This window comes from Suncus etruscus, chromosome 4 (genome assembly GCF_024139225.1).
Source record: "Suncus etruscus isolate mSunEtr1 chromosome 4, mSunEtr1.pri.cur, whole genome shotgun sequence".
Lineage (NCBI taxonomy): Eukaryota > Metazoa > Chordata > Mammalia > Eulipotyphla > Soricidae > Suncus > Suncus etruscus.
In genome coordinates, this window is record NC_064851.1 from 87,105,908 (window position 1) to 87,175,072 (window position 69,165).

A 69,165-nucleotide genomic window follows, 5' to 3' on the forward strand; every position below is an offset into this window, starting at 1 on the left:
GCCGACGCCGCAGTCTAGCAAGCAAGTAAATAAATGCTGTGTGCGGGATCAAACACCTTTCCCAGCTCGAAGACCGAAAATAAAAACTGTCAGCTCATAAACGAACTAACAACAGAAGTCTCCATCATCACAGAGCTTTTTCTGTTTCCCGGAAGGGGCTAACTCCCAGCATGCAACGCGCCAAGACTGATTTGTTGTGCATTCTGGGAGTTGTAGTCATTTTTCTAGAATCTGATTCCTGAATTACAAGGAGAGAAACTAGATTCAGTTCTCTGAATATTTCGCGGGAATGACCGTGGCGCGTTACACTAGTTTATAAAGATTACTGTCAAAAACTGACTTAAAAGAAATCTGACTGACTAGAGCTGTATTCTGTTACCAATTGAGGGCTAATGATGTAATGGGCCAAATTCCAAAGCAAACTATGCTAATCAAGACTGAGATAAGTTCTTGAACAAATATTAAATGCTTGTGTATTAAAAAGACATTCTGGCTTGTGACTGAGCTACAGTAATAGTCCAAAGCAAAATTGTTCAATATCTTAGAAACTTACTTTATGATGAAGCAGAGAAAATAAATTAATAAATAAGAGTACCATAGGAAACACTGATAATAAAAATAATAAAACTAGCTTCTATATACAGAGAACTAAAACAGTTACAAAAACGGTAAGGCAAACAAACCCTAAATGAAAACAATATATTTCTACATTGAAAAAATAAAAAAATAAAGAAAGCAAAAAGAACATTTTGTGATCTAAGCATAGCACTCAGAAGGCAAAATAGTTTAAGTATGATACTGTAACACAGACCAAGACACAACTTCGTTTGTAGAGCTCTGAAAGAGAATAACCTAATCTGATTCTGGATACTAAGCTGTATCAGTATATAGCTTCAAACTTAGTTCAAAAATTTATTAGGATAGTTTGATGTGTGTCTGTACAAAGTTGACTTTTTTCTAACTGTATAGAGAGTTTCAGCTTATTCTCATGTTGATGGTTCTTCTTCATGTTCTTATTTTTTAAAATAATTTCTTTTTTAAGAAAAGTAGTTACAGAAATATACATAGTCTGGTTTCATTCAGAGTATACACCACCCTTCACAAATGCAAGATTCCCCCAACCAGAGTACCCCATTTCCCTCACGGCACTCTGTAGGACAGGTATTCTGTCTGTCTGTCTGTCTGTCTCTCTCTCTCTCTCTCTTGTCATGGTAGGTGTCAGTGCATTAGTGTTCTAACTACACTCACCTCTTATTGTGGCAAGCTTAATATCATAGGCTCGTCCTCTATGCCCTCATCTCTATTGTCTCTGGATATTATTACCATATTATTTGTTTATTTTTCTTAAATCCCACAGATTAGTGAGATTATTATCCTTCTCTTCTCATCATTCTCTATCCTTCCTCAGACACATTATACTCAGATTAATGTCTCCATGTCCATTCATGTATAGGCAAATTTCATGATTTCATTTATACTAACAGCTGTGCAATATGCCATTGTGTAGATGCACGACAGTTAATTTAGTTACTCATCTATTGATGGGCACATGAGTTGCTTCCAGATTCTGGCTACTGTAAATAGTTCTGTGATGAACACAGATGTGTCAAGGGCTTTTTTGAGTTGTTTTTGAGTTCCTAAGGTATATGCCTGAGAGTGGTATTGCTGGATCACATGAGAGCTCAATTTCTACTTTTTTTGAGGAATCTCCATATTGTTTTTCAAAAGAAATACTGGACCAGTCTGCATTCCCACCAGCAGTGAGAGTTCCTTTCTCCCCGCATCCACACCAGCATGGTTATTCTTGTTCTTTGTGATGTGTGCCAGTCTCTGTGGCATGAGATGATACCTCAGTGTTATTTTAATTAGCGTCTTCCTGATTATTGTGCTGCAGAACACTATTTCATGGCCCTTTTGGCCGTCTTTATTTTACATTTGAGGAAATGTTGTTTATTTTTTCTCTACTTTTTTTTACGCGTTAGATGTTTTTTTCTTGTTGTATTATGTCAGTAACTTGTATATCTTAGATATTACCCCCTTATCAGATGGGTATTGGATGAATAGTTTCTCCAATTGCATGGATAGCCTTTTTAATGCTAGTTGCTGTTTCTTTTGAAGTGCAGAAGCATCTCAGTTTAATGTAGTCCCATTTGTTTATCTTTGCTTCTACATTTTTTAGACAGTGATGTTTTCTCTTGAGAGACTTTAGCCTCAACATCATGGAGTGTTTTGCCTACATTTTCTTCTACTTACCTTATAGTTTCAGGTCCAATATCAATGTCTTTAATCTATTTTGATTTAAGCTTTGTGCAAAGTGTTCTATGGAGGTCTGAGTTTGCTTTTCTACATGTGGCTAACCAGTTGCCCTAACATCACTTATTAAAGAGGCTTTCCTTGCTGCACTTTGTGTTTCTTGACCCTCTATCAAATATTAATTGGTGTCTGGGGTCATTCTCAGAATATTCATGTCTATTTCATCGATCTGAGTGTCTGTCTTTATTCCAATATTCTGCTGTTTTAAGGACTATTGGTTTGTAGTACAGTTTAAATTTGTGTGTGATACATCCCATCTTCATTTTCTAAGGATTGCTTTTGCAATTCGTGGGTGTTCATTGTTCCAAATGAGTTTAATAACTGTTTTATCCAATTCTTTGAAGAATGACATGAGTATTTTTAGAAGTATTGCATTAAATCTGTACAATGCTTTGGGGAGTATTACCATTTTAATGATGTTAATCCTCCCAATCCATGAGTATATGTCTCTATTTCCTATGTCTCTTTTATTTTTTAAAACAATGTTTTATAGTTTTCTTTGATTAGGTCTTTCACCTCTTTAGTTAAGTTGTCTCCAATGTACTTGAGTATCTGTGAAGCTACTGTGAATGGAATTTTATATTTATATATATAATTTTATTTTATATTTATATATTATATTTATAATTTTATATTTATATATTTCTTATTTGTCATTATTTGTATATAAGAAATCCATGGATTTAAACATATTAATTTTGTAACCTGCCACTTCTCTATAGAAATATATTGTTTCTAGAAGCTTTTTGGTAGATTATTTAGGATTTTCTAAATACAGTATCATGTCATCTGCAAACAATGAGAGCTTGACTTCTTTCTTTCCATCTTTCTTGATATCTTTTTCTTGCTTGATTGTTATAGTTAGTAAGTGTTGTACTTTTGTTTTATTTTGATTTGTTTTTTTGGACCACACCCGGCGATGCTCAGGGGTTACACCTAGCTATGAGGTCAGAAATTGCTCCTGGGTTGGAGAACCATAAGGGACGTCGGGGATCGAACCGAGGTCTGTCCTGGGTTAGCCACATGCAAGGCAAGCGCCCTACCACTATGCTACCCTCCCGCCCCAGAAGCTGTACTTTTAGTAAATTTATGGTTTTTGCAAATGGCATTCAAAAACATATACTATATGGACACCCCTGGCTCAATCTAAGAGAATGTGTGTGAATGCACAGAACTATTTGCATTTTAGTTATTTAAATTGCTTTTATTTGTTGCTTTTCTTTTGGTGATTTTTCTCTAGTTCAATTTTTTTCTGAAAAGGAGCAGTGGAATTAATCTAATCTAAAGATTTAGCTTTAATATTGAGAACTTAAAGTACATTAAAATTAAAAGTAAAATTAAGAAACTAAAGTACTATGAAGCCAAACTTTATTGAAACCAAATGTTAGTATTGGCCAAATTTTGTGCAAAAATTTGGGAAAAGAGTAATTGTTCTTTTGCTTATAGACCAGTTAATGTTCTTTGATAAAATTAAAAATATATTTATTAACAGTTTACATTTATATGATTTGAATAATAGGGCTGGATAAAATTGAATTTCTTTCTTTTTTCTTTTTTTGTGGTTTTTGGGTCACACCCGGCAGTGCTCAGGGGTTATTCCTGGCTCCGTGCTCAGAAATTGCTCCTGGCAGGCACGGGGGACCATATGGGACGCCGGGATTCGAACCGATGACCTTCTGCATGAGAGGCAAACGCCTTACCTCCATGCTATCTCTCCGGCCCCTTAAAATTGAATTTCTATAAAGCCATGAAAACCAAGAAATTTACCAAAAGGCTTTTGATCTGATTGAGCATTACTTTGGCATTAAAGAAGAAGAAGTCAGTATTGTTCCTCAGGTGGATGAAAATTAACAACAGTTTGTTTTTCAGCAGTAAGAAACACCAATGGACAGTTGTCATCTTTGACTTGGTAGGGGAGGAAAGAAGAAAGAAAGAAAGAAAGAAAGAAAGAAAGAAAGAAAGAAAGAAAGAAAGAAAGAAAGAAAGAAAGAAAGAAAGAAAGGAAGGAAGGAAGGAAGGAAGGAAGGAAGGAAGGAAGGAAGGAAGGAAGGAAGGAAGGAAGGAAGGAAGGAGGGAGGGAGGGAGGGAGGGAGGGAGGGAGGGAGGGAGGGAAGGAGGGAGGGAGGGAGGGAGGGAGGGAGGGAGGAAGATAGGAAGGAAGAAAGAAAGAAAGGAAGAAAGAAAGAAAGAAAGAAAGAAAGAAAGAAAGAAAGAAAGAAAGAAAGAAAGAAAGAAAGAAAGAAAGAAAGAAAGAAAGAAAGAAAGAAAGAAAGAAAGAAAGAAAGAAAGAAAGAAAGAAAGAAAGAAAGAAAGAAAGAAAGAAAGAAAGAAAGAAAAGAAAGAGAGAGAGAGAGAAAGAAAGAAAGAAAGAAAGAAAGAAAGAAAGAAAGAAAGAAAGAAAGAAAGGAAGGAAGGAAGGAAGGAAGGAAGGAAGGAAGGAAGGAGGAAGGAAGGAAGGAAGGAAGGAAGGAAGAAAGAAAGAAAGAAAGAAAGAAAGAAAGAAAGAAAGAAAGAAAGAAAGAAAAGAAAGAGAGAGAGAAAGAAAGAAAGAAAGAAAGAAAGAAAGAAAGAAAGAAAGAAAGAAAGAAAGAAAGAAAGAAAGAAAGGAAGGAAGGAAGGAAGGAAGGAAGGAAGGAAGGAAGGAAGGAAGGAAGGAAGGAAGGAAGGAAGGAGGAAGGAAGGAAGGAAGGAAGGAAGAAAGAAAGAAAGAAAGAAAGAAAGAAAGAAAGAAAGAAAGAAAGAAAGAAAGAAAGAAAGGAAAGAAAGAAAGAAAGAAAGAAAGAAAGAAAGAAAGAAAGAAAGAAAGAAAGAAAGAAAGAAAGAAAGAAAGAAAGAAAAGAAAGAGAGAGAGAAAGAAAGAGAGAAAGAAAGAAAGAAAGAAAGAAAGAAAGAAAGAAAGAAAGAAAGAAAGAAAGAAAGGAAGGAAGGAAGGAAGGAAGGAAGGAAGGAAGGAAGGAAGGAAGAAAAAGAAAGAAAGGGAGGGAGGAGAGAAGAAAAAAAGAAAAAATAACAAAAAGGTAGCTTGTATGTTTCCTCTTTTTTGCTGTGTCAATTCTAATGTTTCTGTGTTTTTACAAAGAAGTATAATGAAACAAAATTTACTATTCAGATTAAGTCTTTCCTTACAGTTTTGTTTTTATATTGGTATGTCTATATTTGTCTTTTATTATTTTATCTATTCCTATATGTATTTGTAGACAATTAGATATATAATGAAATTTTTTATAATTTAAGCTAGAAAAAGAAAATAGTAAAGTATTACTTAATATTTCTGTTCTTTTTCTGACATCCTTGAAAACTGCAGCTTAGCACTATAATATTGATAATTGCATTTTGGCACTACATCTGACATATTTACTCTTTTCTTTGTATTCAAACAACAGGCTGCAGAAGCAGAAAATTCTAATATATCAGAATGTGAAAATAATGATCACTTTAAATTTGTCACTGATATAGGTTATACTTTGCAAAAGTTACAGCAGACAGCAGAAAACCTATAAAATTTATAAAAAAAAAAAGGAGAACAAATATACTGATCTGTGTGGCAGTTGTGAAGAGATACTTCTCTACATATTGAAAACATTAAAATTATTATACATTTAAACTTTTAATTTTTATCATGTAAGTGCTAATAGTTTATTTTGTATTTAACCCAGACACTATTTTAGTCTTTTATTACTTTTTTACTCTTTATTTTAAAGAGCATCATGAAGGATACACCATCAAGAATATTATTTTCTGCATAATAAAAATAATATATAGGTCTCTGATTTCTTTCTGAGAATTTTATCTGAGAATTCCTTCTCAGAGCAGTAAATAAAATTCACTTTCTATATAATATGAACTTGGGTACTTGAATGGCGATTTTTTTCTAAAGAAAACACATTGTCGTGTGTTCAATTTTATAAAATACAGTTCTTATTTGGACACAAAAGGATATCAGTGAAAGTAGGGATTAATTAATATAATTAAATACATATTAAAAATTTAGGGCATATAGTAATCAGAGGGCTATACTGCTGCTTGTTATGAATCTTTCATTTATATCAGGCTGGTCAATATAATGTATGTTTTATAAACATTAAAAACCTCATTTTAAACTTAAAATTTTCAAAAAAATGAATTATATGTATTTATTTATAGATAATATATGTGTGCATTCTTGTCAAAACACTATTTGGTGGAGTTTTCTAAGGTATAAACTTAGTCTTGTTAAACTTGAGCTTACATTTATAGTTAGAAATATTCAGGCTACTTACATTTCAAATACATACTTAAATTTTTTATTTAAAAGTTAGTTTACTATTGTTTGAAGATGGGAACTAATGCATTTTTATATGATTCATAGTCTACTCTGTGATGAAAGATTTTATTTATGGTAGCATTTACTAATAATGTTTCTGCTGGAAATCAGAGACATGTTCAAGAAGAAATGTATGTAGGAGTACTTTTAAATAGTCTGATACTTGGTACCGTATTTGCCGGCGTATAAGACGACCCCCTAAATTTGCAGTTAAAACATAGGTTTAGGCCTATATTCGCTGGATCAGATAGAACGTTCCTGTGCTGCAACTCTATGTACCACAGTGAGCCAATCACAACACGCAAAGGTTCAAAGGTTGTACTGTAATAGACTTCCTCTCTGACTCTGGCCAATATGAGCAGGCTTTTTACAGTGTAGATTCGGGTCCAGAACATTGTCTAATTTGCATGCATAAAAAGCCTGCTTGGATTGGCTGAGTTAGAGAGGAGGTCCGAGCAGCCTTGCAGTGATTGGTGCAGGATCGAGTTGGAAAATTCGTTTTGTGACAATATTCAGACAATTTTCGTTTAGTGGCATATTGAAACATTTTTCGGGATATACTCGGCATATAAGACTACCCCCGATTTTCGGTTGACTATTTTTTGTTTCAAAAGTCATCTTATACGCTGGAAAATACGGTAAATTATTTAACATAAAGTGAAGCTTTTGGCTAGACATGTAGAACCTTTTTATATTGTTAAATAGAGGGTCGAAACTGTGCTCTCTTTTTTAGTTTTTGTTTTGTTTTGTTTTGTTATGGGGCCGCACCTGGCAGTGCTAGTTACTTCTGGCTATTCACTCAGGAATCACTCCTGGTGGGCTCGGGAACTATGAGAGATTCAGGGGATCGGCTCCAGGTCTGCTATGTGCAAGGCAAATGCTCTACCTGCTCTGGAGACTTTCCACCTTGCTGGCCAAACCATATAGAGTTTTGTTTTGACAACCTATATTGACATGTAGGTAATTCCTTTAAATAACGTATATGTATATACATATAGGTAATATTTATTTATACATATGTAGGCAGAAATATACATACAACTATAAACTGCTTTGGTTGTTCAGTTTGATAGAACTATGACACAAACATACCACCATTACCACCAAATCCCCATCTATCCTCAGAGTGTCCTCTTCTGGAATTCTGGCTATCAAAAACAAAGCATTATGTTTTTATGTAGTTTTAAGTTTTTTGTTTGTTTTTGTTTGGGGGCCACTCCCGGTGATGCTCAGGGGTTATTCCTGGCTATGCGCTCAGAAATCTCACCTGGCTTAGTTGACCATATGGGACACCAGGGATCAAAATGAGGTTCGTCCTGGGTCAGCAGAATGAAAAGCAAATGCCCATCCTCTGTGCTATCGATCCTCCCCCTAGTATTAAGTTTTTGATAGAAATTATATCCTTAATTGTAAATTAAAATTTATAGGTATCAAAAATGAATTTAGAAGTTGTTTTGAATGTGAACAAACTTTGAAGGCATTAAATAACTTTCTTTAAAATTATTTCTTTTAAAAATTGTTTTCTAAATTAATGTTTTATTACTTTAGTATTTTAGATTTGTATTGGAGGAAGGCACACTCAGTGGTTGCTCCTGGCTCCTGGCTGCAGTGCACTCAGAAGTTATTCCATTTGGGGATTGAGGGACCATATGGGACTCTGGGGGTTAAATTTGGTCAGCCACATAATAGGCAAGTGTCCTTCCCATTGTACTATCATTCCGCACCTAGAGTAGATTTTAAAATTAGTAATTCTTATTGTTTAAAGCTTTTCAAACTAGTTTCACTTGGCTGCAGACTATGAAAAGAATAATCAAAGGACTATCCTTTACCAAATATTGTCCAACTTTGGTTAAATTAGAGCCCTGAGTGATGTACTTCAGCCCTAACTTTTGTTGTTTTTTCTTATTGTTTGGGACCACTTCTAGTTGTACTCAGCTTTGTCTTCAGCGATCATGCGTGGCATTACTTAGGGGACCATATAACATGACAGGGATAAAACACAGGAGAGCCATACTCAAAGCAATCAATTTATTTGCCGTCTTATCTCTCTAGGTCCATTTCAACCTAATTTTAATGATATACATACAGTGTTCACTTTAACATCAAAAAATAGAGTTCTGGTATTCTTAGTAATTGTGGTACAGTTGTAGCGAAGTTAAACAATGAATACACCTCTCACAAATATTGAGAAAAAATTCACACAGGTGCATGTTACATAGTTTTATTTATACAAAGTAGGATTTTAGGCTCAATATGGTCATAAAACTCAGAATAATTTGATTGCCATCTTTGGAGAGTGTTAATAAAATGAAAGACTGCATATAGCATGCCGCTGTTATTATTATTATTATTATTATTATTTGGTTTTTGGTTCACACCCAGTAGTGCTCAGGTGTTACTTCTGGCTCTATGCTCAGAAATCGCTCCTGGCAGGCTCAGGGGACCGTATGGGAAGCTGGGATTTGAACCACTGACCTTCTGCATGCAAGGCAAAAGCCTTACCTCTATGCTATCTCTCCAGCCCTGCTGTTATTAACTATGTTATAATTAACATATATTAACTATGTTAATAACATATGTTATTAATATAGTGGCCTATCCAGTGTATACATACAATCATTGAGTAGAATATACTTATCTGTACTTTTCTTAATTAGATCTCAAAAAAAAGCCTTGATAAATAGAAAAAAAAAGAAAAGAAACAAGACTACTTGTCACCAAAATAAAACAATGGAAAATATATTGTTAAATATTTTCTTTTGAAAATGTGTTATTGTTGCTGAAAATAGTGATAATATTCTGATGAATTCTTTTTCCCTTAAAATATCATTTAGCCTTAGCCTGTGCAGCAATTGCAGCTTCTTCACGCCACTTAGCTTTCTTTGCCAGGTTCCAGCTTGTTAAGGATTCATGTCGTTCTACAGCCTTCAAAAAAGAAAAACAGAGCATTGTGACTCCAGGAGGAAAATATGGTTTTGATTGATATTCTTAGAACAGATTCTCCAAATAGAGGAAAAAAGTAACTGAAAATATTTCACAAACAGTATTCATGAAAAATAATGTGAAAATATCAGAAAATGATATTAGGAATATCTTCCCACTTATCACACTTAGACGTATTTGCTGGATGAAATGCATAACCAAGTTATTCATGTACAGAAATAGGCTCAAGTACAAGAAAGAAATTTTCAGGTATCAACAATGGAAAAAACTGAAAAAATATGAAGTGGCTGGGAATAAAAATGTATTAAAATGTATTAAAATGAACTCAGACCTCTCTTTAAAACCATGCACAAAGGTCAAGCCAAAATGAATTAAAAACCTTATTATAGACATGAAACCAGTTCATCAAGGAAAATGGAGATAAATAAATAGGACTACATTAAACAGAAGCTTCTTCACATCAAAGGAAACACTGAATAGATCAAAGACTACCCATAGAATGGGAGAAAGTATTCACCCAATGTCTATCAGATAATAAGATATACAGGCACTGATAACATTTAGCAAGAAAAAAAAAACAGTTCCATCCAAAAATTGGGAGAAGAAATGAACTGATATTTTCTCAATAAGGAATACAGATGGCCAAAAGACCATGAAAAAATGTTCCACATCACTAATCATCAGGGAGATACAAATTAAAATAAAGATGAAATATCTCACCACAGAGACTGGCACACATCACAAAGAATAAGAACAACCAGTGCTGGTGTGGATGTGGGGAGAAAGGTACTCTCATTCAGTGCTGGTGGGAATGCTGACTAGTCCAGCCTTTCTGGAAAACAATATGGATATTCCTCACAAAAAACTGAAAATTGAGCTCCCATATGATTCAGCAATACCACTTCTAGAGATATATCCTAGGAACACAAAAACACAATACAAAAATGCCCTCTGCACTCCCACGTTCATTGTAGCACTATTTACAATAGCCATAATCTGGAAACAACCCAGGTGCTCTAGAACAGATGAGTCCTAAAGAAACAGTACACAATGAAATACTATGCAGCTATTAGGAAAAAAGTCATAAAGTTTACTTATACATGGGTATATGTGGAAATGATGGTGAGTGACATGAGTCAGAGGGATATAAGAAAAAAAAGATAGGGGGCCAGTGAGGTGGCGCTAGAGGTAAGGTGTCTGCCTTGCAAGCGCTAGCCAAGGAAGGACTGCGGTTAGATTTCCCGGCGTCCCATATGGTCCCCCCAAGCCAGGGGTAATTTCTGAGCACTTAGCCAGTAATAACTCCTGAACATCAAACGGGTGTGGCCCGAAAAAAAAAGAAAAAAAAAGTAGGGTAATAATATCCAGAAACAGTAGAGATGAGGGCCAGGAGGACCAGTCCATAGTAGAAAGCTTGCCACAGATAGAATAGTTTGGTTAAGGTAGCGAAGCAACTACTATGACAATAATTGTTGGAACATTGTTCTGGAGAAAAATGAGGTGCTAAAAGTGAATAAAGTGATATGCATGATCCTACTCTGTCATTAACAATAGTAAAAACCACATTATTGCAAAAGGAAAGAGAGAGAAAATTAAAATGTCTACTAAGAAGCAGGCAGTGGGGAGGAGGCAAGGGAAAATAGGGGCATTGGTGGCGGGAAACATGAACTGGTGAAAAGGTGGTGTATGTTGTATCGATGAAACTCAATCATGAAAAAATTTGTAACCACAGTGCTTAAATAAATTATATAGTATATTATGTACATATGTATGTATGTACGTATGTATGTATATATGTGTGTGTGTATATATATATATATTTTTTTTTTTTCACTCGGAAGTACTGGGAAATTTTAGTTTTAACAACTGGGAGCTGGGAGTTCATTGTGTTTACTAAGAAGCAAGACCAGGAATTGGATTTGGGCTTGAAGCCAAGTTACTATTAAAATGCTGAAGGAGACAAGAATTTCTCTCACCAGCATAAAATTTGAAAAGAAAATAATATATTTCTGGAGGAAATCATTTTGTGAAAAGTAAAGATGGTCAGAAAGTAAGCACTGTAGCTAGAAAACAGGGGAAATATCTAAATGCAGTCAAGTATAAAGGTACAAAAACAGAATTGAAGATAAGCAATAGAACAGAAAGTTCAACATACTTTCATAATAGGAGGAAACATAATTAGAAAAGGGGATCATATGTAAAATTATGACAGTTTATATTTTTAAAGTGAGGGAATCTAAAGGTCTTCAGGATGAAGTGTATACAAGTCCTTAGTAGGTCAAATTAAAGTTCCAAACACTGAAATGTGCAATATTTCTTACTTAATATATTCAAAATAAAGCATTTGGATATATTTCATTTGTCATGCCAACTAGTTCTTTCTGGAGTTTTAAATCTTAGTACGATCTTTCGCTTCCATTTTCCTTCTTTAACAACCTACTTTAAATGCTACAACCTTCTATACTCCACCACTTTAAATTGCTAGAATTCACTTCCATTTGTCATAGTAAGATACATGTATTACTTATTTAGGTTGAAAAGAGACAACAGTAATGAGACCAGAAGAAACTGCAATAAACTAGGCAGTACATAAATGATTTGCTAACAAAGCTGAAAAATAACAGAAGAGATAGTGAGTGGTGACCCAAATAAATGGATAGAGTTTAAAGTCAGAATTGTTGATGTGGGGGCTGGAGCAATGAAGTGGTAAGGTATCTGCCTTGCCCATGCTAGCCTAAGACAGACTGCAGTTCGATCCCCCGGTGTCCCATATGTTCCCCCAAGCCAGGAAGTAACCCCTGAGCATCACTGGGTGGTGGCCCAAAAACAAAATAAAGAAAAAGAATGGTTAATGTGTGATGATTTAGGAGCAGCTCACATAAAGTTAAGTTGACATCAACTCACATAAAGACTTGTATGAAAGAGATGGCTCAGAATTGTTTAGGGGAAAAGCTCTGGAGTTCAGTGTTTGATGTCAAATTTGAGATATCCATTCCAGGAGAAGAGGAGAGAGCAATGTATCAATGTGTGTAGGGAGAGGAGAGTAGGGGAGAGTCAATTGATAATTACATTTGCCAGTCAGTGAATTACAAAATATATTTAAAGTCAGAAAAATGGATGAAATATCCATCAGATCAAGTAAAGTATATAGAAGGACAAGGACTGTTTTATGATAACATCACACTATTAAGCGGGCCAAGAATGTGGGAAGAATCAGCTAGGAAAAATCAGTAGTTACCAGCAGAGATAATAAGGGAATGTGACAGTGCCATGGAAACCAAGTGAAGATGTTTTGAAAGAAGACTGATGCCAGTGCTCTCATTTTACATATTTCTAAGTACTACTGTGAAAGGACAATGAATTCCCCAACAAAGCAGTAAATTGTTTTCTTTGATTAGACTACGCTAGTGTCATATAGACATTTACAATTACTTATTTCCATATACACAAAAAGTATGTACCTTCTAGCTTTGAAAAAGGGATATACAGGTTAACCTCAATTGCCAGAATTCCTGTAGAATAGTGATTTATACTAAGGAAAAAACTATGGATATACGTACATTTATATGTATATGTAACTATTAAACCCAATAAAATGTGTTTTTTCAGTTCAGTAGACTAAATTAAGCTTGAATAAAATTTTCAGGGACAAATCTATTCAGTAGGAGAAAATCTTTTTTTGTTGTAGGTTTTAGGTCACACCTGGCAGCGCTCAGGGGTTACTCCTGGCTCTGTGCTCTGAAGTTGCTCCTGGCAGGCTCGGGGGACCATATGGGATGCCAGGAATCAAACCAAGGTCTGTCCAGGGTTAGCTACGTGCAAGGCAAAGGCCCTACCGCTATGCTATTGCTCTGGCACCAGGAGAAAATATTTTTTAATCAAAATAATTAAGTGATCCCCCAAACACTGCTACATCACCACCCACACATCCAAACATAATGCCAAATTGAATCAAAATACTCTTCATGTAGTGTGGAAACAATTATAGTCCATTAAGGTAGAGAAATATTATTTGATCTTGAAAAAAATCGGAAAAATTGTACAAGTGTTTTATAAGGGTATTAAGAAATAAAGTTTCTCAGCTGTGTCATGAAGGTATGTACTTCAAGGGATGTTTGAGAGTAATACACTGGAGGATATTCTTGTTTTCAGTACAATGAATTAAAATATATAGGCTGTGATTATTTTTTTGCCAAAAATAAAATGGCATATTTAGATGCTCTGATGCACAATGTATACCTTAAAAAAGACTCCATATGTTACAAACTAAAAAACTTTTTCCGATTAATTTGCCAGAATAGTTGATGAACATCAGGGTCTCTAGGGATTACTAGATTAATTTCAACAAGAAACTATGAAACAATTAATAGACAAATTTTCTGTGATTTAGAAATCACATATAATGATATATTTCTGCAACTGATTTATTAGCAGTGCGTTTCAAAGATTTTAGTTATGGTGATCATAGACAAATATAAACTGAGTATATTTACTATAAATTATTTCAATTATGTCATTATATAAAATATAAAATTAATCTTTTAATGCAAATAGGTTATCCTCATTATATGTACATTGGGGAAAGTAAAATATTTTTGTCACAGGATACAATTTATTATAAATTAAATAAAAAGGGAGAAATATAAATTGTAGCAAATGCTGAGAAATTTAAGATCATAAAACAAATCATAGGGCCGGAACAATAACACAGTGGTGAGGCGTTTGCCTTGCATGCAGGACAGACCCGAGTTCAAATTCTGGCATCCCCAAGCCTGCCAGGAATGAATTATGAGTGCAGAGCCAGGAGTAACCCCTGAGCGCTGCAGGGTATGACACCCCCACACCAAACCCCCCTATATAAATCATGTATATTCCTTAATATCAGCTGATAAGATAAAAATCTTGACTATAATGACAACAGCATCTTGGTAGATGAATTAGGTTAAAACTTATCTAATAGAAGGGCCGAAGCGGTGGCGCTACCCATATGGCGTCTGCCTTGTATGTGCTAGCCTATGAAGGAGGTTTAATCTCCCAGAGTCCCATATGGTCCCCCAACCCAGGAGCGATTTCTGAATGCAGAGCCAGGAGCAACCCCTGAGCGTTACCGAGTGTGGTCCAAAAACAAACAAACAAAAAACAAAAAAACTTATCTAATAGAGAATGTGAGGAGGGAAAATGAAGACAGTATGTGCAGGTAATTCTACTGAAAAGAATTCTCCCTCAAAACTAACACACTATTATAACCAAGACAACTTTGGGGGTTATTTTTGTTGTTTGTATCTTTTTTACATAAACTCTGGCTATTGACAAAAATTTATATTTATGTTTGAAATATGACTTTTCACCTACAATAAAGCTCTCTTTCACCTCAAATCTCATTCCTAAAATTAAATAACGATTCTAATATGTTATGCTAGAATAAAATCCTATTGTGTCAATTTGATGAGAAACTATATGCATTTCTGGTTTTCTTTTTCAGTTTTGGGAAGCCAGAACCTGCAGTTCTGTGGTGCTATATTCAGCTCAGAAGTCACTCTCAGGAGGTTGTCAGGGAACCATGCGGTATCAAGGATAAAACCAGGACCTCCCTACATACATAAAAACCAATGCTTAGATAATTGAACTATCTCTCCAGCTCTAAATGATATATATTGAATTTATTTGGGAACGTATGACTTCAATTCTAGAAACATTAGTTTAGCATAATTTTATGCATGAACTTTTGAAGGTCTATTCTTGAGGTAAACTACCTCCAATATGTAGTGGTGTTTTTTTTTAATTTGTTATTGCTGTTGTTGGTTTTTGTTTTGAAATTACTAACTTTTGGTAGAAAGTTGTTTTACCTAGGTAGGTAAAAAGATCAAGAAATTTAAATAGTCTGTTTTTTTATGTTTAAGTGTTCAGTAAATTTTTAATATTTTCCAATTTTATAGGAATAGTTTCTAACATTAGTTCTTTGCCATACTAACAGACATGAATTTTCTATATTATATTAGGAGTTTACTCTAGTCCCTATGAAATCATCATTGAGCTCAATAACTCAGCTCCTTAACCTGGGAAGTAAAGGAAGAATGGTAATTGATTTATAGAGGATAGGGAAGATGTAAGGATCCAACCTATCAGTTGTGTGACATGTTTGTCAAAATCTATTTCCAGTTCCAACTGTATTACTGAAATGTCATATTCATAAATAAGAAAGTCACAGTCAACATCAAATACGTGTATTACAGTGCCACAGAAAAGGACACTAAAAATGGAGTGTATTACAAAGAGAATTTCAAAATAAAAAGGCATGATTAGGAATAGAGAAATTAAGATAAAAAAAGAAGACTCAAAGACTATGTTACATGTCTCCAATACTTGTGGACTATTCTGTGATTTACAAAATAACTAGCAGATAAGGGAGACCGAAAACAATGTTAATGAAGGAATTAGTTCTTAATATCAATAGTAAAGGGATTAAACATAATGTATCCATTGGAGATGGCACAGAAAGATAGCACAAAATATATACAAGAGAATAGACTAAGCCTTGGTAATTTCTCTTTTTCATATCTATTTCATCATACTGTATAATAGCTAACTGAATTTATGAATTCAAGGCCTCCATGCCCTGGGGAGACTTCCAATATATTCCACAAGGATCAAAGATTAAAAACTGAGTTAATAAGGATCCAAAGCACAAGATGGGGCCAACAGGCAGGACAAAGGGACCATAGAGAAATATCAGAAGGGGGCCGCAGTTGGAAAAGGATTGGGAACACTGATTTTAGGGATGATTTGTTTAAATAACTTTGAACATCAAAGAACAAAAATTAGCTTCTTGTGCAAATTTTAATTTTTTTATTTTTTTAAGTGGAAACAAACTTCTGACCAAAGTGTATATGCTACATAATACTACTGACCAAAGAGTTAAATTGATGACTCAAGTTTATAGTGAAAAGTTTCTTTACCAATTCCTATATATATGAGTGGCTCTAGTGTCTAAAGAACTATTGTTCCTATATATAAAGAATAACAATTTTGAAACTGAGACAAAAATCCTAATATTCCTTAAATTCACAAGTATATATTTCAGAGCATTACTCACTCTTTTGGCTGAAGCTATCACTGCAAAGCAGGCAATAATGGTGAGTCCAATCATTATGTAACAAGCTTTCACCCGAGCTTTGTTTCTTGCAGCATCTATCATTTCTGGCCTACATCAAGAGGTATAGTTTGTTAATTATATAGCAGTAGTATGGACATATTACTGGTGTAATAAACAATGATTTGTTACATGAGAATGATTCCACACATTTCCTGAAGACAAACCAAAGATACAAAAGATTTAGAAGTGCCAGTCTCATATATTTATTGTTCACAAACCTTAAACAAGTAATTTCAGATTTAATTAATGTTAACTACTATGAAACCAAACTCCAATATAATTTTCTAACTGCTCAAAATTTTAATACTGCCTAACTCTTCATCAGTTTTTTCCATTTGTAGGGGGAAAGGTAAGAATTAAAGTTATCATGTATATTGCTTACACATGTGTCCCTGTGTTACAAAGTACCCTCTACTTTAAATTTTGAACAAATTGATTTTTAAAACATTTTTGAGAATGACCGAATCGATGGTAATTTCTGCATGAAGTTTTTAAAAACGGTATCAAAATTTAGCAATTGGGCAAAAACAAAATTTTCATAAAATCTTAGTTTTCTTATTTTTACTTTAAAATTTGATATGCTTGCTTGAATAATGGACAGACTAATTTAATAATAGAAACATATGGATGTTGTGCAAGATTTTAGCAACACTACTTACAAAGTAGTGCATAAAAGTGATCATCCCTTTATATTTAAGTAATTTGCAATCATATAAGAAAATTTTAAACACTATGAAAGAACTTTGCTTTGAAAATGATTTCTGCAGTTTAAATAGACTATAATTAAATATTTTTAAAAAATACACTAGAAAAACACGTGGTAATTTCCCTTTCAAATAAACAACTTTTCCCTTAACTTTTCCATTAGTTGAAAAAGTACAGAAAAATATGTTGGTTGTTTTTTCTAAATGTTATAGAGACTGATCATATTGTGTTAGTTTCAAATAGGAGAATATGATGTCATCATTAGATTATACTATTACATTATATTATTAGATTATATTGACTTTTATTCCAGATGGAGCTAAAAGACCTGATCTTTTTATCCATCCATCTGGTTTTGATTTGTTAAGCCAAATTAATTTAGCACTGAAAGAAAAAAATCTGCCAAAAAAATCTGTAAAAGTGTATGTATGGTGCAAAAATTATAGATCAATTTGTTAATTATTTGTCCATTAAGAGTATAAAAGTAAAAGCTGCTTACACTTAATTTAACAGTAATCTGGCTCCTTAAAAACAATGCCTAAAATATTGGAGAAAATAATGAGATGAAAAGTATTTCAACTAAAACTACAAGGCAGTAAAATATCTTAAGCTCTATGTATAAAGGTAAATTTTTCTGATTATAATGATTTTTATGATGATAATAGAGAAACCAAATTATTTATGTAAAATGGGCTTCTTCCAACAGATATTAATGCAGTTCTAGGAACCGTGTATTTTAACGTGCACTAATTGTGTAAATTTCGTATCAGACCAATTGTACATTTAAAATTTTCCTCTTATAACCAAAGAACTCAAAATCCAGATGAATATGAGGTAATTTTAAAGTTTCTTTAATTTCATTTACAAAATGCATAAAATCCTCTGGCACTAATGAAAATTTGCAGCCAAAACTTAAGAAAAATAGAGCCTTTCTAGAATAAATTATGGCCTTAGGCTGCTTATAATTTTTAGCCCACATATCTCAAGAAAACAATATAATATCAAAAATCATATCTGCGATTAAATAAATGTTAAAATTCTATGTCCATTCCTCATCTGAGAAGTTGATTCAAAATGGGAATAAAAATATTTGAGAGCTCATTTGGGTAAACAGTTTCCATCATGTTTTTTCCCCATTTATTTGAGATTCTTTTGATGATACACTAAAAAACAATACGTAGGCAAAATATGCAAAACAAAATATAAGCCCAATTTCCACTCTAATCCTATATAAAATATCTGAAGTATACTCTAATTTGTTTTCCTATTTGTTTGTTTGTTTGTTTTTGTTTTGGGGTCACACCTGGCAGCGCTCAGGAGTTAATCCTGGCTCTATGCTCAAAAATCGCTCCTGGCAGGCTCAGGGGACCATATGGGACGCCGAGATTCGAACTACCGTCCTTCTGCATGCAAGGCAGACACCCTACCTCCATGCTATCTCTCCGACCCTTGTTTTCCTACTTTTAAGAGCAGTTTAAAAATACTAGACTGATTTTATTCTTAGTACTTCTCTCCTTCTATATGCATTCCTTTGTTTAAAATGTCAGGAAATTTGGGGATTTGACCTAAACTAAAATTGTAGGTGGTATTTTACTGAGGAGTTTACTTCCAGCTCCATCCCACCCCCAAGTTAGTTTTCCTGGAAACATTTGTTAGACTGAGTTTTATCATTTCAGGAAGCTGTTCTCAGGTTTGGGATAGTGCAGAGGCCACAGGCAAGGATGCTTTGAGTGAATCTCTGAGTCATAAAGCCGCTGCGCTGGAGGCTCTGCCCAGTTCTCCCCAGAACAAGTGGTCGCTTGATTCATTGTCAGAAACTCCCAGACCTCCCAAGAAGCACGGTTAAGGACCCCTCCCCACCCAGTACTTGGATGGAGCCTAGAAGCACAGCAACCCTCCCCTCTTCGGAGTTCTTTAATCTATTGGGGCTCACTCGGACAGCCCTGTCTTCTCTTTGATCTAAATGCTCCACTACTGCTTCCCAGCTTTCTAGTGGGGTTACCCTCCGAATTTCTGCGTTTTCTTTCTGTGTGTGGGTGTGAGGTGGGTGGAGACCGGGGCACATCTGGCAGTGCTCGGGACTTACTCCTGGTTCTGCAGCCAGGAATAACTTGGCAGGGCTCGAAGGTACCTCATGGGTGTCAAGAATTGAACCTCGGTTGCCCTCTGAAGTCAAACGTCATGCCTGCTTTGTACTATATAGCTCTGCGTTCTCACTCCACTTTAAAAATCCACCTTCCCGGGGCCCATAAGACCCGCCAAGCTGTTCCAAGTCCAAAAGGCAAGTATCCGACTTAGAGCGGCAGGTGTTAATGATGAAGCCGCTGCCGCCTTCGGTTCAGGGGAGGCTCATTTGGGGGGTCGACCCGTTCTCAGTACCCTTCTCCTTGGAGCCATCCCCGCTCCCAGCACGCGCGCACCCAGGGCCACACTTCTGGACGCACTTACGGGACCCGAAGCGGGATGTCCTCCATGGCTTTGAAACGTCCGGTCCACAGCAGAATTTTTTTGTCAAATTGCGAAGGCTTGAGCTCGGCCGGGACTCGGTGAACCTTCCCTGCAAAACAGGACCGGGATGGAAGAACGCACGGACCCACCACGCCAGAGCTCGGCTCAAGCTCGCACCCACCCTCCGCCCCCAGACGCTACTCCGTCCCGCAGCAGCCTGCAACCCCCCGGGCTGGTCCCCGGTCGCCACTCACCCGGACTCTGGGGCCCAGAGCCGCTGGGGGTCCCGCCACTTTTGTAGCGTGATAGAGTCGCAGGGGAGAGAGGAAAGACTGTGCCCCCCGCAGCTGCTGGCCGCATCCCCGGGGCGCAGCGGAGGAATCGCCCCAAGTTTGGGCGCAGAAGACACCCTACCGCCGCCAGCATGCTGTGCCAGTTTCCCACGTCCTCCGCCCGAATGTTGGCTCCCCCCATCCCTGCCCCGCCCAGTCCCCGACGCTCCCCGGGGAGCTCGGGAAGCACAGCTGGATGGAGCTTCTGACGACAGCGCACTGGAGTCCAGGTCCCCACCCCCGGCCACGACCTTGGGCCAGGCAATCATGACCCTAGGGGCCAGACCCTAAGCCAGACCGGCTCAAGGAGCCGCCTGCTTGGAGAGGACCCATTTCTGAACTGTTCACATCGATCGGTTAAGTAGAAATGGTTCCTTTGCACCCGGTTTTCACCCTTGGGGTCCACTGTTTGGTGCCCAGTATTATACATCTAAACCTCCACCTCTACGAAAATCCTTCAAGTGCAGGAAAATTTAAATGTTAATATTTGCCAAGTGCTTGTGGGAACAGTCAACAGATTTCTTATTTTCCCCAGAGCTGGCTTCTTTGAAGTTACTGCCCTCCTCTACCAAACTTAATCTTCTTTTTCTAGGAAAATACTTGCCTATCCACAGTAGTTTTGTTTTTGTTTTTCTCTCGCCCTTTTCATTTCTTTCACCACATAGTCACCAATCATCCTTCAAAAGGATCCTTTTCTCTGCCTTCCACTATCTGTTCTCTACAAGGCTGCAGAAAGGGTTGAGTTGAGAGAATTTTGTATTCTTCTGGGATCTAACTGAGAATCATACACAGAGCCAGAGAAAAAGGTTTGCAGGGCAGTTGTGTACTTTGAAGCAATGGGCTATTTCTACCTAGTTTATATTGCTGGGACAATAAGCACCAGTCAGGTGAAAACACTCTAGGATCTAAAATCAGGCCCAGTTCCCATGTTTCCTGTCTCTGGGGTTTCTTATGCAAACACTGCTTAGTAGGATTTCCAGTTATATCTTTTCTTCTTGTACTCTGGAACTTAGAATCTAAAACTCTGTAACTTAGAGTTTTTCGCAGTGTTAAAGAGGATCAACTAATGTCTCAGTAAGGTAGTATATATTACAGGGGTAAATGTTTAAAGAACACAGTTTGTCTTTAAACTAAAACTTAAATCCCTGGTTTGTAATTTAATAGCTGCACTGTTGAGGCCTGAAAGATATTTATGGAGTTAAGTTGTTTGTCCTGCAAAGGACCATCACCAGAAGGAACTCAAGTAAAAAGCCTGGAGTAAGCCCATAGCACTTCAAGCATGACAATCCCCCCCCAACCCCCGAAAAAGAATTCTGGAGTTGCGGACTGAGTGAGAATAGTTCAGTGTTAAAGGGATTTTGCCTTGCCCCATAAGTAAGGTGTTACTTTTGGGGCACTGCCATTTTGAATCCCTAGCGTCACAACCAAGTATGCATCTCTGACACTCTGCAACCAAGTCGTGTGTGAACTCTGTAACTAAACTGTACAACTCTCAGCAAGCAGTGCAGCCAGATGATTCTTTCATCCATCCCAGCAACAACAAAGAGAAGTAGAAACAACATTGCAAAACCATGAGCATATAATTGAAGACATCAGTCTTAATTTCATTTATAAAACTAGAATGTATACCTATCAAGTTCACTCATGCAACATCTGTGAATAAACCTACTGAAAGAAGGTCATTTCTCAGAGGTGGGTATAAAGAAGTAAACAATGTCAATAGGGAATTAGTAGGTAAGAAAACTACAGTACATTTTACAAAAGCACTGGTAGAGGTGGGGTAGACAATATTTAGAAAGAACAATTAGGGTTAAATCTCCAAATGTCACTGACATATAAGAATTCAAAAGACATTAATAATTTCCTCCTATCTTTAACAATCTTTGTATAAGCAGCCCCCCAAAAAACAGTGACATTTTGATTTGTGAAAATTTCTGTAGAGTGCTTTTCTGTCTTATTCATAGAAAAAAGTTAGAGCTGAAAATTTCACACTAAGTAGATAATTATGTGTTTGTTAAATAAGTTAGCAGATGAATTCAGGTATTCAAAAATAAAAATAGAGCCCCAAATCCACTTAGACTAGATTAAGAAAAGACTGAAATTCTTGGTGCCACACCATGAACTGGAAAAATTCTTGCCTGAAAAAAATTGTTACCATAAATAATATTTGATAATTTCAGGAATATGTTACCTAAAATTTCTTTCATTATTGATAAGTCTTATTAAGGCTTGTCTTTGCAACAATGAGAAAAAACATCAAAGCTAAAGAAAAGCATCTCTGGGGTCGGTGAGGTGGCGCTCGAGGTAAGATGTCTGACTTGCAAACGCTAGCCAAGGAAGGACTGCAGTTAGATCCCCAGTGTCCCATATGGTCCCCCAAGCCAGGGGCAATTTCTGAAGCATTTAGCCAGGAGTAACCCCTGAGCATCAAATGGGTGTGGCGCAAAAAAAAAAAAAAAACAAAGAAAGAAAGAAAGAAAAAAAGAAAAAAGAAAAAAAAAAGCATCTCTGAGAAACAACCAAGTTTAATGTTCCACTGAGAAATATAAAACTAGCTAAATAAGCTTATTTCCCTGGAGAGAACCAAATGTCAAGCATTTACACATGGCTTTTATCTCAATTTTCTTAAATATTGCAGAACTTCGGGGCAAGAAAATCAGAGCTTATGTCATGGGAGAAGAAACATTTTGCATTCTATCTATTTCTGATGAGATTAAAATATATAGCTTGGCAATGCCCTAGATAAAAAATAATTACAGCAGCATGAGAAATGTTTTCTTTAGTTCTAGAGTTGGAACACATTAAAACAAAACTTTGACTTGACATCTAACAGAAGAAAATAACTTTTTTCTCTACTAAGCATCAGGACAACACATTTGTTCATAAAAATTAGCTGAAGCTGGAGAAATAGTGCTTGCCTTGCATGTGGCAGACACAGGTTAGATTGGGTACCCATATGGTCTTTGAAACCATGCCATGAGTGATCCATTAGCACATAACCAGGACTAAACCCTGACACAGGCAGGTATGGTCCAATAACCAAAACAAAAAACAAAGGGTGTCCCCAGTATGCAGAATTTTGTTCTAGATAGACTCTGAGGTTACAGTAGGTTAGCACACAGAAATCTCTGCCAATCACAGAGATTATTTTGTAATTCGCGGTTCAATTTGATTCTTCATTATATAACTTCCAAGCCAATGATTTTTCTAATGTGTACTCAAAATTACAAATTTTGCTCATTCCCTGCTTATTTCTTATCAGTAAGGTTTACATTTTCACATTTATTTAGTTTCTCTATAAGTTATGATGCTACAAGTAACAATAGATTTAAAGATTTTAAACAAAGTGCTGTGTATGCTAAATGGAAAGTATGAGTAACATTTTTCTTGTTATTGAAAGCTATCTCATGCTTGGGCACAACTGTGGCAGTGCCTGCAGAAATGCTGCAGGGCATTAGCAGACAATATGACTGTGATAGTCCTACAACTGGAAATGTCTTGTTTTTAAAGAGGGATAAGAGTGACATGGAACATCAATGGAAAGTTTTGGTGGAATTCTTGGTGATGAAGTATAATAAATTTGTACATAAAAATCTTCACCTTCATTCTACAGAAGTGATCTTTTTCATTACCTTGTTTTCTTCTTGACTATTGCCATTCTGTATATGTATGTATACAAGACCTGCCTCTGTGATCCAGAATGTAATCTGCATGACCAAGAAAATCCCTCTTGTCCTGAGCAACACCCATTGGCCAGGATATAGAATAGTGACTAATATATTTGTGGATTCTCAAATATATATTGACTAAAGGGATCAGTGAAATGTAGTCTTATTTTTATTGTGTTTGTAATTGAAAGTCTATTTTAGATCTTATAAGCTCTTTATACTGCATTTTTAATTTTATTTTTTACTTTATTTAAACATACCATCTATGTAATTAAAACAGACTGATATTTCATAATCTTATTTGAGTGAAGCCAGATGAAAAAATCCTTATGTCCCACATCCATTTTACAGTTCTTCTTTACTTTTAGATGTTAAATCTTCTCTTGGTTTATTGATAATACTTTTTGCTTGTTTGCTTTATAAAAATTGAGAGTTATGGGGCAGGAGCGGTGGTGAAATCTGTAAGGCATCTGCCTTTGTGCTCTAGCCTAGCACCGACCATGGTTTGATACCCTGTCGTCTCATATGGTCCCCCAAGCCAAGAGCGATTGTGGCCAAAAAAGAGATAAAAAGAAAGAAAAAAGAAATTGAGAGTTAACTTACCTACATGAATATTTACCATATTAAAGAATCAAGGAGAAAAATATAAAAGCACCAAAATAATTTTCTCCTCTCTCTAAAGTCTTTAATTTAGAGCTATCTATACCACTTTCTAACTTCTGATTTGAAGTATAATAATATATAGAAACAATGACAGGCATTTAAAATATATGCTAAGTTTTGTGAGCTTTTAATACATATATTTCTCATACCAAATCTATAAGTAAAAAATTAATCATTATTTTTCATCTTTATTTTTCAACCCTATTTATTTATTTACTTATTTATTTATTTATTTATTTATTTATTTATTTATTTATTTATTTTGGGCTGTGCTCGGTGATACTCAGGGGTTATTCCTGACTATGCACTCAGAAATCGCTCCTGGCTTGGGAGACCATATGGGACATTGTTGATCCTGGGTCCGCTGGTCTAAAAGAAAAAAAAAGGACGAGGGGGCTGGAGAGAGAGAGAGAGAGAGAGAGAGAGAGAGAGAGAGAGAGAGAGAGAGAGAGAGAGAGAGAGAGAGAGAGAGAGAGAGAGAGAGCAGGAGAGCAGGAAGGAGAACAAGTTTAATGCTTTAATATAAGGTTACTAGGTATTCAGAATGATTGGATAGTATATTACAAAAAGCAATTAATTTAAAACTCACAGAGAGGTGTCATTGGACAAGTTAAATAAGGGAGCTAGTTATGAAGGTTATTGGGAAAATAGTATTTTTTGTAGAAGAGTCATTGTGTTTCTTTTGATTTGTTTGGGTTTTGTTTGTTTGATTTTCATCTACAATCTGCAATGCTCAGGGGTTGCTCCTGGCTCTGTACTTAGAAATCACTCCCGAAGGCCTTCAGGTATGCTGGGGATTGAACTCAGGTCAACAGCATGCAAGGCAAAAACCCTATTCTTATTGGTCTTGTCTTCAAATAGTCATTGTAATGGAAAACACATCTTTAGGGTGGTCAGTTAGTGGTTATCTGCAAGGAATCCAGTGTAGCTGGAATAGAGGTCTATGATAAAGTAGGAGATACATATTTACAGACCATTGCAGGATCTTTAAATTCTATTCTAGATAAAATTGACATAATTGGAAAATGTTTTTGAGAATTTGTAATAGATATTAGGAGAAATGACCTTTTGCTTGTATTCAGAACATACTGTTAATGAGTCAGAAACAGTAGCAGACTAGTAAAGAGGTCCTTGCAAATAACCCAGGTAAAGAATTACAATACCTCCATTATGATGTTAGAATTGAAGGTGGTGATAAATGAGCAGATTTCAGACATAATTCAGATTCAGCAAAATTTAGCAAAATTTTTCAGACAGAACAGTAGTAGAGTATGAGATAAAATGTTTAAGAATAATAAAAGAACTTGAAAGATTTAGTATGACTAAATACAATAGGGAAGACTATAGGTTGGAAAGGTTTATGCCAGATGTAAAGTTCTGTTTTGGGTAGTCTGAGTTTGAAACTTTATACTAGAATTTTCCAGAGAAAGAAATACAACTATGGCATGTTAATAAATATCTGAGTATAATCATATCATAAAGTTGCCACAAATAATTATCCAGCACAGAGATCAATTGAACATATGATGCAATCATATAAATTCATCAATCTAAAGTTAAATAAATGAGAGCTTTTAGGATATGAATAATAATAAAATTAGGAATTTTCCCTAGAGCCTGGAGCTGGGATCAATTACTTGGGGGTGCTTCCGCAATGATATAAGACCTAAATCATCATTATATTTCAAAATATGCAGTTAGAAGAGGACAGGTCGCTGAACAGAAAAGTTTCACTTGTTACTTTGAGTTTTGGGGGTGGGTGGATGAGATAGATTACCCCTAGCTCAGGAGTAATACATGGTATTGAACGGGATCTAAAGCATGCAACGTTAACTGTTGTACTATCTCCCTATCCCCTAAAATGACAAGTTTAAGTAATTACTGGTTCAAATTGAAGATCTAGAAGAAGCTTAGAAAATTTGGTCAGGAATATAGCTCAAAAAGGCTGGAGTGTGGGAGGCTGTATTTAAATACCAGAGCCTGGAGCACTGTGACCTGTGAACATCTCAATTAAAAAGAAAAAAAGGAAAGTGGGAAGGAAGGAAAAAAGGAAGGAAGGAAGGAAGGAAGGAAGGAAGGAAAGAAGGAAGGAAGGAAGGAAGGAAGAAAGGGAAGGAGGAAGGGAGGGAGGGAGGAAGGAAGGGAGGGAGGGAGGGAGGAAGGAAGGAAGGAAGAAAAAATTAGGGGAAGAAGAGAGAGAGACAGAAAAAAATCAAAAGTATATTTTTGCTAGTGTGAAATATAGGTGTCTAAGAAAGGTAAAAGTGTATTTATCCCAATAACCAAAGCCTAAGGACCTGTAGCATGATTTAGATCTGATGTTAAGTAAGTCTGTGTTTCTCATTAGACTCCTCTCAGATTTTATTTGTCTTTGCAGTCCAAAATTCACATAACTTCTTGATGACATGTAACTCACAGCTATAATAGGGTGAAACAGTTTGCTCCAGGATAAAATTTTTGTGAGTCCAATGTTAAAAATTTTGTAATTTACACCTTTTTACTTATATATTGACATATTAATGTTAGCATCAAAGAAACATGTTGATTTTAGTAATGAGTTAATATAAAAAGTAAGCTAGTGATATCAGTAATAATTGCAGCAATCTGCTCCATGGCATGAACTGTGAAACATAGTTAAAAATTTGAAATCATCTCGATTTCTCTTGTTTTCTTTGTTAAATCATAGGGAAATGTAAACAATGGAAAATGTTAAATAAATAAGTGTTAAAGAAGTTTAACATTTGTTTCAATAAAAAATTTTATTCACATATTCCTCACTAGGAGATTTAGAAAGAAAATACATATTTTATTAATGCATAATCTGTATGAAACTTGAAAATGAGGGATTATCTTTTGCTAAAATGAAAAGTTTCAGATACTTTTCTAAGTATCATTGTTTTAAAAAATTATTTGCTTTTAAGACTATACCTTTACTGTTTCTAACTTATGTTCGACAAACTGATAAGAATGTTAATTTTTATTCTGCTTCCCAAGATAAAATTTAGTTTACTGTCTTTATTAATCAGATTTGGGCTAAGTAGGGTTAGGGGTAGAAGAGAATAGAGTTTATTCATGAGGAGCAAGAGTTCTGGTAGCCATGGAAACTTTCAGTTTAAAAAAGGGGTCCACACCGTTTTTATATTTCACTTCAAAGATAATCAAACATTCTTTTTTAAAATTAATATCTTTATTTAAACACCTTGATTACAAACATAATTGTGGTTGGGTTTCAGTCATGTGAAGAACACCCCCTTTCACCAGTGCAACATTGCCATCACCAATGTCCAAAATCTTCCTCCTCCCCACCCCAACACCACCTATACTCTAGATAGGCTTTCTACTTCCCTCATTCATTCACTCACATTGTTATAATAGTTCTCAATGTAGTTATTTCTCTAACTGCACTCACCACTCTTGTGGTAAGCTTCATGTATTGAGCTGGAACTTCCAAACCTCCTCTCCTTTGTCTTTGAAAATTATTCAATAATGTATTTTATTTTTCTTAAAACCCATAGATGAGTGAGACCATTAAGTGTCTATCTCTCTCCCTCTGACTTATTTCACTCAGCATAATAGATTCTATGTACATCCATGTATAGGAAAATTTCATGACTTCATCTCTCCTGATGGCTGCATAATATTCTATTGTGTATATATACCACAGTATGTTTAGCTATTCATTTGTTGAAGGGCATCTTGGTTGTTTCCAGGGTATGGCTATTGTAAATAATGCTGCAATGAATATAGGTGTGAGGAAAGGTTTTTTTGTATTGTATTTTTGTGTTCCTAGAACATATCCTTAAGAATGGTATAGCTCAATCATATGGGAGATCAATTTCCAGTTTTTGGAAGAATATCCATATCACTTTCCATAAAGGTTGGACTAGATGGCATTCCCACCAGCAGTGGATAAGACAAACAAAAGTTGATATGGCCTTGAAAAGGCGAAAGATTTATGCAATCTTACGAGAAACCAGAGTATGATATGGCCTTGAAAAACAAAGTGTTTGCCCTAATCTAAATAGCTTTCCAGTTGCTGTGCTCTGGTGATTTAGGTGCTACATGTACAGAAGTGTTCTTTAATTTTTTTTCACTCCTTGTGACTACAAATCTTGACCACCTTATTGTTTTTTTCTTGCCCATATATACTTTGTCAGTTGCTTTCACTACTCTGTTTTCCTCAATTTTTTCGCACAGTAAAAGCACCAATATTAGTGCATATTCTGAATTAATTTTTAGTGTTTCAGGAAGATCTTAATTCTAGTTGTAAATGTAAAAATATTATTGACCACCAGGGGGCAGAAGCATGCTCTACTTCCACAAATGCCTATTGCATGAGTCAATTGATTAAGTTCGTAGTGGAGTTCTGTCCAGCTCTCATCTAATTCAGTGTGCTTTCTGCTTATATATATATATGTGTGTGTGTGTGTGTGTGTGTATGTATATATATACATATACATATACATATATATATATTTGAAAATTATAAAATATACTATTTTCAAATATCAGAGGAAAAATTGAGCCTAGTATAGTCATTTTCTCAGGATGGAACCTAAGCTACCAAATGGTTAAATGATCAGCCTGAAACCAAATGATTAGTTTGGTGTCCAACATACACACCTACATTCCTGCATAAAAGAAAATCAAACACATTCTGTAATAGGTTACGATTCCCAGTAAAAGTATAGGTGGTTTTCAGACATTGTAGGTTTGTAGGTTTTCTTGATTTTTTTTTCAGTCTCTAGACCGTTGAAATTGATATTTATTAGAAAGCAGTTGTGCTTTTAAGTACATCCAGATTACATTTCATAATTTACTTTATAGTATCCCTTAAATAGACAATAAAGTTGCAAAAATGACAAAAATCTTACTCTTATCATCTGTCATTTCAATATATTTCATTAGGTTATTCAAATATATACAGTTAAAATAACATTAAAATAGAATAACAGTATCTAATATTTTAACAATCTGAACATATATACTTTCCATTCTCTATGCAATCTTTGGGTTTTAGTTCACTTTTATGTAGAATTTTAACAAGAGTACCCATAAGCGTTACATTTTTATTACCATTTCCATTTCCTAATATTTTGTTTTAACAATATAATTAATTCTATTTAAAGAGCATAGATCACATACTTGACAGAGTTGATCATAGTACATTTGTTTCCAGAGAAAGAGATAAAGAAGTAGGTTTATTGGAACTTATAAATTCTATTTTACTTACATCTTTTGCAAGTCTGAATATTGTAGTATTTAACTGTTGCTGTTTTGTCTTTGGAAAAATTGGTTACTCTCAGTACATTTCATTCTTGTTTAGAATATTCTTTATCTTTTTTAGTTTTAATAGTATAAGTCACCTTTTATTTATTTATTTATTTTTTGGAGGGTTCTACACATAGCAAAGCTCAGGAGTTATTCCTGGCTCTGTACCCAGATATCAAACTTGGTGAGCTCGGGGGACAATATGGGGTGCCAGAGATGGAAATAGGGTTTGCTGTATTAAATTATTTACCCTCTATATTATCTCTATGATCCCATAAGACATCTGTTTATACTTTCATTGGTATAGTACTAAATTAGAGAGTGAACTGATGAAGTAATGCCAGTTTTATTTCACTGCCTATCTAGAAACAACAACAACAAACCCATAGGGTGTGGAATTCTACTTTGCCATGGGATTCATTTCTTTCATTTTGGATCTCTCAAGGAGTGTTTAAGCACCTGTGAGCCAGTTAGGTTCAGCAGTGGAGGGGAGTACCAGGCTCATTCTGGCAATATTCAAAGAGTTCCGGGGAATGAATTTGGGGCCTAATGTCTAAAGACACTTACCTAACATTTCTTAATTTTTTTCTTTGTAAGAATTATGTTACGCACAAGATTGTTGTAAAAACAAATAGTAACAGTGGTGAGATAGTAATAATATTTTGAATAGCAATTTATAGCACATTGATATAATTGTCTCATTTGCTCTTTCATTTTTTTTAAAATAACCCTTTTATGGTAGACAATACAATCCTTTGAATTTATTTATTTATTTACATTAAGGCCATCACAGTACAGTTCAGAATTGGTTATACTAATAATAACCAAAAACACTAGAGATGAAGGCCAGGAGGACCAGTCCATGGGAGGAAACTTGCTACAAACAGCAGAGGAGTGCAGCTAGGGCAAAGAATGGACCACTGTAAAAAAAAATCACTATAAAAGTGATTGGGAAATGTTCATTGTGGAAATTATCATTGGGAAATGATCATTGTGGACAAGAATTGGGTGCTGAAAAGAAGTAAAGTGAAATTCATGACAACCCTTCAGTTACAATATTGAAAACCATGGTGTCTAAAGGATATAAGGAAGAGAGAGAGAGACAGAGAAACAGAGGCAGAGGCAGAGAGTGACAGAGACAGAGAGAGACAGACAGAGACAGAGAGACAGAGAAAGAGAAGAAAAATTTCTGCCACAGAAGCAGGTAAGGTAGAGGGCAGTGGGGAGACTGGGATGGAAAATAGGGAAATTGGTGGCAAGGAATGTGCACTGCTGAAGGTTGTTGGATATTGTATGACTGAAATTCAATCATGACAACTTTGTAACTGTGAATCATTGCAATTAAAATAAATAATTTATTTAAATAAAAATAATTGGTTATATTACCAAGAAATACTTTTTTTTTTTTAAGAAGTTAAAATTAGGGGCTGGAGTGGTAGCACAGCAGTAGGGTGTTTGCCTTGCACACAGTTGACCCAGGACAGACTCAGGTTCCATCCAGGCATCCCATACAGTTCCCGACTCAGGAGCAATTTCTGAGCTCAGAGCAGGAGTAATCCCTTAGTGCCACTGGGTGGGTGTGGCAAAAATAAAATAAACAAACAACAAACAAACACAAAAGAAAACAACAACAATAACAAAAAGAAGTTAAAAAATACACAGAGACAGGGGTCGGAGTGATAGTGCAGCAGTAGGGTGCTTGCTGATGGATGGAGCTCTGTTCAATCCCTGGCATCCCATATGGTCCCCCAAGCCTGGACTGATTTCTGAGTGCATAGCCTGGAGTAACCCATGAGCGTCACCAGGTGTGGCACAAAAAGTAAAAAATAAAAAATACACAGAGACAATAAAGATGAGGACCAAAAGGACCAGTCCTTGATATGAAGCTTACCACAAAGAATGGTGAGCACAGTGAGAGAAATAACTACACTAACAACCATCATGGCAATGATAGTGAGAGAAAATAAATGCCTGTCTTGAAGATAGGCAGAGGGTGGAGAAGGCGGGAGTTGGGAGGGACACTGGTGGTGGGAAGGTTGCACTGGTAAAGGGGGGGGTGTACTTTTTATAACTGCAACCCATCTATGGATAGGTTTGTAACCATGGTACTTAAATAAAGATTTTATTTAAAAAGAGAGAAGAAAAAAAGTTAAAGGTACAAAACAAAGGTACAGTGTTACATAATATCAAGGCATTTCATTTTTCAAAATCTCTAAGAATGGTTATTATGAATTTGTTATCGCCTTCTCTCTGCTTTTTCCAACATAGATCTTTTTATATGGTTACACAGAAAATTTAGTAAACCCAAATAAAATTATGTGTGTGCTATTTGTAAATGTATAGGATAGTCATTGTTTTCAGATAGAAATTTATCTTACTGGAATTAGAAGAGAGAGTACAGCAGGTAGGGTACTAAATGCAGATTCAAAAGTAACCACTGAGAACTGCCTGGTATGACCCAAAACAAAGAAATAAACAATAAAAATATCTCAAAACACAACAACAACAACAAAAAATTCATCTCACAAATGTGTACTCAAATTAGGATAACCAAACGTATCCTCCCTGGATTATGCCTTGGAGCCTGGGTTAGGAATTTAATTTATAATTTCTATTTTTTGTTTCACTAGAACATCATTACATTGAGTTGGGGCCTTAATAAACCCATTTTAGATGATTTTCACAATAGGTTATTTACCATAATCCTAGAGCACAGTACACATTGTGGCTTAGAGGAGAACAAGGAAATGATTATTCTCAAATGTCTTAGAAAAACATTTTATTTTATGAAGGTTAGGTATGATATTTAAATAGAAATAAAATCCTACCCTTATTAAAATCATGAGCTAGAATTTTAAAAGTTGGTTTATACATTTTTTTAGGGGGGGTCACCCCTGGTGATGCTCAAGGGTTACTCCTGGTTATGCATTCAGAAATCGCTCCTGGCTTGGGGGACCATATGGGACACCGGAAGATGGAACTGCGGTGCTTCCTAGGTCAACGCTTACAAAGCAAATGCCAGGCAGTTACTTTGCCACCAGAATTGGAATTTGCAGTTGGGATATTGCTGTGAATTGAATCCAATGAGACACGACTCATTGCAAGGATGCCTACACTGTGGGAAGACTAACTGTAAATTATATTGAGAAAGGCAGATTTTTTTTTTAATTTTTGGGCCACACCCGGTGACGCTCAGAAGATACTCCTGGCTATGCGCTCAGAAATCACTCCTGACTCGGTGGACAATATGAGATTCCAGGGAATCTAACCACTGTCTGTCCTGGGGTCAGACATGTACAAGACAAATGCCCTACTGCTGTGCCAATGCTCTGGCTCCAAGAAAGGCATATTTTGTATTAATTTTTTGCTACAAAAAATTTGGGGAAGAGTATACAAACACAGGATTCCATAGTTAGTTATTAAGATAACAATAATCTCCACAGTTGGCAAATATTTACCAAAAGTAGCATAGACAGGGATAAATGTGACCCAAGCTTTGAACTAAATGAGCATGCCAAATATTATGAATTTAGTTTCATTGTAATTTTCAGGTAGTTTCCTGCTTTTAAATGCAAATGTAAAGCAAATGAAGACCAGAATGTCAATATAGCCTAGCATGACACCAAACACAAGAAGGAATCCCTCTTCTCATTTCAGAATAATTACTAGGGACAAGGAGACATTTTTCTCCACTACAGGAGCAGCAAAGATTAGCCATAATATGAAAATGACAATCTGGACACCTATGCAGGTGCAGATAATGGGGACTGGTTTATAAAGAAACTTAAGTTCTGCAGCGTTGGATGAAAACTGAAAGCTAGTAGAATTTTAAGGGACTTCATCAAAATGTAGGAGATGCAGAGGGTAAAGCTAATGCCAAACAGTGTCTGTTTGATTTTACATGTGAAGTCTTGAGGTACCCCAATGAAAAAATCTGTGTTGGTAAAATTGAGGAAATGACAGAGGAGAATGACATAAAGGAACTTCAACCCACCAGATGATTTCATAACAGTTGTCTTCAAGTTTTTTTGTAAATATTATGCCAATAGCCAGAACCAATATAATTCCTAGGAGGGAGATGGCCAAAAATAGGATAGCCAAGGCATCATACCAGTTGAGATATTCCACGTCCTTTTCAAAGCACACTGTGCTTTGTATTATTTTATTTTTAATTTCATTTAATTTAATGTTTTATTTTAATTTATTATTGCATTATTAAAAGGCAGTGATCCATATCTAAAAGACAGGAGATTCAGTTACATTGCAAATATTTAAACCGGGCCCGGAGAGATAGCACAGCGGCATTTGCCTTGCAAGCAGCTGATCCAGGACCAAAGGTGATTGGTTTGAATCCCGGTGTCCCACATGGTCCCCCGTGCCTGCCAGGAGCTATTTCTGAGCAGACAGCCAGGAGTAACCCCTGAGCACCGCCAGGTGTGACCCAAAAAACAAAAAAACCAAAAACCAAAAAAAAAAAAAAAAAAGCAAATATTTAAACCACTTGATTTCCACAATGTGACTCCTTTAAATGAAAAATATCTCCAGTGAGTATAGATCATTATCATGTGGGTTTTTATCGAAATAAAAAATTCATTGACCCCAAGAAGGTGGGAATAAGTAAAAGTGAGGAAAGATAAGAAAAGGGGAAAGGATGAATTAAAAAAATATTACTGGACTTGAGCTTAAAAAATTAACATACTAGGTCTACATGTTACCTATGTTAACTTTCTGTTATATGAGGCAATTTCGGACTTTGAATAAAACAAAGAGCTTTGAAATCAAATCAATTTCAAGGATCTCTTTTACTGCTGTGATTTCCTATAATCTTCAACAAGCCAGTTGAATTTTCTGAGACTACTTATAAATATGGTTTGTTTGTTTGTTTTTGCATAGGCACGATAAGTATTGGGAAAGTTAGAGAGAATTCCCTTGGCCTAGGAGGTAGAGTTACTCCACCCTTGAAGCGTACTGTCATGGGAGCAACTACTGGCTCCATACACGTTCATTCTCGAACCTCAAGGTCTTTTTACCCCCAGGAAACTTTCTGCTCAGTTGTGGATGACAAACTCAGTCCTCTGTAGCTAGAGATCTTGGAATTTCAATCGGTCATAGGACAACCTCTAGGATAGAGTCTTTTGTTATGGTTCTACAACAGCATTTTTCAACCACTGTGCTGTGGCACCCTAGTGTGCTGTGAGATATTGTCTGGTGTGTCGTGGGAAAAATTCCAATTCAGTAACATGTGCTTTGGCATGATTGATCTATTTGTGAGCCAAAGTGCATGTTATGGACTATAAAAACTAAAGACAGAGAGACTGAAAGTGATTGACGTAGAACTACGTGTGTGTCTTTCTTCGAATCCTGCTAGAATATCAGCTTTGTGTTCGCCAAACAGGCCCAGGTTACAATGAGTAAGTAAACAAAAATATGAACAATTATAAAATACTTTATTATTTCATATATAGTCAATTTTTATATATAGTCAATATAGGCAGAATTCAAAATTTTTTTTAACATTTTCTAATGGTAGTGTGCCTCGTGATTTTTTTTTCATGAAAAAGTGTGCCTTTGCACAAAAAAAGGTTAAATCACGTTGTTCCATCATGCTTCTTGTAGTTAGCCTTCTGTAATTAGTGATCTTGGTTTTTGCACAGATCCTAGGCCAAAGCCTAGGATTGAGTCTTTTCTTATGGTACCAGAAGTTCTGCTCAGTCATTAGTAACTACACTTTTTAAATAAGTAATTTAATATAAAAATGTGCTTATAAGGCAGTATGCTGAAATTATTAGATTTGGTGTTCAGAAACCTGGCAACATGGTGGAGGGAAGCTGATACTGGTATACCTAAATTCATCTGTGAGTAACTTTGTAAATTGTAGTGCTTTAATAAAATTTAAAATGAATCAAAATTCTTCTAAAAAATAAGATCAGCTTTTGAGAAATGTTAAGGAGTGAAATAGCACATGTGCCAGTGGTTATAATTACATGTATGATTATTGTAATGATTCTCAGGATGCTTCACACAGTCATAGAAGCAGATATGTTGACTTTCTGTAGTTTTTTTCATCTGGCCAGGACTACATTCATTGGAGCATTTTGATCTAACTTGCTACAGAGTGGAAAGATTTTCTCAATATATTTGTCAAAAAATTGTTATAATTAACTTGACATTTATTTTAACAATATATTTAATACAATTTTCCATGAAATTGTTTTATCTTCTGGAGGAATGTGAACAAGCTTAAAAAGAGATTTTAGAAGTTTGTTTTTTGTTATATTAATAACTTCTGTAAGAGAATCATAGATAATTAACTCTTTCAAACTTTCCCTAACAGAGGGAGACATGCACAATGGTGGGACTAAAGAAGGAAATGATTTAACATTTTTAGCCCTGTGCTAAGCTACATAAGTCAAATAGTAAATAATTAAATTCCTATATTCCATTAAAGAAATGTTATTTAAAATTGTTTTTGTGTAGCACCCAGGCCTCACACATGAAAGCAAGCACTTTGATTCCGGGCCATCCTCTGATCCTAGATAAATGCTATAATTATGCTTTTGAGGACAACATCCAGTGGAATAAACTGAGCAACTGCCACCTTGATCATATCCATCTATAATGGATTAAGGCTCTTTTATTATAAAGGATAAAGTGATTTATGAGAGGGTATATGTATCAGCTTTTAGTTGTGCTCTTTGTGTTGCATCTAAGAACACGTAATTCAGAATCTCCTCACAAGTGTCTCCTGACTCAGAAACAACAACCAATGTTTCCTCAGGGATAGAAATTTAGAAATTCTTTAGTCCAGTCTGAGTGGTTAATCCAGCCATGTAGTGATTATTCTTATCCTCAATATGAAGACCCAGGAGTTACACAGATACAAACTGGTGACAGTACCCTATGTTTGGGACATATATTCCAATTTTATTTCCACCAAAGTTCAGTAATAAGCATAAGTAAGGTGTTTAGAAATATCCGAAGTCAAGTTCACATAGTTCATTACTGATGCTGAGGGAGACAGGCATTATAACAAATGGATTGGAGTTGTTTCAGTGTTTGACTACATAGTAAAGTGACGACTAAATTTGATTTTAATGTAATAAATAAAAGAAATTTTCTTGGCCTTCTCATTCAAGTTTCAAATTAAGCACCATCTCTTTGAGAAATTTTCTATATTTCTCTCTTTATTTTTGGAAAAGGTTTTATTTTTTAATTTTGATTTGTTTTGGGTTACACTTGGCAAAGCTCAGGGGTTACTCCTGGCTCTGATCTCAGAAATTACTCCTGGCTCGGTGGACCATATGGGATGCTGGGGATTGAATCTGCCTCCATCCAGGGTCAGCAGTGTGCAAGACAAACACCCTACCTACTGTGTACCATTCCACCCCCCCCCCTTTTTGAAATTTTAATAGAAACTTATTTAAGAAGATGGTAGGGTAGAAAAAAGAGAGAAATGTGTGTTTAATAGAAAACACTGGCCTCTTCAGAGTGGAAATGGGTAGCAAAGAAACAGAGACAAGCAAGCAAAATAATTTGTTCAAGGGAAAGCAAGTACTTGAAGAGCAAGTCTCTGAGAAGTTTTTTCCTCAAACCTGACATGTTATTTGGGGGGAAAAAAAGGCAGTTGATGCCATCAGAGGTTTGTGTCTTATCCAAATCACACTAAATATAATTATAAACTACACAATATGAAATTAAGTGTGGAGCATTCTATTAGTGATTTTCCATTATGCTACCTATAATAGATTATAACTTTTTTTTGAAGAGAAAGAAATGTTAAAGTAAATGCAACTCTGTAACAAGTCCCCAAGGCTACCTCAATCATTTTATAACAATGAATATGATAAAGAAAATATGATATAGAGCAAAACCTATCTGAGGTATGAGTCGTAAATTCAGTATCCTCAAGACAGCTATGGTTATTTCTGAGAGACTAGCACCTATGACAGTCTTAAACGTTAGCATGTAGCTGGAACAGTCACATTGAGATACCATCATTTCTCTGGGGCGATTGAAGTTGGAAAGAAATTTAAGAGCAGCTGCCATTGCCACTGTCACCTCTGTACAAGTGTTATAGTTTTTGTTTCACTCTAGAAAATAGTGTTAAATTATTGATAATGTCAATGCTATTTATCATGGCAAGAGTTTGAAGAAAAATTGAGACTTCAAAGCTGTTGTGAAAGATGTTTAAAAAAAAACAGCAAATGTTTATCTGAGATTGTGTCATCTGATATCTACATTTCTGTCTCTAATAAAATTATTTTGGGATCAGTGACATTTATGTCTTTCTTGCTTGTTTGTTTTGTTTTCTTCTTGGGGTCATTCTCAGAGCGATCAGGGGCTACTTCTTGCTAAATGGTCAGTGTTAGCTTCCAGAAGAATGTGGGGAGCCAGTGGTGCTGGCGATTTAATCTAGATCTCTAGTATACAAAGCATGCATCATGGCCCTTTCAGCTATTTCCTTGGCTTATGAAGGGATCATGACGTTGTACAAATATACAATGGAATACTATATAGTTGTAAGGAATAATACAATCATGCAGTTTGGTGCAACATGGATGGAACTGGAAGATACTATATTAATTGAAGTAAGCCTGAAGAAAGTTAAATACAAAATATTATCAATTACATGTGGTATTTAGGATAACTGCATGAGGGAATGCAGTAGTTTAAATGGGATTTGCCTAGAACACTCTTGGCCCCAGAATACTGTGGGAAGAAGGGAAGAAATAGAGTGGAGAGGAATTAATGACATAATAAAGGAGAAATGGGTTCAAAGAGATTCAGGTACATTCGTGGCATTAGGAAGGATGGAACTAAATATTCAAACCACAAAGTCAAAACTGAAATTAAGTTTGAGATCCAAACTTTAACGACCAAAGTTTAAAAGGTTCCCATTATGATGGCAGGCTAAGGGGAAATTGGCATGGAGGGCTTGGGGATAATCTCTGGCAATATTGGTAGAAGGAGATAAACATTGGTACTGAGATTGGTGTAGAAACATTGTATGTTTAAAACTCAACTATGAATAACTTTGGTAAAATTCAATGCTTTAAATACGATTTAAAGCAACAACAACAAATTTACCTCTAATATTCTAATATTCTAAACTTTACTTTAAAATTTTGGAGGGTCAGAGAGATAGTACAGCTGGTAGGGCACTTGCCTTGCACATAGCTGACTCACGCTCAATCCTGGTTTCCCATATGGTTCCCTGAACCTAGCAGGAGTAATCCCTGTGTGCAGAGCCAGTAGTAACTCTAAAGTACCATCACATGTGACCCAAAACAGAAAAATTAAAAAATAATTTTTATACTTATATGTTTCCTCAAAGCATATAAGAATGGAGCAGCTCTCAAATGAAGTTATTAAATAGGGTGATACCATTTTTAATGAAATTTGACATGACATATAAATACTTAATTTTGTATTCTATTATATGAAGATATATCTGATTTTTATTTTTATTTTTAATTAAATTTCAGCATTTTATTTCTGCCCAAATGTTACTTCCCTTCCCCAATTTCCTGTTTTGCTCACCTTTAGAGGCAAACCTGCCCACATCTGGGAGGGGTCTTTGGCTTCCTGTTTTGCCCACCAGCAGGATAGATGGGAGGAGATTTGAGAGGAGGAGGGAGAGGTTTCAGCAAGAGAGGTGACTGGCAGAAAGAAGAAGATGTGAGGGCAGCTGATGAGAGCTTGCTTAAAAGTTTAAAAGCTGAGGAGCCACATGAGGAGTCACACATGGAGACTAGGGCCTTGATAAAGTTGATGTCTCCTGAAACCTGACTGCCTGTGGATCTTTCCTACCACCACTCTGAGACTGAGGGCTGGAGGGGGTTGCAGGCTCGTGCCCGGGCTGGCCGAGAAAGACCCCTCCCTCCATCCATCTCACCATCATCCACCACCCTCAGGACTTTATAAATAATATGTTTTCTACACCCACATATCTACATTTTATTATTTATTTAGTAACTTAGTTTGCTCTGTCCTCAGGGATCACTCCTGGTGGGCTTGTGGGGCTACCTGCAGTGTCAGAATTCTAACCTAGTTAGGCACATTCAAGACAAGCATCCTAGTCATTGAATTATCTCTCTCAATTATAATTGTCTGGCTTTTATACTTATAAGGCTATCTTTTGCTTTTCTTATTTTAATACCATTGTGGCATGGCTACTTTCTCTTTCAGTTTTTCTTTTTATTACCCTTATTTTTATGATTATTATAGAGCACTGATTACTTACTACTAAATTTACTTTATCTACTATTCTCTACCTATAAAACATCTTAGTGTTAATACACAGCAAATGCTTAATCTACTCTTTTAAAATGAAGAAATGGTAATATGTCAATATTCTGATATTTAAAGCCTTGTTTTAACTCACTAATCTAGGATTTATAAAATAAAACTATTTGAATAATTCTATTATCCTGTGGATTATTGAACTATGATGTTTGGTAAATCAGCATTGTTTTCAATTTAAAAGAAGAAACAAAGAAGAAAGAAAGGTCAAAGTAATTACCTGACAATTAAAATGTGTATTATTTTTATGGGCTTGGGAGATAATACAGAAAGATGAGCTTTTACTTTTATCCCTAGTACCTCATATGGTCCCCTGAGCCCACCAGGAGTGATGCCTGAGCATAGAGCCATGTTTACATAGAGTCTGAGCACAGCCAGGTATGACTCCATAAAACAGGAAAAAGAAGAAAGTGTAGTGAAAAGGTTAAATGTAAACTATTGTAAACAAGAAATAAAATCAGTGTTTAAAAAGCCCCATACTATGAAAAATGATTGTAAATGTGCTATAAATATTTGTGGTGGACTGGCCATATGTCTTACTTTTTTCAAGTTATTTTAGTCAAAAATCCAAAGATTAATGGAAAATATAATTGCTTCTCATTTGAAAGTTGATTATACTTGAAGTTCTAATATAGCAGTCTTTTAAGAAGGACTGAGAGATTACAGTAGGTAGAGAGTGAGTATAGCTTGCATTGCACATGGCTGAGCTGGGTTCCATCCCCACTATATTATATAGCCCTTCAATAACCGCAAGGCATTATACCTGTGCTTTGAGTCAGGAGTAACCCCTGAGCACTGCCAGATATGTCCCCAAAAAGCAACAAACAAAACAAACAAACAAAAAAGGACTGAATGATTAGGTACAACTTTAAAAATATTACACTAAAGTTTTATTAAAATGGTTTTCTGATAATACAAGTAAACATTTATGTATTAAAATTCACACTATAAACTTGAAGTCTAAGTAACTGTATTCTGTCAAGTTTTACTCACTCAACACACTTCTGAATTTCTGGCTGTCTGGGATAGTCTTTTTAAGACAAACATTTTGTCATGAAAGGCAAACAAACCTCCAGTCATGATATGTCCTGGAGAAGTAGCAGCCACAAAGTCATCAGGGGTCTGGTAAGGCTGGGAAGTAGCAAGAATAATTACACAGAAGATCAAGTATAATTTATAAATACATATTTCTATCTCATTTGATCCTTAAACTGAATTAGGAATCATTAGACTCATACCATGCCAATAATATGATTAATATTTTACCTATAAACACCATGTAAAGTATAGGACAGTGTCAAAGGCTGGAAACACTCAAATTTCAGATACTTGATGATAGTCCAAATAGTTACTCACAAATAAGAACATAAAATACTCTCAAACAATTCTTTTCAATGTGTAATAAGGCTTTGAATCATGTGGCATTTCTTGTATAGAAGAATGTAGAATTTTCAGGAGGCAGTATTTAGGAAACTTTTTTTTTTTGGTGTGTGTGTGTGTGTGTGTGTGTGTGTGTGTGTGTGGTTTTGGGCCACCCCTGGCAATGCTCAGGGGTTACTCCTGGCTCCACCCTCAGAAATTGCTCCTGATAGGCTGAGGGGACCATGTGGGATGTTGGGATTCGAACCACCGTCCTTCTGCATGCAAGGCAAACACCCTACGTCCATGCTATCTCCAAGTTTGGGAAACTTCTGCTTTAGAAATGGATAGTTTGCTTTTCCAAAGATAATTCCAGGCACACATATTCACAAAGTCAATCAGCTGTTTAGAAAAGTCCTTTTCTTTTTTAACTTTCACAGTAATGAGGGAAATAGAAAGCCTGTCTAGAGTACAGGTGGGGATGGGGTGGGCAGGAGGGAGATTTGGGACATTGGTGATGGGAATGTTGCACTGGTGAAGGGGGGTGTTCTTTACATGACTGAAACCCAACTACAATCATATTTGTAATCAAGGTGTTTAAATAAAGATCTTAATAAAAAGAGAAAATAACATTTAGTATATTTGGCTATGATTACTTTTCCATTTACCTGTGCTATTGATAAGTAACTTTTATGTTGTTTACAAAAACTGAAAGCAAGTTAAAGTTGTCTGATACTGATTGCTTTGAACAAGAATGTCTTGTATGTAAATGAAATGTCTACATTTTGTTTTGAATTTTATTTTTATTAAAATAGAACTATTTTCAAATTTCTGAGTCCTCAGGTATTTTCACAAAAGTAATTTTATAATAATTTCTGGATATTTAAAAGATAAATAAATAGACCTAGTTGCAGATACCTTAAAGAAAATTTAAAAAAAATTCTAGTTTATATTAAAAATAAATCTTTGCAGACATTGGATTAAGAAGGAATATATAATAAGCAAGTAGTTTCACAGTTCAGTGCTGTGAACGTATATTTGCTGAATAATAGACACAATTACAGAGCTTTCAGAAAATAAAAGAGCCCTATAATATTAAATAATTTAAATATCTTAATTAGCCTAAGATTTTATTGACATGTTGTCATATGACAACTGAAGTCTTACCATTTTTATCAGTGTTAGAATTTCATCTCAGAACCCAAATCTGTTAACTTCAGCTGTCCAGAACATTTAATAAATATATATATTTTGATATTTTTTTAGTTTAGCAATTTTATTAGTCTCATTACTCATTGGTACAAGTGTATATGTGTAATTGAAAAAAGTTCATGTTTTTAAGAATTTACTCTTTGATTTATATAGCCACTGAAATTTGAGGTAACTATAAGTTCAAAGTTGATTTTGATAATATATTGAAAAAAAGAAATTTGGATAGATGTTCGGAAAAATATATGTGAATATTTTATACAATTCATATAAAAGTAAGTATATGACACTGTTCAGATCTAATATTTATTTTAAAAATCTGTAAAAAGTATACACATCATCAACTTCCTCTAGGAAACTTTCAGGCTAATGAGAATTACCATTTGTCATCTTTTGGCAAATTAGGTTTTCCTTCTATTATCATAGTTTCTATCTTCAATTCTACACTTCTCATTCTTACTTCATACTAATTAAAATATCATAAAGTCTCTTCACAGTACTATTTCATCTACAATAATATCCTAAAATATAATTTTCTTTGATTAAAGGAACCAAAGGAATGGAGAAATAGGTTAGCAGGTTGGGCACAGGCTTTCATACAGGAGAACCAGATTTGAACCCTGGCACTGCTTGGTCCTGAGCATAGCGAGGAATGAGACCTGGGCATGAAGCCAGAAGTACCCACTGAACACTGCCAGGTGTGCCCCTCAAACTTTTCCCTTCCCAAATTAAAGGAGTTAGGTAAAATAATTAAATTTCTCTTATCTATGAGCAGATTTTGGGGAAAGTACAGTATAGCAGAGATCCAAATGAAAACTTTGACCCATACTTCACAGGCTACTAACTATTTTTTCTAAACCGAGTTGTGCTCAGATTCACAGGTTAGAATACTGAGTCATAAATGTCAGAAGATGACAACATCGATGGCATGCAGGTCGATACAATTTACATGGAAAGTAAACAGAATGGAGAAAGTGCTCTGATCTACTGTTCCACATTGTCGATCTCCTTCAGTTTATTTTTTAGGGCGGCAAATACAAAAATATAGGTTGCTAAAACAAGCAAATAGCCTAGACATAATACTATAATTCCATTTATTTGATCAGCCTTAAACTAGAATGCATATTTTACTTATAGTGGGGTTCTCTTTCAGAATAATCTATTATCAAGATATCATAAGGGAGATTTAGTGCTTTATAACACAGCATTAAGGAAGAGTCATAAATTCTCTGATTAAATACTTTGAACTGATATCTCTTGTGTTAATATCTTACATATTAATTGTTCTTACTGTTCTCTAATATTTCATTTGCTTAAGTATTATTTCTTCAACTGAGTAGACTTTTCCTTGAGAGTTTAGATAGAGTTTGATAGTTCATTGCATATTTAATAATTCTGTTTTAAAATTTTTTGTGATGCATTTAACTTTATTACAATTATATTTATAGTTTCCTCATCTTTACTAGTTCTATAAATTCATAGTAAACACAGTAGCACCTGCGAATTAATATAAACTATAGCACCCATTAGATATGAAGAGTATTTTTCATGATCTATTATTATCATTTACTTCCAAAAACAAGTGTCGATTTATGTTGCTTAAACATTGAATGTAGGAAGAATATCATTCTTCTATAAATAATAAAGCTGAGGGAAGCTTCAGCTAAACTCAGTGTGATACATAAACTAAGTACTTTGATTTATTTAGCTGGATTTCAAATATATTGATAAGATCAGGTGGTTCTTTTCAAGGTAATAAAGTAAGATTTTATTTTGTCCTTTTAAAATTCCCCCCCCCAATCAGATTATTGTTCCTTTGCATTTTCCCAGCTTGTATTAAGTACTTAATACTTAAGACTGTGCTATCCCACATTAAATTATCATTTATAAATGCAAAAATTCTACTTTATTTTATTATACATTATCTTCTCTGTTGTACACCTATCCATAACTGAAATTTCTTTCCCAGAAATTTTTGTTTAATATCAACTTTAAACATTAGTTAATTTAGTTTTTAAAAAATGCACATGACAGGGGAGGTAATTCTGCTTTGGACACAATAGAAAGTCTACTGATGAATTTCATGGGAGCTTAAGTATGTTCACTTTTTTGAGGAATGCAGTTGATATTTGTATGAGATTATCAAAGGAATAGATAATAAAAGTTAAGAACCCACTATCTATTAGAGGAAAATTAAACTCTGCTCCCAAGGAAACACAGGAATGCTTTCTGAGATAATGATCCAGTCTTTGTTGTTCCCATTTGTAATTTAAATCACCATCACTTATCTTCAGTAGTTTTATCATTTGTTTATACCCACTACTATCTAACATCGCCAAAAAAATCACGTGAGCAAAATATTATTTATAAATCATTTAACATCCAAAACTACTACAATTTGAACAGATAGCTAACCTAAGATCAAATTTATTTGGTGTATTTACCACAAATGAAGATGAGAATTGCTTTCTGGCATGATTAAGTGGAAGAAACAATATATAAAAAATTTTAATAATAAGTCAAATGTTTATTTTAAAATTACGTAAGTGTCTTTATTTTTTTTCTACAGATTATACAATATGCTGTAATTTAAATAATAATCATTCTGTTGCAATTTAAGGGAATGCACATGTATGTATTGTGTGTGCATATATGCATGTATGCTTATTATTCCCTGAATAAATGCCTTAGGAAAGAATTTAATATTTTAAGTTAATATTTAGACTAGCATTTTAATCTATCATATAGAATGGTAATGATAATGTAGTATTTCATCATCTTTTTAGTTTTATGGGATCACACCTGGTAGATCTCAGAAATACAAATAGATAGTTGGGGGTTTTTTGTCAGCAGTATCCTGGGCAGCATACAGGTACAGGGATCTAACCTTCAACTCTACATGCAAACTGTGCATCCCAACCCTTTGAGTTATATTCACATGGTCTTAATCTAGCCCATTTCAATTTATAAAACAATGAAAAATATCAGTCTTTCAATCTTAATTTATGCTGAGTCTCAAATTGCAAACTATGGAATAACAGAATAAGAAAGAGAATAAATTTGAAAGCTATTCTAAATATCTACCTAAATCATAAATTAAATAGAAAAACAGATCAATGATACTCCTTTAGTGCAGTTAATATGTTCATTTGCTAATTAGTAAACTCATTTTTCAATTTTATTTTTTGCTATGTACATAGGCAATTAACTGACTTAAATATCTTTGTTTCATGGTAAATACATTATATAGAGATTATAAATAAATTTACTTGAAGAACAAATTAATTTGTGTCTTTATATCTCCACATCCCTACTAAACATTTGCATGCATTCAACACTTTGATTAATGATAAACCTCTTTTACCTAGGTTGTTAAGTTGGATTCAAAGTTGAAGAAGTATAGAATAGAATTTTTACCTCATCTAGCTCAATGCTAAAGTGTTTTAAATATTTATTTGATTAAGTATCACTTTCCCAGAAAATATTTTTATTTTCTTCATAGCATTTATTAATGTTATTCTTTTTGTTTATTGTTCATATCCATTTTATCATTAAGTCCATAAAATGTAGATTATATTCATTTGTTTTATTAAATCTGTTCCTTCTCTTGTACATAGCACATGAACAAGTCTCAACAACTATTCTATGAATGAATGAAAGCATAGAACAGCAGGGGGATGATGATGGGGACCAGAGAGATAGCACAGCATTAGGGCGTTTGCCTTGCAAGCAGCCAATCCAAGATGGATGGTGGTTTGAATCCTGGCATCCTATATGGTCCCCCAGCCTGCCAGGAGTGATTTCTGAGCGCAGAGTCAGAAGTAACCCTGAGTGCTGCCGGGTGTGACCCAACCTTCCCCCAACCAAAAAAATAAATAAATAAAAAGACATCAGGGTGATGAAACTTTAGAAACAAACCTATAGAATGAAACTTTAAGAATTTGGAGGGATTTGAAAGTTGAATATTATTGAATATATCAATAATATTGGAGCAGAGGCTTCAAATTTACCAGTTTTATCCAGTTTGTTTCAGAATGAAGATTTGTTTGGGAAATAAATAATTTCTGCTTCTCTATTCATTCTCTGATCTCTGCTCATAATATAAGCACTTGGCTGGGTATGTGCCCAACAGACTAATTTGATATTTGTTTTCAACATAGTCCACTAGATTAACAATTCATGTTATGAGTATAGCATGTTCCTGTTTAAAGGGTAAATAACTTAAAAATATTACAACATTGTGATTTATCAAGTTGTTTATAATAGTCATTTCAGGCATTAAATGTTCAGACATCAATCCCACAACCAGTGTAACCTTCCCTTCACCAATGTACTCTGTTTTCCATCCACCACCATAGCCTGTCTCCTTGAAGGTACAATTAAATGTACTACATGTTATTTATTACAACAGAAAAGCAAAAGAAATTATCAAAACTTAGATCATAAGGGCAAGGGTCAATTAGAGATAATTGTTATATCGCTCCTGGGTATTACTATAGTGTCTAGAAATCTATTGGGTTGAGCAGAGTTCTCTGTTAGTTTAGACTCATTGAATTTGGTAGATTTTTCTTCTTTCTTTCTTTCTTCTTTCTTTCTTTCTTTCTTTCTTTCTTTCTTTCTTTCTTTCTTTCTTTCTTTCTTTCTTTCTTTCTTTCTTTCTTTCTTTCTTTCTTCTTTCTTTCTTTCTTTCTTTCTTTCTTTCTTTCTTTCTTTCTTTCTTTCTTTCTTTCTTTCTTTCTTTCTTTCTTTCTTTCTCTCTTTCTCTCTCTCTCTCTCTTCCTCTTTCTTTCTTTCTTTCTTTCTTTCTTTCTTTCTTTCTTTCTTTCTTTCTTTCTTTCTTTCTTTCTTTCTTTCTTTCTTTCTTTCTTTCTTTCTTTCTTTCTTTCTTTCTTTCTTTCTTCCTTCCTTCCTTCCTTCCTTCCTTCTTCCCTTCCTTCCTTCCTCCCTTCCTTCCTTCCTCCCTTCCTTCCTTCCTCCCTTCCTTCCTTCCTCCCTTCCTCCCTCCCTCCCTTCCTCCCTCCCTCCCTCCCTCCCTCTCTCCCTCCCTCCCTTCCTACCGTCCTTCCTTCCTTCCTTCCTTCCTTCCTTCCTTCCTTCCTTCCTTCCTTCCTTCCTTCCTTCCTTCCTTCCTTCCTTCCTTCCTTCCTTCTTTCCTTCCTTCCTTCCTTTTCATTTGGTTTTTGCACCCAGTGGCATTCAGGGGTTATTCCTGACTCTGTGCTCAAAAATCACTCCTGGAAAGCTAGGGGACTATATGATATGGGATGCCAGGATTGAACCCGGGTTAGCCATGTGAAAGGCAGACACCCTACCCACTGTGTTATCTATTGTTCAGGCTCATAACCTGGTAGATTTCTATGTAACTTTACCATCAGATTTCCTGTGACACTACTGAGATAATACTACTCTGAAATGTTGAGGTGTCAGGGATCTACAGACCTGAAACAAATTTGGTGACTTGGCAATTAGATAAGGTTGATTTATGAAGCTAGATTATTTCTTTTAGAGAGTGGATAGTGTTGACACTGAGCTGCTGTGATTTATGCAGGAAGGGGAATCTGCCTCCATTCATTCTAAAAATTCCACAGGGGTATAATCAGCCCAGCCCAGAGTACCTGGAAAGTATCTGGTGACCATTATTTTTTTGTTTTATGATTTTATAAATCTTCTATTAGATTTATTAATTCTATTTCCTGAATATTATTACAAGGTTTTTCCTCTCTTTTTAAAAAATATACTTAAGCACCATGATTACAAACATGTTTGTAGTTGGGTTTCAGTTATAATAAAAGAATCCCTCCTTGGGGCCGGCGAGGTGGCGCTAGAGGTAAGGTGTCTGCCTTGCAAGCGCTAGCCAAGGAAAGGACCACGGTTCGATCCCCCGGCGTCCCATATGGTCCCCCCAAGCCAGGGGCAATTTCTGAGCATGTAGCCAGGAGTAACCCCTAAGCATCAAACGGGTGTGGCCCGAAAAACCAAAAAAAAAAAAAAAAGAATCCCCCCTTTCACCAGTACAATATTACTACCACCTATGCTCCCTCCCTATTTCCCACTTTTCCCACTCCTTGTTCGAATTTGAGACATTCTATTTCTTTCACTCAGTACCATTGTCATAATAGTTGTTAGTATAGTCATTTCCTAATTGAACTCAACACTTTTTGTGGTAAGCTTGATATCAAGGGCTGGTCCTTCCAGCTCTCATCTTTATTTTCTTTTGGGCCGGAGAGATAGCACAACGATAGGGCATTTGCCTTGAGAGCAGACAATCCGCGATGGATAGTAGTTTGAATCTTGGCATCCCATAATGTTCTCCCCCACTCCCCTGTGCCTGCCAGGAGCTATTTCTGAGTGCAGAGTCAGTAGTAGCCCCTGAGCACTGCCAGGTGTGACCCCAAAACAAACAAACAGATAAATAAATAAATAAATGAATGAATAAATAAATAGAATCATCTCCCTGATGATTAGTGATATGGAGCACTTTTTCATGTGCCTTTTGGACAATTGAATTTCTTCTTTGAGAAATTGTTAATTTCTTCTTCATTATTTTCTTTTGGAATTTGGTAGTGGAATAACATAATTTTTCTGCAGGAAAGATGGTGGCTGTGGGCAGAAGCTTCTGGATTTTTCCCAGTAAATAATGTTTTAACATATGATGCATATACAGCCCCTACATTCAATTTGGTATCAAGAAGCAGTACATGATAAATAATTAAACAATAAATTCAAAAATCTTTTTATCTTGATATGGCAAGATTTTCTCATATATTGAAATATTTGGTGTAATTTCATAACAGAAATAAAATTAAGTACTTTATTATTTTTTATGGGAAATAGAACATCATGTAAAACAAACAACAAAAAATCAGCTATTTTCTCTTGAGAGTGCAGTCAACAAGTTTAATCTCTCAAACAGAGGAGACAATTTTGTTAGACTAAATTGAATTTTTGTAGATCTAATGGTTTCAGTTGGTAAGAAATCACTAAAAAATATTTAGCCTATAGAAAAAAGATAATAGAACTATTAAAAACAGGTAAAAACCACTTTAGCGTGATTTATAAAGTGTTTATCAACCTCTAGTATTTGGGGCAAGCAGTAGAAGGATAGTGAGAAGACAGGGTGGGGGAAATTAAGGTGGGAATAGTAGATGTTCAAAAAACTCATTGTTAACAATCACATAATCACAAATAAAATAAAATGCCTAAATACATGCCTAAACAAAAGAAAAAAATGTTTTGCACACACAAAAGAGGTGTCCAGTAAGAATTAGGACTTGAGTAATCTATAACACCTTCAATTTTATAGTTTACTTTACATATGTGAATTGTGGATTCCATGCTGACCATAAATAGATTTCTTAGTAATATGATCTGAGGTGTTTGAAATTTCAACAGTTTCTCTTTGCTTTACAAGAGAATTGATAGCTACCATCATCTTCCATCTTTTGGGCCGGAGATGTCCACTGTTACCAATGTCAATTTGATTTCTATTTTTAAGTATTAGAAGCATTTTAAGTATTTAAGTAAATTGTGTACAATTTAAATTTTCTTCATAATTTTGTTTTCCAAATTTTCTAGAATATTCATTTAGTTTTATTGTTGAAATTTTTATAATTAAATGAAAGAAAAATACATCTTATAACTAATTTAAAGAGATAAACAGAAAGAACTAAGGTCATTTGTACTTTCAATTCTATTCTAAGGAATATTTTAGCTAAATTAGTTTCAGTTTATTACTAGACAATCAGTTAAACTAATTTTTTATTCGTCAACACATGTACTTTTTTCTTGGGAAATGTACAGTAAAAAATCCCTATATAGTATACTTAGGGATAACAGAAAACATGTAAACTGCCCTTTCTCTTACTAAGTATGTAGTAAAATAATGTTTTAATGAGATATGACTTAAACATTTATTTATATTTGATAATTCTTACTGATTAACTAAAATAATAATATGTTAATGCTGGGAACTACAAAGATCAACAAACTTTATTTCCAAAGATAGTAAAAGAAAACAGGAAAAAAATTAAGGTTGACATTTTCCATGTTTTGAACTCTGTTACTATCTTTTGCTCAGTATACTTTTCACATTCATGTATAATTTTATAAATAATATGATTATTTGCTTTAATAAACAAAAGATAGCAAAAGCATTTTCTTGTGATTGTGAAGTAAACAAAAAGCTTTAATTAAGAAAAAATTCTTCAGGAAATTCTTGAAAGGCAAAAACATTGGTGAGTTATGATTTCAGTTAATGATGGAGTTCTTTGTAAAAGAGATGAATATGATGACTTATTTCTTCTGGAGATAAGAGGAAAAAAACAAATTAGCTTCTCTCCTTAAGATGTTAATAGTTGTCTGTGAGGCTGGAGCAATAGCACAGCAGGTAGGGCTTTTGTTTTGCATGCAGTCGAACCAGGTTTGATCCCAAGCATTTCATATGGTCCCGAGTCTGTCAGGAGTGATTTTTTTCCTTTGCTTTGCTTTGCTTTTTTTTTAATCTTTTTTTCTTTAAACATCTTAATTACAGATATGATTGTGATTAGTTTTCAGTCATGTAAAGAACACCCCCCTTCACCAGTGCAACATTCCCACCACCAATGTCCTAAATCTCCCTCCATTTCTCCATCCCCACCTGTACTCTAGAAGGGCTTTCCAGTTCCCACATTCATTCACATGATTATGGTAGTTCTCAGTGTAGTTATTTCTATAACTGCACTCAACACTCATTGTGGTGAGCTTCATGAAGTGAGCTGAAGTTCCAGCCCTCCTTTCATTGTCTCTGAGGATTGTTGCAAAAATGACTTTTATATTTCTTAAAACCCATAGATGAGTGAGACTATTTTGTGCCTCTCTCTCTCCCTCTGACTTATTTCACTCAGCATGATAGACTCCATGTACATCCATGTATAGGAAAATTTCATGACTTCATCTCTCCTGGCGGCTGCATAATATTCCATTGTGTGTATGTACCACAGTTTCTTTAGCCATTCGTCTGTTGAAGGGCATCTTGGATGTTTCCAGAGCCTGCTATTGTGAATTGTGCTGCAATAAATATAGGTGTGAGGAAGGGGTTTTTGTATTGTATTCTTGTGTTCCTAGCATATATCCCTAGGAGTAGAATAGCTGGGTCGAATGATAGCTCAATTTCTAGTTTTTGGAGGAATTTCCATATCGCTTTCCATAGAGGTTGGACTAGACGGCATTTCCACCAGCAGTGGATAAGAGTTCCTTTCTCTCCATATTCCCACCAGCACTGATTGCTCTCATTCTTTGTGATGTGTGCCAATCTCTGTGGTGTGAGATGGTATCTCATCATTGTTTTGATTTGCATCTCCCAGATGATCAGTGATGAGGAACATTTTTTCATGTGCCTTTTGGCCATTTGTTATTTCTTTTTATCAAAGTATCTGTTCATTTCTTCTCCCCATTTTTTGATGGGATTAGATGTTTTTTTCTTGTAAAGTACTGTGAGCGCCCTGCATATTTTGGATATTAGCCCCTTATCTGATGGGTGTTGGGTGAATAGTTTCTCCCACTTGGTGGGTGGCTCTTGTATCCTGGGCACTATTTCTTTTGAGGTGCAAAAGCTTCTCAGCTTAATGTATTCCCTTCTGTTGATCTCTGCTTCCACTTGTTTGGAAAGTGCAGTTTACTCCTTGAAGATGCCTTTAGTCTCAATGTCATGGAGTGTTTTACCTACGTGTTGTTCTATATACCTTATGGTATCAGGTCTGATATCTAGGTCTTTAATCCATTTGGATTTTACCTTCATACATGATGTTAACTGGGGGTCTATGTTTGCTTTTTTGCAAGTGGCTAACCAGTTCTGCCAACACCACTTGTTGAAGAGGTTTTCCCTGCTCCACTTAGGCTTTCTTGCTCCTTTGTCAAAAATTAGGTACTTGTATTTCTGGGGAACATTGTCTGAGAACTCAAGCCTATTCCACTAATCTAAGGGTCTGTCTTTTATCCAATACCATGCTGTTTTGATAACCATTGCTTTGTAGTACAGTTTAAAGTTGGGGAAAGTAATGCCTCCCATATTCCTTTTCCCTAGGAGTGCTTTAGCTATTTGAGGGTGTTTATTGTTCCAGATGAACTTTATAAGTGTTTGATCCACTTCTTTGAAGAATGTCATTGGTATCTTTAAAGGGATCGCATTAAATCTGTACAATGATTTGGGGAGTATTGGTATTTTAATTATGTTAATCCAGCCAATCCATGAGCAGGGTATGTGTTTCCATTTCCATGTGTCCTCTCTTATTTCTTGGAGTAGGGCTTTATAGTTTTCTTTGTATAGGTCCTTCACGTCTTTGGTAAAGTTGACTCCAAGATAATTGAGTTTGTGTGGCACTAATGTAAATGGAATTGCTTTCTTGACGTCCATATCTTTTGTATCATTATTGGTGTATAAAAAGGCCATTGATTTTTGTGTGTTAATTTTGTAGCCTGCCAACTTGCTATATAAGTCTATTATTTCTAGAAGCTTCTTGGTAGAGTCTTTAGGGTTTTCTAAGTAGAGTATCATATCATCTGCAAACAGTGAGAGCTTGACTTCTTCCTTTCCTATCTGGATTCCCTTGATATTTTTTTCTTGCCTGATCGCTATAGCAAGCACTTCCAGTACTATGTTGAAGAAGAGTGGTGAGAGTGGACAGCCTTGCCTTGTACCAGAATTTAGAAGAAAGGCTTTTAGTTTTTCTCCATTGAGGATTATATTTGCCATTGGCTTGTGGTAGATGGCTTTAACTAGATTGAGAAAAGTTCCTTTCATTTCATCTTGCTGAGAGTTTTGATCAAGAATGGGTGTTGTACCATATCAAATGTTTCTCTGCTTCTATTGATATAATCATGTAAATTTTTTGTTGTTATTGATGTTGTGTATGATGTTGGTAGATTTACTTATGTTAAACCATCCCTGTACTCCTGGAATGAAACCTACTTGGTCATTGTGTATGACTTTCTTGATGATAGATTGGATCCTATTTGCCAGGAATTTGTTGAAGATCTTTGCATCAGCATTCATCAGGTATATTGGTCTATAATTTTCTTTTTTGTCAGCATCTCTGTCTGATTTTGGTATCAAGGCGATGTTGGCTTCATAAAAGCTGTTTCGAGTGTTCCCGTATTTTCAATTTCATGGAAGAACCTGGCTCTTGGTAGTAGCTCCTCTTGAAAGGTTTGAAAGAATTCACTAGTAAACATCTGGGCCTGGGCTTTTCTTTTTGGCCACATGTTTGATTACAGTTTCAGTTACAATTTTCTTAATAGTGATGGGGATGTTTAGATATGCTACATTTTCCTTACTTAACTGTGGAAGGTTGTAAGTGTCCAAGAATTTATCCATTTCTTCTAGGTTCTCATGTTTAGTAGCATAAAGTTTCTCAAAGTAGTCTCTGATTACCTTTGGATCTCTGCAATATCTGTCTTGATCTCCCCCTTTTCATTTCTAATATGGCTTATCAGGTTTCTCTCTCTCTTTGTTAGTTTTGCCAATGGTCTATCAATCTTGTTTATTTTTTCAAAGAACCAATTTCTGCTTTTGTTGATCTTTTGGATTGTTTTTTTAGCTTTTCACTTAGTTGCTTTCTGCTCTCAGCTTTGTTATTTCCTTCTGTTTTTCTATTTTTGGATCCTTTTGTTGAGCACTTTCTAATTCTAAGATCTGTGTCATTAAGGTATTCAGGTAGACCCCTTCTTCCTTCCTGATGTTGCTTGCAAAACTATAAATTTTCCACTCAGGGCTGCTTTTGCTGTGTCACATAGATTCTGGCAGTTTGTGTCTTCATTATCATTTGTTTCCAGGAAAGTTTTGATTTCCTCTTTTATTTCATCTCGGACCCACTTGTTTTTTCAGTAGCAGGCTGTTTAATTTCCAATTGCTAAAGTTTTTCTTCTATGTCCCTTTGTAGTTCACATCTAATTTCAGAGTCTTGTGGTCAGCAAAGGTAGCCTGCAAGATTTCTATTCTTGATTTTATGAAGGTATGTTTTATGTGTCAGCATGTAGTCTGTCCTAGAGAGTGACCTATGTACATTGGAGAAAAAATGTGTATCCAGGTTTTTTGGGGTGGAGTGTCCTATATATATAACTAGTCCTCTTTCTTCCATAACTCTTTTCAGGGCTAGTATGTTTTTGTTGGGTTTCAGTCTGGTTGACCTATTAAGTATTAACAGGGCCGTGTTGAGGTCTCTTACAATTATTGTGTTATTACTGATGTCTTCTTTCAGATTTGTCAGTAATTGTATTAGATAATTTGCTGGTCTTTCATTGGGTGCATATATGTTTAATAGTCTGACTTCTTCCTGTTGCAAATATCCCTTGATAGTACATAGTGTCCATCTTTTTCCCTTACAAATTTTCTTAGTATAAAGTTGGTGTCATCAGATATTAATATGACCACCCCAGCTTTTTTAAGGGTGTTTTTTGATTGGATAATTTTCCTCCAGCCTTTGATTTTGAGTCTATATTTGTTCCATCTATTCAGGTGTGTGTCTTGTAGGCAGCAGAAGGTTAGATTCATCTTTTTGACCCATTTTGCCACTCTGTGTCTTTTAGTTGGTGAATTTAGTGTATTGACATTGAGGGAGATGATTGTAATAGGATTTAATGTCATCTTTGTAGATAAGTTTGCTATGTTTGTTGGTCTCTCTTGTCTTAAAGTAGACCTTTCAGTTTTTCCTTTAAGGCTGGTTTTTCATCTGTGAAATTACTCAGCTGTTGTTTATCTATGAAACTATGTATCTTTCCTTCAAACCTGAACGTGATTCAGACTGGGTGCAGTATTCTCAGTGAGGCACCCCTTTCATTCAGTATTCTCACAATATCCCACCACTGTCTTCTGGCCTTGAGAGTTTCTTGTGACATGTCTGCTGTAAGTCTTAGGGATGCTCCTTTGAATGTGATTTCTTTTTTTGATCTTACTGCTTTTAGTATTCTATCTCTGTCTGCGGGATTTGTCGTTTTAACGAGGATGTGTCTTGGGTTTTTTTCTTCGGATCTCTTTTAGCTGGTACTCTTCGGGCATGCAGGATTTGATTGCATGTAGTCTTTAACTCTGGGAGTATCTCTTTGATGATTTCTTTGACAGTTGATTCTTCCTGGAGATCTACTACCTGGGTCTCTGGACTTCAATGATTCTTATGTTGTTTTTGTTGAGTTTATCAAAGACTTTTATTTTCATCTGTTCACATTCCTTGAGTATTTTTTCCATTGCCTGATTGTTTGTCTTAAAGTTCTTTACCAATTTCTTCTGCTGTGTTGAGTTTTTCTTCATCTCATCTTCCAGGACGCCGATTCTGTCCTCAGCTGCTGTTACCCTGCTGGCGAGGCCATCCACTGAGGTTTTCAGTTGAGCTACTGTGTTTTTCAGATCTATTATTTCAGTTTGGAGTTTTCTGATTTCTGTCTTTTTGTTCTGTTCAGATCGATCTATGCTTTCTTTGAGTTCTACAAACATCTTCCTTATTTCTATTCTAAACTCCTCATCTGAGAGGTTAATCAGATGGTTGGATCAGATGGTTGGAATTTTTTAGGTCATCTGCGCAATCGTCTTCATTCTCTGTGCATGGTGTTTGCCTGTGAAGTTTCCCATTGTCATGCTTGTAGTGTGATTTTTTTCTGCATGTTTTGGTGGGGTTCATTGGTTAGAAAGAGTGTGCGGCCACGAAGTGAAGTGGAGTGGCCGTGCTCTTCTGAGTCTCTGGTAGAGCTATTTTTCTGCGCTCTTTTTGACCCACTTCCAAGAGGTTCAGGATACAGGACAGTGGAAAAACATGTACAGGCAACACTCTCAGTTTCTCACAGTTAGGAAGCACTGGGAGGGTGTAGATATTCCCAGCCTGATGTCACAAACAAGGGACTTTTCTTTCTGCAAAAACTGCGGATAGCTGGTTTTCATGGTCGGACACAATTTCTTGGTATTCCGGCCCTTGGACGAGCCTCTGGAAGAGCTATTTTTCTGGGCCCTTTTCAGCCCACTCCCAAGAGGTTCAGGAGACAGGACAGTGTAAAAACATGCACAGGCAACACTCACAGTTTCTCACAGTCGGGAAGCACTGAGCAGGCATAGATATTTCCAACCTGATGTCACAAACAGGGGACTTTCCTTTCTGCAGAATACTGTGGATAGCCGGTTTTCATGGTCGGACACAGTTCCTTGGCTTTCTGGCCTTTGAATAAGCCTCTGGAAGAGCTATTTTTCTGGGCCCTTTTCAGCCCACTCCCAAGAGGTTCAGGAGACAGGACAGTGAAAAAACACGCACAGGCAACACTTACAGTTTCTCCGTTTTTTAAAAATAAAATATTTATTTAAGCGCCATGATTACAAGCGTGATTGTAGTTGGGTTTCAGTCATAAACAGATTACCCCCTTTTATCAGTGCCACATTCCCACCACCTCTGCTCCCCTCCCTCCTTCCCCACCCCTGCCTGTATTTTTTATAGTTGCTTTATTAGATGTTAGCATGCATAAGTATATCACATATTTTTATACCTATAGATATACATGAATTCATACAACTTGTGAAAATAAAAGAGCATGAACATGAAATCATTTGGAATGAAATCTAGGTATTGAGATATATAGGTCATCTACTCTACAAATTGAACCACTTTCTTAGCCTCCTCTTCTTTATTCTTCTCTTCTTTTCTTCTTCCTCCTCTTCTTTTTCTTCTTCCCCTTTTTACTCTTCTTTACCTTCTTCTTCTTACCTTCTTTCTTCCTCCTCTTCTTTTTCTTCTTTCTTTTCATCTTCCCCTTCTTCTTACTCTTTTTCTTCGCCTTATTCCTCTTACTCTTTTTTTTTGCCATATTCTTCTTCCTCTTCTTTCCCTTCTCACTCTTCCTACAACTCCTCTTGTTCTCTTCCTGGGTCTCTGGAATGATTTCTATGGTGTTTCTGTTGAGTTTATCAAAGACTTCTATTTTCATTGGTTCACATTCTTTGAGTAGTTTAGTCATTGTCTGATCATTTTCTTTGAGGTTCTTTCCAATCTCTTCTGCTATATAAAGTTGTTCTGCATCTCATCCTCTGGCTCACTGAACCATTTGCAGCTGCCATTGCTCCAGTGGAGAGGCTTTCCATTGAATTCATAAACTGAGCTTTTCAGACCTTTTATTTCAGTATTAAGTTTTCTAATTTCAATCTTCATATTCTCTTGATTCTTATTTGTGTTCCATTCAAGTCTATCTATGCTTTCTTTGAGCTCCATGAGCATCCTTCGTAATTCTTCTCTAAACACCTTATCTGAGAGGATACCTAGCTATTTGGTACTTTTTGGGTCATCAGAGCAGCCATCTTTATTCTCTATACATGGGGTTGTCCTGCATTGTTTCCCCATTGTGATATTTGTAGTGTGTTTTTTTTTACTATATGCTGAGGTGGAGTTCAGGGGTTAAAAGATGTGTGAGGCCATGGCTCCACCCTAAAAAGGAGGCAGAGGGCAGGGCAGCAGTCCTTTATAATGGCTTTCTGGTACCCAAATACACATCAGGAATCAGCCCCCAATTTGGTTGGGTGGGGACATCTTACCAGGTTTGGGTTCTAGAGAGATTATGTTTGTGTCTTCTGGGCTGCCTCCCACAGGAATAAGGCAGAGAGCAGGGCAGCAGTCCTTTATAATGACTCCAGGTGTCCGACCACAGGGCAGAAATCAGCCCCCACATTGATTGGGTGAGGACATCTTACCAGTTTTGTATCCTGGAGAAATTATGTTTGTTGGTGTCTTCTGGGCTGCTTCCCAAAGAAAGAAGAGTGATTTCTGAATGTAGAACCAGGAGTAATACCTGAGCACTGTTGTGTGTGGTCCCCCCCCAAAAAAAAACAAAAAACAAAAAAATAAATTTAATAAATTTAATAAATTAAAAAAAGATGTTAATAGTTGTTTTTGGATGAAAGGAATTTTTAAATATAAATAAAATAGGAAGCAGAAGGTTAAACTAAGTCAAATTTTTTTGCTATCAACACCAGGAACCTCTCTACTTAGCTTTATTTACTTAAAGAGATAAAGCTTTATAGAGATCTCTTTTGTGAAATGTATATTTTGTGTTTTACTCATTTAAAATTGTCTTTTTTTTATTTTTCGAGCCACACCTGTTTGATGCTCAGGGGTTACTCCTGGCTAAGCACTCAGAAATTGCCCCTGGCTTGGGGGGACCATATGGGACACCAGAGATCAAACCACGGTCCTTCCTTGGCTAGCGCTTGCAAGGCGCTACCTCTAGTGCCACCTCGCTGGACCCTTAAAATTGTTTTATTTTTTTATTGATTTGCAATGCTTATTTATAAATCTGCTAGATAGATGAATTAAAAATATTTGCTACTATTTTTTATCTTGTCATCTCAAACCATTCTTCATTGTGACTTCTTTAAGTATCCAGGGGAAGAATGTTGTATAAGATTATTTCCTTGACAAGTTCGAAGAGACAACTTCATTAGACTTAAAAAAATGTGGATTTTGGAGTGAGTAAGAAATGGCTGCATGTGGGGGTTTCCAGGCAGAGTGCTGATTGCTCTACCTGCAGAGTCTCCACCCGGCTGTGCTTCTTCTGAGGAAACTGAGGACCTGAAGGGAGCCCTGTCCTACTCTTCTCTGTCTTTCCTGAACTCTGGAAGCTCTCCTCAGAGCCCTGGGAAGCGAACCCCAAAAAAACTACATTCGGAAGCTAGCCAGCGAGCCAGTGAGTGAGTAAGAAATGGCTGCATGTGGGGGTTTCCAGGCAGAGTGCTGATTGCTCTACCTGCAGAGTCTCCACCCGGCTGTGCTTGTTTTGAGGAAACTGAGGACCTGAAGGGAGCCCTGTCCTACACTTCTCTGTCTTTCCTGAACTCTGGAAGCTCTCCTCAGAGCCCTGGGAAGCGAACTCCAAAAAAACTGAAGCTACCCAGCTAGTGAGTGAGTAAGAAATGGCTGGATGTGGGGGTTTCCAGGCAGAGTGCTGATTGCTCTACCTGCAGAGTCTCCACCCGGCTGTGCTCCTTCTGAGGAAACTGAGGACCTGAAGGGAGCCCTGTCCTACTCTTCTCTGTCTTTCCTGAACTCTGGAAGCTCACCTCAGAGCCCTGGAAAGCAAACCCCCCCAAAACTGAAGCTACTCAGCAACTCTCCTCAGAGTCTTGGGAAGCGACCCCAAAAATACAGCATTCTGAAGCTGCCAAGCAAGCGAGTGAAAACTACGCCTGTCCAGTGGGGCCCGACTGTGAAAAACTGTGAGTGCTGCCTGTGTGTGTCTCTCTACTATCCTGCTGCGTGAATCTCCTGAGAGTGGGCTGAAAAGAGGCTCCAGAAGGCACTTCGCTATGCAGCCGTGCACTCTTTCTAAAAAAATAACACCATCACAAGAAGAAAAAAAAAACACACTAAGAACTGTGTTGGATCAGAAGCAAGAACTTCTCTCCAGACTGTCTTCTCTGCTGCGTGCTCGGGCCTAAGATTTGATACTCTGTGAGGCTTCATCCACGGAGGACTCCCCTACCTTGGAGGCAAGCAGGCCCATCCAGAAAGGGCGGAGCCAGAGAAGTGTGCTGCCTGTATCATATAACCAATGAATACCACCACAACACGTAGAAAAACGCACAATACAAGTGTGACAATGGGGAAACAACGCAGGCCAGCATCAGACATAGAGAATGAAGATGACAATTCTGATGACCAGTTAATGACCAACCAACTAATCAACCTCTCAGATAAGGACTTTAGAGTAGCAATATGGAAGGTGCTCAAAGACCTCCAAAAAACCATGGATAGAGTGGAAGAGAACACTAATAATAAACAAGAAAATATGAAGACAGAAATCACAAAACTCCAAACTGAAATAACATGTCAACTAACAGGCCTGAAAAAATCAGTAAACGAAGTGAATGACAAAATGGATAAGCTCTGGGACAGGGTATCAGAAGCTGAGAATAGACTTGGTGCTGTGGAAGAAGAGATACATAACAATTCCATACAGCAGGAGAGATTGGAACAAAAAATTAAAGCAAATGAACAGACAATGGAAAAATTAGTCAAAGAATGGGAACAGATGAAAATAGAAGTCTATGACAAGATCAACAGAAACAACTTAAGAATCATTGGAGTCCCAGAGACCCAGGAAGAAAATTTCCAGGAAGAATCAATGGTCAAGAACATCATTAAAGAGAAACTTCCAGAGCTAAAGAATATATGTGATCAAATCCTGCATGCCCGAAGAGTACCAACCAAAAGAGACCAAAGAAAAACCACCCCAAGACACATCCTAGTCACAATGACAAATCCCACAGATAGAGACAAAATTCTGAAAACAGCAAGATCAAAAGGGGAAATTATATTCAAGCAAGCATCCTTGAGATTTAAAGCAGACCTGTCACCAGAAACACTCAATGCCAGAAAGCAGTGGTGGGATATTGTGACAAGACTGAATGAAATGAATGCTTCACCTAGAATACTGTACCCAGCAAAACTCACTTTCCGGTTTGACGGAAGAATACATGGTTTCACAGACAAAAAACAGCTCAGAAACTTTATAGACTCAAAACCAGTCTTAAGAGAAAAACTGAAAGACCTAATTTAAAACAAGACTAACCAAAAGACACACCAAATTTCGATATAAAGATGACATTAAATCCCAGGACAATTCTTTCTCTCAACGTCAATGGACTAAATGCACCAGTTAAGAGACACAGAGTGGCTAAATGGATCAAAAAACTCAATCCAACCTTCTGCTGCCTACAAGAAACGCACCTGAATAGTCAGAACAAACATAGACTCAAAATAAAAGGCTGGAGAAAAATTATCCAAGCAAACAACACCCATAAAAAAGCTGGAGTGGCCATACTAATATCAGATAATGCAAATTTTATACTCAGGAAGGTTGTAAGGGACAAAGATGGACATTTTATATTAATCAAGGGGTATGTAGAGCAGGAAGAAATAACTCTCCTAAACATATATGCACCAAATGAGGGGCCAGCAAAATATTTAAAACAACTGTTGACAAATCTGAAAAACAATATCAATAAGAACACAATAATTGTGGGGGACCTCAACACTGCTTTGTCAACAGTGGATAGGTCAACCAGACTGAAACCCAACAAGAATATACTAGACCTGAGGAGAGAAATGGAAGAAAGAGGCCTAGTGGATATATATAGGACACTCCATCCCCAGAAACCTGGATACACATTCTTCTCCAATGTACATGGGACATTCTCCAGGATAGACTACATGCTGGCACATAAAACATACCTCCATAAGATCAAGAAGATAGAAATTTTGCAGACTACCTTTGCTGACCACAAGGCTCTGAAATCATTTGTGAATTCCAAAGGGACTCAGAAGAAAAACTTTAACACCTGGAAGTTAAACAACCTCATACTCAATAAACAGTGGGTCTGAGATGAAATCAAGGAGGAAATCAAAAGGTTCCTGGAAACAAATGACAATAAAACACAAACTATCAGAACTTATGGGACACAGCAAAAGCAGTACTGAGAGGAAAATTTATAGCTTTGCAAGCACACATCAGGAAGGAAGAAGGAGCTTACCTGAGTAGCTTAATGACACAGCTAATAGAACTAGAAAGTACTCAACAAAGGGAAAATAAAAAAATAGGAAGACAGAAGGAAATAACAAAGCTGAGAGCAGAAATCAACGAAGTGGAAACTCAAAAAACAATCTGAAAGATCAACGAAAGCAGAAGTTGGTTCTTTGAAAAAATAAACAAGATTGATAGACTACTGGCAAACCTAACAAAGAAAGAGAGAGAAACTTGATAACTCGTATTAGGAATGAAAAAGGAGAGATCACTACTGATATGACAGAGATTCAAAGGGTAATCAGAAACTACTTTGAAAATCTCTATGCCACTAAAAATGAGAACCTGGAAGAAATGGATAAATTCTTGGACTGTTATAATCTTCCACGGTTGAAAGAAGAGGATGTAGCATATCTAAACACCCCCAACACCATTGATGAAATAAAAATGGTAATCAAAAGTCTGCCCAAAAACAAAAGCCCAGGCCCAGATGGATTCACTAATGAATTCTATCAAACTTTCCAAGAGGAACTACTACCAATCCTGGCAAGACTCTTTCATGAAATTGAACAAACGGAAACACTTCCAAATAGCTTTTATGAAGCCAACATCACCTTGATACCTAAACCAGACAGAGATGCTACAAAAAAAGAATATTACAGACCAATATCGCTGATGAATGCAGATGCAAAGATCCTCAACAAAATCCTGGCAAATAGGATTCAATACCTCATTAAGAAGATCATCCACTACGATCAAGTAGGTTTCATCCCAGGAATGCAAGGATGGTTTAACATCCGTAAGTCTATCAACATAATACACAACATCAACAACAAGAAAAATAAAAACCACATGATCATATCATTAGATGCAGAGAAAGCATTTGATAAGGTCCAACACCCATTCTTGATCAAAACTCTCAGCAAGATGGGAATGGAAGGAACCTTTCTCAATATAGTGAAGGCCATCTACCACAAGCCAGTGGCAAATATTATCCTCAATGGAGAAAAACTAAAAGCCTTCCCTCTAAATTCTGGCACAAGACAAGGCTGTCCTCTCTCACCACTCCTATTCAACATAGCACTGGAAGTACTTGCTATAGCGATTAGGAAAAAAAGATATTAAGAGAATCCAGATAGGAAAGAAAGAAGTCAAGCTCTCACTGTTTGAAGATGACATGATGCTCTACTTAGAAAACCCTAAAGACTCTACCAAAAAGCTTCTAGAAACAATAGACTCATATAGCAAGGTGGCAGGCTACAAAATCAACGCACAAAAATCAATGGCCTTTCTATACACCAATCGTAATATGGAAGAAATGGACATTAAGAAAACAACCCCATTCACAATAGTGCCACACAAACTCAAATATCTTGGAATCAACTTGACTAAAAATGTGAAGGACCTATACAAAGAAAACTATAAAACTCTGCTCCAAGAAATAAGAGAGGACACGCGGAAATGGAAACACATACCCTGATCATGAATTGGCAGGATTAACATCATCAAAATGGCAATACTCCCCAAGGCATTATACAGATTCAACGCTATCCCTCTAAAGATACCCATGACATTCTTCAAAGAAGTGGATCAGGCACTTTTGAAATTTGTTTGGAACAATAAACACCCTAGAATAGCTAAAGCAGTCATTGGGAAAAAGAATATGGGAGGAATTACTTTCCCCAACTTTAAACTTTACTACAAAGCAATAGTTATCAAAACAGCATGGTATTGGAATAAGGACAGACCCTCAGATCAGTGGAATAGGCTTGAATACTCAGAAAATGTTCCCCAGACATACAATCACCTAATTTTTGATAAAGGAGCAGGAAATCCTAAATGGAGCAAAGAAAGCCTCTTCAACATGTGGTGTTGGCACAACTGGCTAGCCACTTGCAAAAAATTAAACTTAGACCCCCAGCTAACATCATGTACGAAGGTAAAATCCAAATGGATTAAAGACCTCGATATCAGACCCCAAACCATAAGATATATAGAACAACACATAGGCAAAACTCTCCAGGACATTGAGACTACAGGCATCTTCAAGGAAGAAACTGCACTCTCCAAGCAATTGAAAGCAGAGATTAACAGATGGGAATATATTAAGTTGAGAAGCTTCTGCACCTCAAAGGAAATAGTGCCCAGGATACAAGAGCCACCCACTGAGTGGGAGAAACTATTCACCCAGTACCCATCAGATAAGGGGCTAATCTCTAAAATATACAAGGCACTGACAGAACTTTACAAGAAAAAAACATCTAATCCCATCAAAAAATGGGGAGAAGAAATGGACAGACACTTTGACAAAGAAGAAATACAAATGGCCAAAAGACACATGAAGAAATGCTCCACATCACTAATCATCAGGGAGATGCAAATCAAAACAACAGTGAGATACCACCTCACACCACAGAGAATGGCACACATCACAAAGAATGAGAACAAACAGTGCTGGCGGGGATGTGGAGAGAAAGGAACCCTTATCCACTGCTGGTGGGAATGCCGTCTAGTTCAACCTTTATGGAAAGCAATATGGAGATTCCTCCAAAAACTGGAAATCGAGCTCCCATACGATCCAGCTATACCACTCCTAGGAATATACCCTAGGAACACAAAAATACAATACAAAAATTCCTTCCTTACACCTATATTCATTGCAGCACTATTTACCATAGCAAGACTCTGGAAACAACCAAGATGCCCTTCAACAGACGAATGGCTAAAGAAACTGTGGTACATATACACAATGGAATATTATGCAGCTGTTAGGAGAGATGAAGTCATGAAATTTTCCTATACATGGATGTACACAGAATCTATTATGCTGAGTGAAATAAGTCAGAGAGAGAGAGAAAAACCAGAATGGTCTCACTCATCTATGGGTTTTAAGAAAAATGAAAGACATTCTTGCAATAATAAATTTCAGACACAAAAGAGAAAAGAGCTGGAAGTTCCAGCTCACCTCAGGAAGCTCACCACAAAGAGTGATGAGTTTAGTTTGAGAAATACCTACATTTTGAACTGTCCTAATATTGAGAATGTATGAGGGAAATGCAGAGCCTGTTTAGAGTACAGGCAGGGGTCGGGTGGGGAGGAGGGAGATTTGGGACATGGGTGATGAGAATGTTGCACTGGTGATGGGTGGTGTTCCTTTTATGACTGAAACCCAAACACAATCATGTATGTAATCAAGGTGTTTAAATAAAAAAAATGTGGATTTTTTTTATTGTCGTTGCTGTTAAAGCAGTAATTCTCATAGCTGCTAACAAAACTCCATGTTAAATCTGAAGGTGCATTTCTGCAGTTGAATGCTAGTTTTGGCAAGAGATGTTATATTTGCCAGTTGACAATTTTTTTCTAGTCTTTGTAGTCAGAATTGACCCTCAGAAAAACTATAAATCATAAATGAGACTGTTAAATTGAGACATGACCAATAGTGTGCTGGTTTAATGTTTAATTTATTTTAAAATCCTGAATATCTTATTAAGTAGATCAACAGCAAATCATGAAATTAATGCTGAGTTGAAATTGTCTCTATCACCTAACAGTCAAATGAACTTGTCAAGTAATTTAATTTCTCAGTTCCTTTATTTACAAAAAAGGATTCATAATAATACTGGCCTTTTCAGACTTGAAAGATGAAATAATATTAAAAATGAGCAATATCTGATTTAGCACTTTGTACCAGTAGTTAATATAAATAACCATTATAAGTAGCATAGAGTTCAATTTTTTCTTAATCTTTTCGCATATATCACAGACACAGGATTGATGCATCATTTATGTTTTGTGATGAATTCTCAAAGTACATTCTGAGTTCAGAAGTGATATGAAATATTGAATTAAGCAATTCAGAGGCCACAGCATGACTGAAATGGCCCCAAGCAGTGAAAAGGCCCAAATCTATGCATGTCCGAATTCAACTTTTAGGTTGTGTTTAATTATTTCTGCAGTTATTTTGAAACCATAAATAATTATTTATAATAAAAAATTTCAGTAGGAAAGATTATGTAATGTGATCAAGAAGTTGTTTATCAAGAGTTCTATTTTCTGCCAGGGCTCTACTCTCTTTCCTTTTTAAATAAATCAAGAGAATTAGAACCTTAAAATATTGTTCAACACTTCCACCTACTGGTTGTTTTCTATACTGATGTTTAATTAGTGAAAATTGAGAATTGCCTATTTTAAGATATAAAACAATATATTATCAGTCAAATAATAAAAGGCTAATCTGTGGACTGAGTTAGCATAACTAATGAAATAATTTCCAGCATCATCATTGGAAGGGAACAATTGACTCATACAATATTGAACAAAAATATTGTTTAATATTTTGTATATATATAGCTTAAAAGAAAAAAGTTATTGACTCATACAATATTGAATCTTATACAATATTTAACAAATTATTGACTTACATAAGCCAGAATTTTAGTCACACATTATCTTATGTCTACGGAACTAACATTTTTAACTACACGTTTTTAGGGATAGAAAAGTTAGAATCACTGGCATGCTACCGTGGTTATAACTATTAGTTATAACTGATTATGGTTCAGTATAAAATAGGGGATAGTTTGCAGTTGTTTCGAGCTTGAGAAACACTAACCTGGGGGATTGCAGCAATGTCTAGATGGCCTTTCTATCTTCAATTTTTTCCAGATAATTCTGTAATTTAGATTTTGTAGTTGTAACAAAAATACAAGAAACAAGGTACTAAATGGCTTTAAAACTATAATTTACAACTTTTCTGGTGGATGGGGCCAGAGCGATGGTGCAGCACTAGGGCATTTTGCCTTGCACACAGCTGACCCAGGACAGACCGCAGTTCAATCCCTCAGCGTCCCATATGGCCCCCCAAGCCAGGAGATATTTCTGAGCTCATAGCCAGGAGTAACCTCTGAGTGTCACCGGCTATGACTCTAGCACAGTGGTAGGGCTTTGCCTTGCATGTGGCCAAACCAGGAGGGACCCCGTTTGATTCCTGGCATTTCATATGGGCCCCTAGCCTGCCAGGGGAGATTTCTCGGTGCAGAACCAGGAGTAACTCTTCAGCGCTGCTGGGTGTGGCCCCAAAACAAATCAATCAATCAATCAAAACAGTTTAAACAATTAAAAAATAAAAGAACTCTTCTGGTGGATACAATGTTTTCCAAAGCTAAGATATTTAAGTCAGTAGAGATGCTGCTGAAGTCACTACCTTTTGCTGCCCAGCTACCTCTCAGCTCAGGTCAGAAGGAGCCCCAGAGTAAGTTTCCAGGATAGTCACCTGAAGGAGGACTTAACTCTTACCAACGCACACACAAATATATGCCACACAAACAAACAAAACAAATATATGCCAAATTATGGAATAGAAACAGTAATAAAGCAATGGTTGATATATGAGGCAATACATTGATGTCAACACAATCATGGTGGGAGATATTAACACCTCACTAATCATTGGACAGATCAATCTGACTGTCAACAAGGAAATGAGTCCTCAATTAATTCACATATATGTATCAAAAATCAAATAAACATTTGTCTTCAATGAACATGGAGCATTCTCCAAATATATCAGTGTTCAAAAAACTGAAAATAGAAATCAAAACATATATTTTCAGATCACAGCATCATAAAGGAAGAAATCAAACACAAAAATAAAGTTGGGGTTCAGTGTTCACTCTTGGAGGTTCTGAGAATGTGATGACTGGAGTCAGCAGCACTAAAGAAGAGAGGCACCTCTCTACCAGGTGAACAATGAGCATGGGCCACTCCCAGAAACTGGCACAGTCATGGCTGAGCGTGTTCACACTCCTGCAATGGTATGTAGCAAGATGGAGACCATTGCAGAGATGAGTTCTTCTCTGTTCCATGGCTGCATATTCTTCTAGTCAATAAATCCCAGCATGACATATAAAAAAAACTCCACACTGCAAAAGTGACAATGTGGAAACAATGCAGAACCCCACTACACTTAGAAAATAAAGACAGTAGCTCAAAACACCTGACAAGTACCAGACACCTATATAGCCTCTCTGATAAGGACTTCAGAGAAGAAATGTTGAAGATGTTTAAAGAACTCAAAAAAAGCATGGAACAAATTGAACAAACCAAAAATAACTCAAGAAGATATAAAAATAGAAATAATAAAACTAAAAAGCAGAAAAAATGGCTGAAATACATGATAGGAAAAATTAAAAATTCATTGGAAGATCTCACCAGCAGATTAACAATTGCTGAGACCATAATGCATGAGATGGAAGATGACCTCCATACAATGAAAGATGCTGGAAAAGAAACTTTAAAGAAACAGAAGAAGATGGAGAGCAATATGGAGATTCTTCCAAAAAACTGGAAATTGAGCTCCCATATGATCCAGCTATACCACTCCTAGGAATATACCCTAGAAACACAAAAATACAATACAAAAATCCCTTCCTTACATCTATATTTATTGCAGCACTATTTACCATAGAAAGACTCTGGAAACAACCAAGATGCCCTTCAACAGAAGAATGGCTAAAGAAACTGTGGTACATATACACAATGGAATATTATGCAGCCGTCAGAAGAGATGAAGTCATGAAATTTTCCTATACATGGATGTACATGGAATCTATTATGTTGAGTAAAAAAAGCCAGAGAGATAAAGATGGAGAATGGTCTCACTCATTTATGGGTTTTAAGAAAAATGAAAGACATTTCTCAATAATTTTCAGAGACAAAAGAGGAGGGCTGGACGTTACAGCTGACTCATAAATCTCACCACAAAGAGTTATGAGTTTAGTTAGAGAAATAACCACATTGCGAACTATCCTAACAATGAGAATATATTAGGGAAGTGGAAAGCCTGTCTAGAGTATGGGTAGGGGCAGGGAGGGGAGGAGGGATATTTGGGTTATTGGTGATGGGAATGTTGCACTGGTGATGGGGGGTGTCATCTGATATGACTGAAACCCAACCACAATCATGTTTGTAACCAAGGTG

General features: G+C 35.9%; 2 protein-coding genes across 2 annotated transcripts; both read right to left on the reverse strand.

Moving 5' to 3' along the window:
* Positions 1–9,442: 9,442 nt before the first annotated feature.
* Positions 9,443–20,301, reverse strand: FAM162B (family with sequence similarity 162 member B). The gene is made up of 4 exons (XM_049771376.1): positions 20,120–20,301; positions 19,866–19,974; positions 16,653–16,761; positions 9,443–9,541 (listed from the first exon to the last, which is right to left on the reverse strand). Exons 1-4 carry the CDS (start codon positions 20,289–20,291, stop codon positions 9,443–9,445), a joined length of 489 nt encoding a protein of 162 aa, XP_049627333.1. The 5' UTR covers positions 20,292–20,301.
* A 12,495-nt stretch (positions 20,302–32,796) lies between these two features.
* GPRC6A (G protein-coupled receptor class C group 6 member A) lies at positions 32,797–43,667 on the reverse strand. The gene is given in 12 exon segments (XM_049772613.1): positions 32,797–32,990; positions 33,171–33,590; positions 33,593–33,827; positions 33,829–34,011; positions 34,013–34,035; positions 35,784–35,907; positions 35,994–36,085; positions 37,671–37,882; positions 37,884–37,970; positions 41,095–41,144; positions 41,146–41,306; positions 43,658–43,667. Coding segments are annotated over 12 exon segments (1,791 nt in total).
* Positions 43,668–69,165: the final 25,498 nt, after the last annotated feature.

Bases quoted from the DNA above. Each gene is read 5' to 3' on its own strand.
- FAM162B (XM_049771376.1), bottom strand. From the start codon at position 20,291: ATGCTGGCGGCGGTAGGGTGTCTTCTGCGCCCAAACTTGGGGCGATTC. The intron at 19,975-20,119 runs GTGAGTGGCGAC...CCTGTTTTGCAG, and splicing joins CTCTGGGCCCCAGAGTCCGG to GGAAGGTTCACCGAGTCCCG. The intron at 9,542-16,652 runs GTGAGTAATGCT...TCTTTTTTGAAG, and splicing joins TGATAGCTTCAGCCAAAAGA to GCTGTAGAACGACATGAATC.